The sequence below is a fragment of the Ipomoea nil genome, unplaced genomic scaffold (genome assembly GCF_001879475.1).
Source record: "Ipomoea nil cultivar Tokyo-kokei standard unplaced genomic scaffold, Asagao_1.1 scaffold2283, whole genome shotgun sequence".
NCBI classification, from domain to species: domain Eukaryota; kingdom Viridiplantae; phylum Streptophyta; class Magnoliopsida; order Solanales; family Convolvulaceae; genus Ipomoea; species Ipomoea nil.
Genome location: NW_017618711.1, coordinates 3,058,064 through 3,130,152, shown reverse-complemented (window position 1 = coordinate 3,130,152; position 72,089 = coordinate 3,058,064). Strand labels below are relative to the sequence as shown.

General features: G+C 37.2%; 5 protein-coding genes across 5 annotated transcripts; 1 reads left to right on the top strand and 4 right to left on the bottom strand.

Annotated features, from left to right (window-relative positions):
* Positions 1–12,601: 12,601 nt before the first annotated feature.
* Positions 12,602–20,625, bottom strand: LOC109151284 (auxilin-related protein 1). Its single transcript, XM_019299215.1, has 9 exons — positions 20,498–20,625; positions 19,826–20,437; positions 17,389–17,698; positions 17,173–17,314; positions 16,940–17,040; positions 16,558–16,623; positions 16,018–16,107; positions 13,248–13,424; positions 12,602–12,997 (listed from the first exon to the last, which is right to left on the bottom strand). Exons 2-9 carry the CDS (start codon positions 20,323–20,325, stop codon positions 12,959–12,961), a joined length of 1,425 nt encoding a protein of 474 aa, XP_019154760.1. The 5' UTR covers positions 20,326–20,437; positions 20,498–20,625; the 3' UTR covers positions 12,602–12,958.
* Positions 20,626–36,459: 15,834 nt separating this feature from the next.
* Positions 36,460–38,608, top strand: LOC109151283 (probable receptor-like protein kinase At1g11050). Its single transcript, XM_019299214.1, has one exon. The coding sequence runs from the start codon at positions 36,675–36,677 to the stop codon at positions 38,523–38,525; it is 1,851 nt and encodes a 616-aa protein (XP_019154759.1). The 5' UTR covers positions 36,460–36,674; the 3' UTR covers positions 38,526–38,608.
* A 401-nt stretch (positions 38,609–39,009) lies between these two features.
* LOC109151287 (protein KRTCAP2 homolog) lies at positions 39,010–42,318 on the bottom strand. Its single transcript, XM_019299217.1, has 5 exons — positions 42,212–42,318; positions 41,630–41,794; positions 40,665–40,716; positions 40,506–40,572; positions 39,010–39,427 (listed from the first exon to the last, which is right to left on the bottom strand). The coding sequence occupies exons 2-5, from the start codon at positions 41,783–41,785 to the stop codon at positions 39,337–39,339; spliced, it is 366 nt and encodes a 121-aa protein (XP_019154762.1). The 5' UTR covers positions 41,786–41,794; positions 42,212–42,318; the 3' UTR covers positions 39,010–39,336.
* Positions 42,319–45,149: 2,831 nt separating this feature from the next.
* Positions 45,150–47,364, bottom strand: LOC109151285 (signal recognition particle 43 kDa protein, chloroplastic). The gene is made up of 2 exons (XM_019299216.1): positions 46,174–47,364; positions 45,150–45,409 (listed from the first exon to the last, which is right to left on the bottom strand). The coding sequence occupies exons 1-2, from the start codon at positions 47,251–47,253 to the stop codon at positions 45,392–45,394; spliced, it is 1,098 nt and encodes a 365-aa protein (XP_019154761.1). The 5' UTR covers positions 47,254–47,364; the 3' UTR covers positions 45,150–45,391.
* Positions 47,365–54,209: 6,845 nt separating this feature from the next.
* LOC109151282 lies at positions 54,210–63,095 on the bottom strand. The gene is made up of 7 exons (XM_019299213.1): positions 62,985–63,095; positions 62,282–62,357; positions 59,112–62,169; positions 55,793–58,337; positions 55,222–55,676; positions 54,755–54,871; positions 54,210–54,647 (listed from the first exon to the last, which is right to left on the bottom strand). Exons 2-7 carry the CDS (start codon positions 62,344–62,346, stop codon positions 54,486–54,488), a joined length of 6,402 nt encoding a protein of 2,133 aa, XP_019154758.1. The 5' UTR covers positions 62,347–62,357; positions 62,985–63,095; the 3' UTR covers positions 54,210–54,485.
* Positions 63,096–72,089: the final 8,994 nt, after the last annotated feature.

The window sequence follows — 72,089 nt, the reverse complement described above, 5'->3', positions numbered from 1 at the left end:
TTTAAAAGGTAGTATACTATCCTAGTATGAGTGGAGTTTCAATTTTATTGTGTTTGAAATTAGGTATGTGAAGACTTCAAACTTGTCATACAAGGCAATGAGGCTTGCTTATCAATTGCCCAATTGGCATGGGAGAATATTGTCAATTAAATATGATTAACTAGTCAAAGTCTCAGACATTCCATTACACTAGTTGTGGAATAATCTAAAAGTAGTGTTATTAGCTGCTTGGAACTTGCCTTTCATAATCAAAAATAAAGAATAATAAAAACAAAAATAAAAATAATGAGTGCCGTTCATGGACAGATCATTAGTATCTTATTCTTCTCATCTTTAGTTCCCAATGCCGGGGAAAGAAAGTGATATTTAAATATTGTTTCTGACCTCCTTTTTGTGGTACATTTTTTTTTTTTTTAAATGAATTCCAATTTGTAAAGAGTGACGCTTTGCTGTCCGAATATTTGCGCAAGCTCAACTGTTTTTTTTTTTTTTTTTTTTTTTTTTTTTTTTTTTTGGTTGAAAAACTGTTTAGTCCAATTAAACAGCGCACTTTTGCACACACACATTCGTTTTTTCACTTTTTGATTTTCCTCCCTCCAATTTTATATATCTAAATTTTCTTTTTAGATATACAGTTTCATAATTATCATTAATTTTACTATGCAAACTCAAACACTTAGATATGCAATTTTTAACAACTAAATATGCAAACTTGATAAATTTTATAAAATCAATGAAAAAGTTAAATTTTAAATCTAAATCGTAAATGCTAGCAGCTAAGCAGTAAAAAGTGAACTACTAAACCTATTAAAACAAAAAACGCAGTCATAAACTCTAAAATCGAAACCCTAACAGGGCGTTTGGTTGGAGAGGGGGAATTATGTGGGAAAGGAATTGTAATTCCATGGGAGTTGAATTACTGGGAATAAAGTGGGAATTTAAATTCCAGTGTTTGGTTTACAGGAATACAATTATTGGGAATTTCAATTTCAATGTTTGGTATACATGGGAATTGAAAGGGAATAAGTAGTATAAAGTCAAAAATGTCCATTATTGTTGTTAGACATTAATTTTAAGTTAAAAAAGGAAGAGGTAATTTTGACTCATCACTATTTTTTTTCCCAGAAATTAAAATCCCAGGGGGGGACATGGGATTTTAATTCCATGAAAATCGGGAAATTGCAATTCCATGGAATTACAATTCCCTCCAACCAAACTATGGAATTTAATGGCCTTTGGAATTAGGTGGGAATTAAGTGGGAAGGGAATTTAAAATCCCTCCAACCAAACGCCCTGTAAGTGTAATGTACTTTCGCATTTTTTCAAGTGCAATATTTTAATAATAAATGTGCAAAATGTTACTACTAAATGTGCAAACTTGAAAAATTCTGACAATTGCAAATTTTAGTGTTCAAGTTTGCAGAGTAAAGTTAGTGATAATTACGAAAATGTCACCGTATTTTTCTAAATCATATCTGGTCCATTAAATTTTTCCAGATGTAAGATTAAAATTGATTCTTAGTTTTCTCCTAAGGACTTGCTCTCATATGATCCAATACATATACATACATACATGTGTGTGTGGAGAAGATCAAGTGTAAAGGAACTTCCAAGTAAAAAATAGGGTGAGATCTGAAGAGTTGATATATATGGAGCTAGTTTCAATGCTGTAAAGGTTTCCCTGATTCAAGAAACACAAATTCTAGAGAAAAAATTAAAGACACATTTTGTTATCACTAATTACCACCATACTAGCCAGCAGAAACGCTTTTCATCACTAATGAAGGACTAATATCCTTTTGATTCTAATCCTTTTGAAAATGGAAGCTATACTTCATCCATGATATAAGAAACACTTAACACTACAAATAATATATTACAGACTTAGAATGATCTATTTTACATCACAAAAGTACTATGCACCTTAAGGTTTAAAATTATGTACTTATAGTTTCAAAGTTATGCACCTCAATGCTCAAGGTAGGTTATGCACCTCAAGGTTTAAAGGTATGCACCATAAGGTCTGAAGTTATGCACCAAAGGTTTAAAGGTATGCACATGAAGGTTCAAAGTTATGCACTCGTAAGTTCAAAGTTATGCACCCGTAAGTAGTTCAAAGTTATGCACCTCAATGTTTAAAGTTATGCATCATAAGGCCGGTTTAAAGTTATGCACTCGTAGGTTCAAAGTTATGTACACGTAAGTTCAAAGTGATGCACTTCAAAGTTTAAAGTTTTGCACCATAAGTATTCTTTTGAGAAGCTAATAAAGTAAGCAAGATAATATTTGAAGGAAAAATATGCACTTAGCTTGAAGAAGGAAAAATATGCACTCGAAGAAGGAAAATATATAATGTACTCCAAGACAAAAATATCTAAACAATATTCATGTCTCTAAAGGAAAAAAATGCACTCGAAGAGAAACTATGTACTCGAAGAAAGAAAAATATGCACTCGAAGAGAAACTATGTACTCGAAGAAAGAAAAATATGCATTCGAAGAAGGAAAATAATGCACCCAAGGACAAAAAAATCTATGAACTTACACAAAATTACCATAATACTATCGCATTATATGTTTTTTCTTCATTCTGGGCAGTTGATCTAGACTAGATCAATGACTAAGATTTAACTATATTTTTTTACCTGAGAACTGCTTCACATAATACCATCGCATTATATGTTTTTTCTTCATTCTGGACAGTTGATATGGACTACATCAATGACTAAGATCATTACTTATAAAAGAATGAAATCCCTCCTTCTTTCCTTGTGATATTGTGTATAGGTTATCTGGTTATGAGTTAAAGTAGTCCTCGTGCATTTCACAATTTCTAATTATGAACTTTAGAATCTTGTAACCTATAGTGGTTTGGTCAAAGATGGAATCGCACTATCAACGATGGTTATATAATCCAATTGATGTATAGTAGAAAAAAATTAATTAATTAATAAAGTAAATAATAGCTGGATGTTCGGTGCTTCCACCACAAAATAAGAATTAATAATTATTCATACAGTTGAAAATTTGACACAAAATATTTTTTGGGGGTAATATAGTTTCTTTTTTACTCGCACCAACTTTTCTGAGTCATTATATCGTGGACTGCGATGCACGTGCACTGCCATCAAAACGTCGCCGTTTCTTTAAGTCATTTTAACTGTTTTTTAACAGTAAAGAAACGGCGCGTCATTAATTTTAACTGAGCGTGCATATTTTTGTATGTTAATTATAAAATAATACTGTAGTTGTGGTAAAATAAAACTGTAGTGTATATAAAATGAAACTAAATAACATTTCACATATTCTAGTGTATATTGTACAATGAAGCTGTAATTATATCAAAATGATCATGTAGTTGTGTTTTAATAAAACTATAGTGTATATAAAATAAAATTAAATAACATTTTCACATATTTGAGTCGATAAATATCGAATGAAACTGTAGTTATATTGAAATGAAATTGTAGTTGTGTTGAACTGAAATTGCAGTGTATACAAAATGAAACTGAATAACAGAGTTACTTTTTGCAGAAGGGTGCGGAACGGCAGAAAACGGATGCCGTTTCTTTTTATTAAACAAAACGACGTCATTTTGATGCGCGGTGCATAATCAATTACGAACCGCGGTGCAAGATATAATTTGCCCACTTTTCTAGCTAAACCGAACTAATATTATGCCCTAAAGATCCTTGCCGCTAAACCCTAAAGAATGGTAAATTGTGAAATATATCTTAACTTGATTTAAATTCCCAACAATAAGTTATATATTATTGTGCACTAAATGATCTTTCCCTGCAAACCCTTCACCTTGCGGTTAGGAACAAATCTTATTCTTAATTGATCAACCAGTGAATTATATATGTTCTGTGTAATGTAGTTATTTTAATTTCTCAAGTTTGAATGTAAATATTTTCATCTTCAATTATGAATATTTCACTACAAAATAAAATTAAATTGTAGAATATATATATCTCAATACTCAATAGGACTAATTTTAATTTATACCCTTTTCTTGATAAGAATCTAAACAGTACCAATTTTATATCCTTTCCATTGTAGGGATCGGACATTGAACCTCGTGCTAGAAAACCTATATAGAATGAAATAGGAATTGATAGAAATTTAATTCTATTTTTTGGTTTATCAAAAGAATAAATTTTAGGAATTATGTTCGATTGAATTAAAAAATAAAAAACATTAAACGTTAAAAAGATAAAATTACTTAATAAAATTATTATTATTATTATTATTATTATTATTATTATTATTATTATTATTATTATTATTATTATTATTATTATTATTATTATAGAATACATTTATAATACATAATAAAAATAATGATAAATTAGGTATAAAAAAAACCATTAAAATTAGTTGAAATGATCAATTAGTTGATTTGCGTCCAAGTACATGCAAAATGCATCATTGGATAGTTTAGTCACACACGTACGTGTGTTATAATAAGGCCACAACCAACTTGTTATATTAATATTTAATATACATGGAAAATATTTATCCCAATATTTATTATTGAAAATAACCATTTTTAGTGAAATAATATAACAAAATATGTAGAGACACAATTTTATCTATACATATATAGGATCCGACTCTCATGAAAATAATGTCCCAAGTGAGAATTGTAGTCTAATATGATCTGGACCATTAAAATTAAGAAATGCACGACTGTAATCTACGCATACCTTTGCTAAAATTAAAGATATTATTGCCATAATATAATAGGAATATATGGTTAAAGAGCAAATTAGTCCACCTATAAGCATCCAACCGTAACAAAATAGACAAACATTCCTTCCACACTTTTCAAACTTTTTTTTTTTTTTCTAAAAATATGGATGGAAACAAAAACTATTTTTAATCACTAATATTAATACACATGCCCAGAATTCAAAAAACAAAACTCCATGACAAACAAACCCTACCGACAGAATAATGCATCACAACTACAACAGTGATGCACTGGCATTGTACCACCGATGTACAAATACAACATCTACAAGTCGCAACCACCACCGCAACGCACAACCACTCACCCACCACCTCACAACAAAGTAATGCACCACCAGTTCCATAAAAATGCACAATATTACTACTAGTAATGCATAACTTTTACTTTGGGAGTGCATAAATTAAAAGGTGTACAACATTTTGCAAATGCACACCTTATACTCCTAAACACTATCCCCTAAACCCTAAATCTTAACCCCTAAACCCCACAAGATTGATCATGTGGTGGATCGGACTAAGCACACTAATGCACATTTCCACATTCAATGATGCACCACCCCCGACAAATATCCCCCAGTAACGCCCTCCAATCAATGCACAACCCACAGTTCTACATTGCACCGCATATAACGTCCCAATGCACAGCTCAATAGCCTACGATGTACCTTCTCTTAAAATCGCATATTCATTGACATACCTATCAAAAGCACACTCCAACGAATTATATATATATATATATATATATATATATATATATATATATATATATATATATGTGTGTGTGTGTGTGTGTGTGTGTGTGTGTGTGTGTGTGTGTGTGTGTGTGTATATATATATATATATATATATATATATATATATATATATATATATATATATATATATCTACTATACTAATAAGAGCCCAAGAGAGTTAGATCTATAATGGGTAGAAAAAATGGCGGTCACAGATTTTAATCAAATGAATGACTCAAATTGATTAAAAGATTGATCAGATTTAAATTTTACACTAAAATTTCCTAAAATACCCACACACCGTTACTAATTCCGTTAAAATTTTAAGAATTGCCGTTAGTTCACCGTTAACTTACTAATTGATTTCAATAAAAAAAGGTCTTAGGTTCGAACCTCATCCAAATCAAAGTTGGCATAATTAGTACTCTATTTTACTCTTATTAAATTATATAAATATAAATAATAATTTAGTAGTTACAACAAAAAATAATACATATGCATTTCTTTAATTTAGAATTATGTGTCCACAATGCCTTTATTCAAAAAAAAAAAATATTCATTATCAATAAATTAAATAAGAGAAATAATTTTATTAGTTATATTGTCTTTATTTTTCTTTAATATAAAAATTCTTTATATTCAAATTTATTAATTGATTATATTCGCTACATTATCCTTACAATGTCTTTATTCAGTGAATTTTTTTTATTAATTATCAATAAATTAATTAAAAGAAATATTTTCATTAGTTATATTGTCTTTATTTTTCTCAAATGTAAAAATTCTTTATATTCAAATTTATTAATTGATTATATTTGCTACATTATCATTACAATGTCTTTATTCAGTGAAAAAAAGTTATTAATTATCAATAAATTAATTAAAAGAAATATTTTCATTAGTTATATTGTCTTTATTTTTCTCAAATGTAAAAATTTTTACATTCAATTTCATCAATTGATTATATTTACTACATTATCTATTATCTTTTTTGTGCACTATTTTTCTAATTAAATATCAAAGTTATAATACAAAATAATGCTATATATTTATTTACCAAGTATTTTATTAATACCATGAAAAAATTAAAAAAAATATAATTAATAAAGCCAACCATATTAACTACTTGAGAGATTTTGTGACAAAGAGAGTATTCAAATCACACAACAAATTGAATTGAGAACTACCTCGCAATGTCCTTGTTTGACAATCAGCAGTTAGCGGTTAGCGTTAGCGGATTATACTAGCGGATTTGACCAGCGAATTTATTTAATTATTAACATTGGGTAGAAAAAATGACCGCCAAATTATTAAATCAAATGAATGGTTCATATTGTTCAGGTTTTAATTTTTTTTTTCTTTTAAAATTTTCTAATTTATCCTTAATTATATGATTATCCATTTAACTTTTGCGTTAATTCACCGTTAGTCTAATTCTAATATTAAAGTCTAATATAGAATTATAACTACACCATTAATCTAATTCTAATATTAAAGTCTTAGTAGAACTTAACCACAAATCCTAATGTCGGAATCTCCTCAAACAATATTAGTATATATTTAATATTTTATGCCCTAATTTTTATTTGTTCTCCCTTATGTCCCGTATTTGGTTTCAACCATACCTATACAATTATTTTATTGACAATTATAATCAATCTTGATTATATTATCTTGCATTTGTAAATTTAGAATTACCTATTTAACCCGCACGGGCTTAGCTCAATGGTTTAGTGGGTAGTATTTGGGAGAAAAGACCAAGGTTTGAACCTCGGCGGCGGCAGTGCGGGAATTATGTCCAAAGTGGGCAGATTCCTTATGCATATCAGCATTTGGCCCTGTCTGCTGAACCATTGAGTCACCGTGATTTACAACTTCCCACAATGCTCTGTCGGGTCGGAGTGTGGGTGTCCCTTGGGGTTGGGAACTCAATTAATTAATTATGTAAAAAAAAATGTTGTCAACAAAATAATTGACAACTTTTATTTGATAAAAGAGTGACAAGCAAGATTATTATTGTATATATTTTGAGATTATGTAAAAAATTTTAAAATATCGATTGATATTGATGCCAATTGTTACATAAAATATTATTAAAAATTATTATCAATAATACATAATATAATTATGTATAGTATATATAAAAATATCATGTATTTTGATTGACATTATAATTTTTTTAATGTAATTTCAGTCTCACTTATATCAATTTTTTAGCTCCACCCGTGTATATATAACGTTTAGCGTGCAACACGTGAGTAACCCAAGTTTAATGGTTTGATACATATATAACGTGCATGCCCACTCACAAATTTGATGTCCTAAAGTCCTAACACGCTGATTTCAGAAACAATATAATTAATTAGTGGGGAGAAATTGAGCATTATATTGTACGTACGTGTAGTGCGGCGGCGGCAGCCTCTTAAATTCATTTCTCTTTCTCTTTCTTTTTCTTTTTCTTCTTCCAGTATTGATATGCTTGCGGCCATTAGTGGGTAGGTGTCGTAAAGTATACTATAAATAACTAATAATTGAACTTTAATTTTCATATTTCATGTCGTTAATTATTAGACCTTGATGTGGTGTATGCGAACGAAGTCAGTAGGGGCCGGCCCTTAGCTTTGAATTGTGTGAATTTTGTGATTAATATTTTGTTTTTCCGAGCCTCGACAATATATATATATATATATATATATATATATATATATATATATATATATATATATAATAGAAGAGCGATGGAACTATGGGTGGTCAAAATGATGGTTATGCAGAGGTAGAGATACCAAGCGAACTGTTATTACCATCTAATGGAGACCCGATTACCAACATAGTTGCAAGTACGTTCCCTATGTTCATGTCTGGGAATTCATATTCCAGTCTTCTTGAAGGTTGAGCTATATTAGCCCCAACCCTTGACGTCGTTAACTCCATCAATGAATACATGAGTGATCTGCATAGTGGGGATAGTAGGACTTACTATAGCTGTGATAGTGTGTGCAAATCAGACTCAAATGGCAGCTTACTTGATGATGTGCACACTCTCGAGTTTCTAAATGGTATAAGGGCATCCGGCATTCCAAACCATTGTTTGAATTTAAAGGTCGGGTCACCTGTTATGTTGTTGAGGAATATAGATCATTCACTTGGACTATGCAATGGAACTAGGTTAGTTATTACGAAGTTAGTAGATCACGTGATTGAAGGAAAAATTATGTCTGGAAACAATGCAGGAACCAAAGTGTTGGTCCCCCAAATGACTATGACACCATCAGATCCGAGATTACCTTTTAAATTCCAAAGAAGACAGTTTCCTTTAATGTTGTCCTATGCAATGACAATTAACAAGAGTCAAGGACAAACATTATCACACGTTGGCTTACTTTTAAAGAAACCAGTTTTTGTTCATGGTCAATTGTACGTTGCTGCTTCTAGAGTGAGCAATCCAGACGGATTGAAAATTTTAATTTGTAGTGACTCGAACAATGTTAGTACGTCAACTACTAACGTTGTTTACCATGAAGTGTTTAATAATGTGTAATATTGTGTTATTTACATATTATTATATATAGAATGATGACAATTAGTTTTTGTTAAACATCATATTGTTATTCATATTTTTTTGTTAGACAAATACCTTTAACATAATTGACGTCCAATAAATAAATTCATTTTAGTTAATTGAAATACTACAAACAAATCGACAAAACTTAACCGTGCATCGCACGGGACAATACTAGTATATATAGAAGAGCGCTCATATGCGGCGGGGTCTTACCGTGCGGCGGTGCGGCGAAATTCCAGAATACACCAACAGTGTTAACAATATGCACCAACAGTGTAATAAAAACACACCACAATGAAATGCAATAAAACATCACAAAATACACAACAGACTCAAAAAAATACACCATATAACTCACCACCCCCATTGGTGTATTTCCGAACAGTGTATGGTATTTTTACTCACACCTAATGGTGTGTGTTTGGTGATGTAGGGCCCTGTTTACTCTGTTTTGTGTGGTGTATTTTCCTAACGTTGATGGTGCATATTTGTTGAACTATTGGTGTTGCCGCACCGTAAGAAATCGCCACACCGTAAGACACTGCCGCACCTGAACTCGCCTCTCTCTCTCTCTCTCTCTCTCTCTCTATATATATATATATATATATATATATATATATATATATATATATATATATATATATATATATATATATATATATATATATATATATATATATATACATACATATATATGCGAGTTCAGGTGCGGCGATTCCTTCCCGTGCAGTCGTGTGAGGGTTTTCAGAATACACCAATAGTTAAGCAAGATATAAACCATCAACGTCAGAAAATATACCACAAAAACACACACAAATTAGGTACGCATCACAACCCAGAATACAAAAACAATTGAAGTTTATAGTGTTAGGTGTGTAAGATCACTGTTTATAGTGTTAGGTGTTTAAGTTTATATTGCAGTTGAAAATTATATTAAAATAATTGATTGTGCAAGTTAATTGCAATTATACTGAAATAACTAAAATAGGACACTCAACCATAGAGCACTGATAAATGCATCACATCAACACTTAGAAAGCAGAAAAATGACTTTTGAAAAATGTTTTCTGGAAATGAGTCATTTTTCAAAAATATTTTCCTTTTTCGTGTTTGGTAGCACAACAGAAAACTGTCGTTTGTGTATTTGGTTCATTTTCTGAAAAATGAAGCAGAATATAATTAAACATTTATATAATTAATTATTTTGTTTAAAATCAAAAAATAATTATAATAGTATTTATTATTATTTTTAAATCAAATCATATTAATTATTAAAAAAATTAAAAAATTAAAACAAAAAAAGAAAGACGGTGGAAACTAGAAAGAACTTCTCTCTAATTTTTCTTGTCGGAAACTAGAGAGAAATTCTTTCTGGTTTCCACACCCGGAAACCAGACAAGTTTTCGACTGCGAAAACCAGAGTTCCTCTCGCTTTTTTATTATTTTTATTTTTTTTTTATTTTATTTTTTATTTTATTTTTAAGGTTGCTGGCGGAAACATTGTCGTAAACCACACAACTTTGATTTCTGGCGGAAAAGTTTCCGTCGAAAATCAGACCCCATTAGTTTTTGTCAAAAATAAAACCACTAGTTCCTGCCAGAAACATTGTCGTATGTTTGGCGAAAAATGACTTCCTCCAAATTTTGACGGAAGTTATTTTCTGCTAAATTGGTTTGATTTTTCCCAATCAATGAAAAATATTTTTCATTAACTGAATTTTTCAATCCCATCCAAACATGGAAAACTTGAAAAATAATTTTCAGAAATTATTCTCCGAGTTTTCAAACACAGTCTTCATGCATCACCGAAATATATATGGTAGATGCACAAAATTACAAAATCGTCATTAATTTTCAACTGTTAATCTGAAACTCATCTTAGAGCATCCACACTTGTGTATATTATGGGGAGATTTCAGTATTAATTCTTCCCAATGGAGATAATAACAAATGTGGGGTGGGGATAATTGTGGAGATATTCATACTGCAAATGAAGGGAGAATGGCAGAAAAAGAAGAAAGAGAAAGAAAAGAAAAAAGGGGCTGCTGTGCGCGTTTCGCGCACAGCAGCCCGCCCACACGGGCGCGTGCAAAGCACGCGCCCGAGGGCACGTCAGGCGCGCCGAACGGCGCGCCTGACAGGTTCTTTTTTTTTTTTTTTTCGTTTGTTTTTTAATTTTGGTTTTTTAATTTTTTTTTCTCCCTTCCCCACATTCTCTCTCGTAATCACTCTTACATTATCCCCATATTCTTCCCAACTAATGTGGATGCTCTTATGGTTCTGATTTATCTGCACGTCCGCATAGGAGCCATTGGCCGTATCAAAGCATGGCCCTATTGACCAAGCCTGTAAGCCTACTAGTCGAGCCTTAAAACTTTTGGTTTGACCTATTTATCTAAATGGACAATACTATAGACTCAATCATAACCTTTTTATTAAAAATGTCGAGTCAAGTCGAGTAAAAACTAGATCGAATTATAGACCCCTATTTTGAGACAAATTATAAAATATAAATACAGAATATCTCAACTGCAAATATATAACTTTTTAACTATTGTCTAACAATTGCCTATTTGGAATCCTAACCAATTCCCATCCCTATGTATAAGCGTGTAAACAAATCAAATAAAAAAATTCAATTCTTGATTCGAATTGGAATATGGTGATTCAAATTCGAATATTTCGAATACGAATACGAATTCGAATACTTTTTTCGATTCGAATATTTTTCGAATACGAATACGAATGAGAATGTATTCAATTTGAATAGTATTTTAATATATTTGAATATTTTATGCTATTTAAATATAAATTTTTATTACATTTTATCTTAATTTATTGGAGAATTTTGTAAAAATTAAGTTAAACATTTCAAATTCGATATTTGAGTCGAATTGAATATATTCAAATAAACTGGTCGAATCAATTACGAAGCAAATTTGATATTCGAATATTAAACGAATACAAATACGAATATTTGAATATATAGTCGAATTCGAATTGAATAGTGAGATATTTGACTCGATTCGATTCGTTTACACCCCTACCTATGTGAACAACCATTATTGCATGGACCATGGTGAACCATAAATAAATAAAAATTACATTTTTAATATACTAAGGAACATTATTTATATACATAATGTACATTTTCTGAAAGTACATTTTTAATATACTAAGGATACATTATTTTATATAATGTATCTTCAATACAAAATAATGTACCTTCAATACAAAAATAATATATTTTTATATATTAAAAATGACCATGGTCCACACAATAATTTGCCAACTACATGAATGTATAGCCCCGGCAAATAACCAAATCCAGCACCCTAACTGTCTAACTCCAATTTAAATAGTTCTTTTTATTATTTCTTTAAAAAAAAAAAAAAAAAAAAAAGAAGATTTTCAATAAAATCTCACTTTATATTCCATTCATTCTTCACATTCCAAGCGAAGAAAGGTCCTCAAATACTAACTAGAGATATGAGCCAAAAGAAAAACAACAACAAAAAAAAAAAAAAAAAAACAACAAAAAAACCTATAAAGGAAACAACATAGGCTGCTTTTCAGTTTTCACAGCATGAAATTAGCACCAAAAATGGTTGCCACAAACTACAATGACGCCGTTAATATAAGAGTGAACCCTCAATGATCTTTAGCATCTAATTGAACAAATTATGCACAATGCAAAAAGCTATGACAACACAACCCAACTGGGCATAGTATGTGAAGTATTCAACTTGTTTGCAAAAAACCATTTAGAACAAACAATAAATAAACAAATCCATGCAATAACTAACGAGTAACGATTGCAAAGGCCATACCCTCCTTTATGATGTGGATTAACAGAGTTTGTCCACTAACAATAAAAAGGCACCAAAGATGATATGATACTGACTCATCTTAGTTCTTCGGCGTTGAATTTGCCAAAAGCTTCCTGTTTCCAAACATTAAGGAAAACAAAATCATTAACATCAAGATAACAACTCATTAATTTTTTTTTAATCTTTTGTGAAGCTTTATTTAGTAAATCAAAATGTTCTCCAAGCAAAGGAACCTAAATTTTAAATCAACTAATGATACGAGAAAGACAATACAAATGGTTGGGTAATTTTCGAGTTTCACTTATTAAGATAATGCAAACACAATTTGGATAATCAGAAATTCAAAGATCAGTAGGGGTTTACCTTCAGAATATCAAAAACCTTCTCTGCAATATACTTTTCTCGGAGACTTGCCCTCTTTTGTTGAACCTTGTCTGGGTGAACACATAAAGTTGCCTTATGATAGACCTTCTTGACAGATGTTGAAGTGATCAAATCAGTCAATGAAACTGCCTGCCAACCACATTCAGGCCATAGCACCTATACAACAGAGCATCAATATCAGATTATAGCGTGGGTTGCCACAAATTCATTCACATCCATGCACTCAGAAAAGAGAAACAAAAGTTCTTAGAAAGAGCCCTAACACACTCGAGATAAATGAGAAGCACATGCAACAATGACCAATATGGTCAAAAACATCTTGAATATTGGCATCCTCTGCAGTAGATCAGAACAAAACTAACAGAACTAATGCACTTTCCTATTGGGCAAAGATAAATTACTACTCAAATATCTCTAGTCAGAACTGCAAATACAAATGAACTTTCAAACAGTTTATAGAAACCACAGGAATAATTACACTTCTAAAAAGTTCAAGTTTTGGGCATTTGCAGCATTTTTGTTTTTGATCAGAAGTTCAGAAGGTGCTTCATGTTTAAACTTTCATTAATATGTTTTAGCTGTCTTCTATGATATATATTTCTATACTATATCCATCTTACACAACTTTTTCCATTTAAAGTATCTGTAACTTTTAGAAGTTTTAAGCAAGATGCTTACATGGTCTATTTTGCCATTTGTTTCGTACACATCTCTCTTGTATAAAATGTCAAATTGCTGTTGGAGATTGTTTTAAGATAAAGTTGCAACCTATTTTATTGGCATGTAGATCATGTGGAAAAAAGTTAAAATCCTTGTTGAAGAATCTTTTAAGATAAGTTGCAAACTAAGGAATCTATACAACTGTATTGTTTGCAAGCAGGTACTATCAAGGAGTCTTGTTCCCACCAAAATCTCACTTTAAGCCACCAATAGCTAATATGTATGTTGTGAATGCACCAACAACACCGCATTACCACAACCCTTAAAATAAAATAAAATAAAATCTTGGTTTATAGAGACAGGTTCAACAGTCTAAAGTGAAATGAAAACTAACAAATTATGCATCAACTATTAGGCGCACAGTTTATTTCTTCCCTTAACAAATCTTGGTTCACTTTTTGTTGCAACTAGCCATACTTTTAGGACATTTTCATAGCACGCTTACATGTAAATTTCCATTGCAAATTAGTCATTTGTTTGAATTGTACTTAAATTCTCTTTGCAAGAAAATAAAGGGGATATAGAGAAAATTCTTTCCAACTTCCTTCCCAAACTATTTCCAGTTGGCTTTGTCAAACATAGGTTTATCAAAACAAGCCACTTTATAGAGTTCCAACTCCCAAGGCTATATGAAAGAACCATATTCAAATAAAGAATTCAAATGAAGGCCATGGCTACTACTACCACTACCTTTATTAGCATCACTACTTACTTTATTCATAACTATCGATCTAGCCTTACCTTATTCTACCTAAAATCCCACCACAGCCTACTTAACCATATCCTTGCATACTTACCTCTATCACCACCCACCTATATACCCCACCCCTAGCTACCTACACCCCACAACTAACTACCCACCCACCCACTTGGTCACGGCCACTACTAGCACTACCTTTATTACCATCATTGATTACTCTATTCATAACTACCTATCTACCATTACCACTTGGCCATGATCACTATTACCACCAACTTTATAACCATCATTTTTTTACTTTACTCATAACTATCTATCTACCCTTAACTTAATTGACCTAATCCCACGACAACCTACTTAACCCTATCCCTACCACTGTCACCACACAATATCACTGTCACTTATCATTTGCATTACAACTTTATGCTCTTTTTATGAAAAAGCAATTGAATTTCAATTACGTTTGTATTTAATAAGTTCGAATGTAGTTGACTTTGGACATATTTTTATAGTTTTTCAATAAAAAATGAAAACATGAAAAGTTTCAAAAATTTGGAAAAAGAAAGTATGTTGTATAACTAATAGGCCCTTACATATTAGGTGCTCCCATGGGACCATGTTTCCTATGTCGACAAGTTTAAATATGGAGTTTAGAAAGCATTCCACTATTAGTGTTAAGGACAAATGTGGTGCTAGGAAATACAGGATGTTCAATTTGAGGGCCCTTTTGCCTCATGGTAGGGTGAGTATAGAGAGAGTATAATGGATAGGAACTAAGCTAGATAGGCAAACAATCTTCTTAAGTGGAAAAGCAACTGAGAAAAGCAATGGACTATGAATACAAAATTATGATTTAAGGGGGACATTAATGCAATGTTAGTGGTTCACAAATGATAGGGAGACGGTAGTGTTTTTGGATTGGAGACTCAACGAAGTGTCCTACATTGGAAAATTGAGTAAAGCACAATCATAAGCACATGGGAGAAACAAGACCTATTGACCTAGCTTTTGGTCAAGTTAAGCTCTCCTGCAATTTTAAAAAACAGAACATTGCAAAATCAAGCCATGAAAGAACTTTTTAAAAAAAGGATATCTATTTCATAAAACACAAGCACACTCCGAATAATAACACGCCCAATAATGTAAAAGACATAACATTGGAAAACAAATTATGTGGAGGACACTAGAAAAATTGAAAATAGAATTTCAGGGTTTAATTTTTATTCTTCTCAAGAGAGGGATAGATGATGAGACTAAATTCTCAATAACAAAACAAGCTTGCTAAGAAAATGATAGGAGAAGAACCAACAAAGCTGATAAAGAACATACATATTGCAACGATGAGAGTAATGCACGAAGGTTGCCCTCCTTTCCTGCAGCCCAACGCTTTATTTCCTCATCCAAAGCTTCAGCAAGCCTCTGAAACAATTGCAACTTACTTTTAGATTATCAGATAATATATAAAAAGACAACTTGCTTTTAGAACAGACAATATCTGATAGGAAAAACTTCTAGTTGTTTTGGTTTTCTTGTTTCTTGATTGATATGAAAAAAATGAAATAAAATTATGAAGAAGACAGGAAAAGCCACCACCCTGAGAAGTAAGGCAAGCAAAGTCTTCCACTCCACTAGTTCAAATAAAAAAGCCCCCCAATTCCAATCCAAGGATAGGGATGTTCCTTAAAACTTAAAAGCCAATGCATAGATCCTTAATAATTGATGAAAGTGCACATGTTATATTAATATGAAAAACACCTCACATAATTCTTAAAAATACCATTTAACTACAAATAGCATATCAACCTCAACGAAAAGAATGAACGTTACTAAGCAATCTTTTGTAGCTAGAGGCAATGAGCAGAAACTTACACTCTTCTCGTCTTGCTCTTGCTGTGTCTGAAGATCACGCTGATTTTTTTCAGCCAGAGCTCTAGCCTGGAAACAGAGACAACCACATATTTAGTAAAATCAGTTTATTTGCTTGCACTGTTTAGGGTACACTCCGAGAAAAAAAATGCATCACAACCCTCATGGCACTGTTTATTGTATAGGGCAGCTTCTTAATTCCCATAACAACTAAATGTAATTATTGTTTTAGAAATTATCTTTTAATCCTTTTATGAGTATTTTCAGATTTAAGTATAAGCGCTGATACTATTTAAGTCTTCAGAGAATTCCTGATACTATGGAAATGTTTAACTATTATAAGTAAATAAATAAACTATGCAAGTTAGAAAAAGTAGTAAAGCACCATTCGCTCCCGGGTCCTTGTATGGTGATTCAATCTAGCTCTTCTTCTTTCTACACTTTCTCCTTCTACTTCATGGAATTCATCAAATGACGAGCCAAGGTCTACATGCACATAAATAACAAAATAAAAATTTATTATCACAAAATATTATTAAAAACTAGTATCAATAGAAATAACTTCAGAAGAACTTTTCACTATGCAAATCACGTTTTAGCAATTAAAAATGATGTTACCTCCAAAAAGAGAGGAGGAGAAGTCATCAACAAAATTTTTCAAAGGTGATTTGCTCTTTCCAGTAGATTGGGTCCCATGAGAGGTCCACTTATCTTTCGTGCCTCCTCCATTATTGTTGAACAATCCGTCAAACATGTGGTCCTAAAGCAAAATATGAGATATTAGTCCACTGAATTTGTATAAGACTTCAACAAATAACAGGCTGCCGTTTCTACCGTGCTGGTATTGCTTAATATGTCCCCTGCACTATGTGTCTTTTTCACGTTCGACTCTTTTCTAGAAACATAATGTTGTTGTCCTTGTGAGGTACTCGTACCCCTACCACTCACAAAATCCTCAAGTTCATCGATTGACGGATTAGTTTCTGCAAGTTTCTCCAATGGATCAGAGGATGGCCAGGAAGAAACATTTTGCACAGGTGGGGTAGATTCGAAGACCGAAAAAGGATCATCAGCAAAGGTGGAGCTTTGTTTGTATGAATGAACACTTGATTGCTGAGAGTGACTTGTCCTTGCTGATTTTTCACTATGCAAAAGGAAATGCAAATAACAAGGCTATTTCAGTGCAGAACAAGCCAACTACAATAACTATATTATGTTTATTCACAACAGAAATACACCGTCACTCAAAAATCACCAACACTTCCTATTATATATATCCCATAAGAACTATTCTTGAATAAATTCAAAAGTTCTCAGTGTAGATTCCCAAGAATACTATAGGGACTATTCTGTTTATGAAATCCAATAGGGAACTACAATCTAATGCATGTTTTTTTTCAGACATGGCACTTTTTTTGTGGGATGGTGGGAGTAATTAATGCCATCAGTATGAACCAACGATTGAATGGCTAATTATTTCAGCAGTCTAGCCCAAACATGGCTATAGCAATTTAAATGTATGTCAACAATTTTACTAAGAAATACATATTCTCACTCATAAACAAACATGAATATGTTATTCACTTACTGGAGTTCAACTAACAACTTGTAGCCTCAGATGATAAATGGTATGCTCACCATTCCCAACAGGCCACACTAAGTAGCAGTACTCAAAGCATTAATATGCATGAAGTCAATCGATCACTAAGAGAACCAATACAAACATTAAACAAGAACAATTTACAATTGATGGATATCAAGGACACAATCTCCAACCCTTTCTATTCAAGCCTAAGGGCTCAGATAAATAAATAAACAAATAAATGTAGGCCTAAACAAAATAGAAATTTGCATATCTGTAGCACACAAACCAAATATTGATGCATTTAAATAAAAAGAAAAAAGTGTCAAATAAGTCCCTAAGTCAAGCAAATAGTGCAATTGAGCCCCTAACTAAAATGAGCTTTTCATCAAGAACCTTTAAATAAGCAAAAAAGTGCAGTTGAGTCATAATCTTACATATTCAGCAGGCAACCACTAACTAGGCTTTCACATGTACTTTTACTCATGTAATTGGGCATTTGTATACAAAATTTTTTAAAAAAATTAGAAAACAAAAAGCCTCGAACAAAGACCACAGTGGCTATCTCCGTCCAACGACAGCCATGGCTGCTGTCAAACAACCATAGGTATTTGACAGTAGCCATGGCTATCTTCATGAGTCCAGATTCCAGATTTGGACATCGAGGTCCAGATCTGGACTCTGAACTAAGACAATGGGTTCCCTTCGTCTTAGAGTTCACAAAGGGAAGCTAATGGCCTCCCCTCGTCTTAGAGTAGAGGGGGGAAGGGACTTGGAATTACATCGGAACACAATAATTTATTGGCCATGGCCACCCTTGTCTCGGAGTGGTTACTGTCAAAACAGCTGCAGCTGTTGCAGGACAGAAACAGGCCGGCAATTTTTTTTGATTTCTTTTATTCTGTTATTATTTTTTAAAATCTTCACAAAATTCTCCAATTCATTACCAAGTCACTGCCACATCTAAATAAAGTACACATGGAAGTCTAGTCAATGCCAAATCAACATATTAAGACTCAATTGCACTATTTGACGTTTTAAGAGGTCATGAATCATGATGGAACTTTTATTTTTTTATTAATTAGAGACTTAATTGCACTATTTACTCAACTTAAGGGGCTTATTTGACCTTTTTTCCAAGAAAGAAAATAGCAAGTTAAAAGTAGAAGAAATTGCATTCCAAGTCCAAAACATAAACCAAAGGAGAATATAGCATTCTAGCAATAATTGAAATGTAAAAGTTATAAGGATAGAATATTCAATTGTCATACTACCAAAATTACTATACAAAAGTTTAGCCTATGATTTTAAGCTCTAAAAAGCCCTGAATTAAGATGTTATGTAGTCCCCCTAATGGAAATAAATCCTTTATGATCACAGTTCTATAACCACATACAGAATACTCAGAGCAAGCAAGAGAAAAGCTATATCATCCCCTCAGCACCGTTGCAAGAACCATGCAAATCAGAAAACCATACCATTTTCTAAAGAATTTTTAAGCTTTTGATTAACTTAGCAATTCCAAATTCTGAAACAAATTTTAACTCAGCTGACCAGATCTGAAGCTAAAGCATATTCTTTTGATGATTACATTCAAAAGAAAATCATAATTGAATATTTTTTTTGAAAGGAAACACACAAGAAATTCATTGAAAGGCGTCAAAAGCCAGGAATTAAGTACACCCATACCTGTTGCTATGAAAACCAAAACCAGGAATCAAATCATCAGAGTCATGCACATTTTGGACTGCAGTTTTCTTCAGGCCTCCCGATTTGAATCCCAAATTCCCAAACAAATCATCAACCGAATCACTCGGCTTGGGCGCAGACCCGAAAAAATCAAACTCGTCTCTCAAATTCGAATTGTTTCTGTTATTCCCGTTCTGATTCGTCGAACCCTTAAAAAACGTGTCCAAATCGACATGACTTTGCTGGGCGGTGGTCGAGTTCGAACTCGGGAACTGCCCGCCAAAGATATCACTATTGTCATAATTCTGTTGCCCAGAAGTTTTACCGGATCGGAAAACGCCATCCAGATCATAGGGATCCGAATTGTGGGAAGACTTTTGCCCCGAATCGTTAGGGAAACCACTGCTGGGCTTGCTTTTAGCTTTTAAATTGGCCAAAGGAATCGAATTTCCACGCGACTTGACGCCATACCGCTCAACCAGAACTCCAAACTCATCCATGTTCTTGTATTCCTTTATTATATAAGATATATGTATATATACACACAATTGTATATGTTTATAATGTATAAGTTTCTAGAAATATGTAAACAGAAACCAATCGTATTCAGAAGTGGAAAGGGTTTCAAAAAAGAAAAAAAAAAAAAAGGTGGAAAGGAGGAAGGATGAAGAAGAGGAATGAACCGAGGATGAAGGAGTGAGAGAGAAAACGGAGTGAAATGGAGCTTCTTTCTCTCTCCTCTTAACTCTTTCTCTCTCCCCTCTCCCTATTAAGGCGTTTGAAGCTGTCGTTGATGGAGTGTCGGCGTAGCGCGTACGTGTTTCAAATACCAACGATTCAAGTGGCAGTCACCGCGCCGTGCCAACTGCCAATTAGCTAGTGCTTTCCCAATCATTAGCAATGGATCCTTCATCCTTGCATTTTTATTTTTTTTCATATTATTAATTATTAATTTATATAAAAGTAAAATGAATTTTTCCATTCATAATTTATACTCCTTCAATCTCATTTATTCTATTTGATTCGGTTGATGAGTTTTGACTAAATTTATTTTTAATTTAATCTTTTTATGATGTTAAATTTTGTATTAGTATATAAAATTTGTATATTTAAAAATTACATTAAAATACTATTTTTTTTGGTTGAACATTAAAATACTATTAGACACACAAAAAAATTTAAATTTAAAAATACTTAAAAAATGCTAAAGAAAATTCTTACTATAACAAGTCATAACTTTTGAAAAGTAAAATTGTTAATTTTTTCCCGCCCAGTTAAAACGATGTCGTTTAAGGAATGTTTTTAATGTATTGAATTAATCCGGTTCATTGGGACTCTTTAGAAATACCTTCTTTAATCTTTTACAAATACAGTAGAACTCCAAAGCTCCATCATCTTGCCTCCTCTATACATTATCCGGTTCATTGGGACTCTTTTGGAAATACTTCCTTTAATCTTTTACAAATATAGTAGAACTCCAAAGCTCCATCATCATGGCTCCTCTATACATTATGGAGTGTGAAATATCTCCTTTAAAAACTAGGAGTGTTATAAGAGTTAGATGCGTCCGCACATATGAAATATCATAAAGGAGAGTTAGTGAGTCGCATATATTCCTATTTAATATTGTTGATTTAATTTGTGTATATTGTTAAATCAATGTTAATTTGTGAAAATATATACTTGTTTACAAAATTGTTTTTCAGAATTTCCTTTCGTTTCTATTTATCACGGGGAAGCTTTATTCATGCTCATATTCCGAAGGTGCATGTGTCTAAATTCCAGTATAGATTCAAGGAAGAGAAAGTTTACCATATTAAAAAAAAAAAAAAAAAAAAAAAAAAAAAAAGAAGAAGTTATCACTAACTTCTATACATATAATACTAGCAATAACATGTTTATGATCAAATTTAATTATGCAACTGTCGTTAAAGAATACAAGAACATAAACTTTTCAAGGCACATGTATCGGTTAAGGTCATTTTTCTGAGTTGAAATCACTAGGGGGTTTTGAAGAGAATGAATTAATTGGTAAGTCTTTAATGATACTTGGTTATGTCTTAACTATTTCATTTTTTTTTTTTAGTTCCATGCGTTTCGTAATTCTGATGTTTGTATTTATATGTTTGACAGAATAATGGGACAAACACCCGATCCGAAACCACCTCGATGCCAACAAGCACCGTGACCCGGAACCACCTCAGGGAGGCTAACGGTCAACATGAAAATTATGAAGGATAATGAAGAGTTGCTCCTCCATTATTATGGTGAATAAATGTAATTTGGCTCCTCATTACTAGGGGACCGTTACGTAAGTAGAAGAACGTTAGAGGCTTAGCATAAATAGGAGACTCTTCATTCAAAAGGGGACTCTGAAACTTTGTACTAGAACTCTTACCAATGCATAATTACGTTATATAGTTATTCCGGTAACATATTTACAACTAATGGTGCTCTCATTGAGAGAAGAGATGAAATCTCAAGCAAACACGCTATGCATTTGGAAGAATGGCTCGTTCAGGATCCAGCAGCTCTCACGGTTCTCGCAACCTGAACCGCAATGGCAACACCTCGGGTGATCATTGAGACCAACTCAATAACATCCATGGAGGGGACCTTTGCGAACAGCTCAACAATGGAGGAACCGGTGCACTCGTCCAAGCCGTGGACATCCAGGCGACTGCCCAGGCTATTCAGGAAGCAGCAGCGGCACTAGCCCAGATAGTGGCAAAGATGCAGGGTCAGGTGCACCCGCCACTGCCCCAAGAAGTTTAGGTGGAGTCCCCACGGAGAGAGAAAACCTAACAGTGAGATGCAACCCGTGTAACTAGGGACCCAAAATATCGCACTAGGACAAGGGAAATGAGAGGTCTAGAAGAGGGCGCTCAAGGAAGTAGACCGGTCAAACAACCAGCCGCTTCTAAGTATGTCTTGGAACGGTTGGGGGAAAGGTATCCGTGAGACAAAGGTTGGGATCACGACTCGAGGGATTCTCCACCAGATGCCCTCGCTGATACGGGAGTAGAGCAGATGAGCGATCACCAATAGAGAAGATTGGCGAGTCTGATGAGCCAGCCCCGCGTAGAGGACCCCCGAGGAAGCGGTGGTTGGAAAGTTGCAAAGAAAGATTGAGGAACTAGAAAAGAAAGTAGAGGCGAGGGAACTGCCGCCAGAACCCGAAGTGAGGATGACTGCTCCATTTACCCCAAGTATAATGGATGCGCCTCTACCGAGGGATTTCAGGCTACCCGCCATCAAAGTATACACTGGGACCTTCGACCTGTGTGTCCATATGACAAGATACAAGGCGGCTATAGTAATGATCGGGGTAGGCGATGCCATCATGTGCAGGGCACTCTTGTTTACTTTGGATGGGACGGTCCAAGATTGGTTCAATACGATCCCGGATGGTTCGATCCAAAAATTTTCAGAACTATCGAAGAGCTTCTTGACTAACTTCTCCGGCAACATAAAGCACAAGAAGCCCTTCTCTCACCTCTGCGTAATAAAGTAGGACAGAGGGGAGAGGCTAAGAGATTTCCTGAACAAATGGAAGAAAGAAGTTAACAACGTCTACGATTTTGACTCCAAGGCAGCGATCCCAATATTTATCCAGGCACTAAGATCAGAAGATTTTCATAGGCAGTTGAACACCCATCACCCTCGCTCTTACGAAGATCTGATGAGGACAGCCAGCCGTGGAAGTCGATAGGAGGAATAAATATGAGGAGGAAGGTAGAAGGGATGGGAAACCTGAAAGAGTTGGTCCGGTCAACCAGGCACCACGCCTAAACCAGTCATCCGTGAAGAAAGGCAGAGACCATGAGCGACCTCGTCTCGTCCCGTTGCGTTACTTGACCTCGCTTACCCATCCCGTTAGTGTCATTTTAAATCAAGCCGAGGAGATGTGGATAATACAATTCCCGTGGGAGTGCATGAAATTCTCCCCAAATGCGGACCAGACCAAGTACTACAGATTTCACAGGCAAGTCGGCTATGATATATATATATATGAATGCAACGTTTTAAAGAGGTAGATTGAGGAACTTATCCAGAGGGGGCTACTTCCAACTGTTTGTCAAACGATCCGGACAACAACAACTGTAACGCAACCCACTAAAAAATGTCTAGAGAAAAGGTGATGACTCCGAGCCATCCACTTCGAACACCAAAAAAAGAGGAACATGACCAGATAACTGAGCGGGATGAAAGTGAAAGAGAGGCGGAGGAAGAGCCCAGACAGCACAAGAAGCATACCATACACTTCATTTACGGTGGACCCGTGGGAAGCGATACACCCGCTGAGAGAAAGAAGTGGAGCCGACAGTTGTACATAGGAGATGTGGTGAGTCTCCCAAGGGGAAAGAAGCAGAAGAGGGAGGTCATCACCTTCTCTGATGATGACCTCCGCGAGGGTCCATTGCCCCATCGCGACGCACTAGTGATTAAGATGGACATTAACGACGTAATAGTTCATTGCATATTGATCGACACGGGGAGCTCAGCCAATGTAATGTACTACGACGCCTTCACAAAATTGGGGCTACCTAGGAGCCAACTCAAGGAGCTATGAACGCCACTTTCCGGGTTTACTGGCGATTAAGTGAAAACCAAGGGATTTGTGGTCCTGCCAGTAGAGATAGGCACGAGCCCAACGTTCCCAAGCTTGGCATGGAATTTATCGTGGTAAGGCGCATGTGCGCGCATAACATCATATTAGGGAGGCTAGTGTCAAAGGACCTCAAGGCGATAGTGTTAGTGAAACACTTGTGCATGAAATTTCTCACTCCGAATGGGATAGGGTTTGTTAGAGGGGACTAGAGAGCAGCTCGTAGCTGTTACTTAAAAGCATGCAAAAATATTGGCCAAAAAGATTTACGAGTCCACGCCATTGTAGAGAAAATATTTAAAAAAGAATAAGTGTGGCCCCGCGCCGAGCTTGTGTGGCTATGTCAGAGATGGAGGATATAGTCTTAGATCCTACAAGGTCGAACCGGGTGGTGAAAATTGGCACCGGTTTAGCCCCGGAGTTAAGGACTCAGATAGTTGAAATCATCCGTCGATTTAACGTAGTGCTCGCATGGGGGCCAGAAGACATGCCGGGCATTGAAAGAATCATTATAACCCACAAGTTGGTCGTGGATCCCACCAAGAAGCCAGTACATTAGCGAAAGAGATATATGTTGGCAGAGCATAGGAAATTTGTAAAGAAAGAAGTGGTTGCATTGCTGTAGGTGGGACACGTCAAAGAAATCTACTTGAGCAACGTAGTCTTAGCCCCTAAAGGACCGACTTGGAGGATGTGTGTAGATTACACAGATCTCAACAGGGCATGTCCCAAGAATCAATTTCCACTGCCAAATATCGATCAGTTGGTGGACGAGACGGCGGGTTGGGAGTTGATGAGTTTTATGTATGGCTTCCGGGGGTACCATCAGATATCCATGCACGAGGAAAGATGCTGAGAAGATGGTCTTCACCACCCCAGAAAGTCTATTCTACTAATTGGTCATACCGTTTGGCTTGAAGAACGCTGGAGGCACTTACACTCGCATGGTGGCAAAGTTGTTTAGAACGGTGCGGGGGCAGAACATGGAAGCGTATATGGACGACATGATCATCAAAAGCGGTGGGGCGACATGATCGGTCGTATATTTTCAACCACCCCTTCCTCGAGGGTCCTCTGCGCGGTGGGCTGACGCGAGTCCGGCTTATCAGACTCGCACATCTTCTTTGTTGGTGATCGCTCCTCCACTCTACTCCCATATTGGCGAGGGCCTCTGGTGGAGGACCCCTCGACCCATGATCCCAACCTTTCTTGCATGGATTCCCTCTCCACAAACCGTTCCAAGACAGAATTTGAAGTGGCTGGTTGTCTGACCGGTCCACTTCCTTGAGCGCCCTCTTCTAGACCCCTAATTTCCCTTGTCGTGGTGTGATGTTTTCAGTCCCTAGTTACAAGGTTTGCATCTCACTGTTGGGTTTTCTCTCTCCGTGGGAACTCCACCTCAACTTCTTGGAGCGGTGGTGGGGGCACTTGGCCCCTGCATCCCTGCCACTATCTGGGCTAGCGCCGCTACTGCTTGCTGAATAGCCTACTGATGGTAAATATGTTACCAGAATAATTATATAACGTAATTATGTATTGCTAAGAGTTCTAGTACAAAGTTCCAGAGTCCCCTTCTGAATGAAGAATCTCATATTTATGTTAAGCCTTTAACGTTCTTCTACTTACGTAACGGCCCCCTAGTAATGATGAGCCAAATTACATTTATTCACCATAATAATGGAGGAAAAACTCTTCATTATCCTTCATAATTGTCATGTTGATCGTTGGCCTGAGGTGGTTCCAGGTCACGATGCTTGTTAGCCTCCTTGAGGTGGTTCCGGGTTGGGTGCTTGTCCCATTATTTTGTCACCAGCCTCCCTACTCTCGAATCTGCGAAGGTATTTGAGCTAGCTTGGAGTAAAATATCTTGTATCAAATATTCTTAAATAACTTAGAAATGTAATCCTCATGGGAATATGGAATTCTTTTTACAAATATATCTTTTTATTTTTCAAATATTTTCTTTCCTTCTTTTTATTTCTTAATATTTTTTTTTTTATGTCACCTCCTTAATATAAACCTTACACCCACAGAGTAAGTAGAAGAACGTTACAGGCTTAACATAAATAGGGGACTCTTCATTCAAAAGGGGACTCTGAAACTTTGTACAAGAACTCTTAGCAATACATAATTACGTTATATAATTATTTCAGTAACGTATTTACCGTCAATGTTGTTATTCCATCATGTAAAATTAAAGCTTAGTTGTCAGTGGCTCACGTACAAATTAGGGCTCACATATTATCATATTTTTGCAAATTTACAAAATACATCAAAGTATCAAACAATGTAATACAATAAGTCAAAAACCATAGAGAAATAATATTCAAAAAGTTTTCGATTTACTTGTTTTCTCCAAATTTTTTTCGTACAACTGGGGCTTCAAGCAATCAACACAAATATGAGACTATGAGAGTCCAACTGTCCAAGGTTTGGCTGGCTTGCAAGCAAACAGGCTTAAGGCTTCCACTACGGCACCACCGTCCACCACCGTCCACCACCGTCTAGTAGAGACTTGGAGAGCGAATAGAGACACAAACTTGGATATTTGGACTTTGGAGAATTGGAGAAGAGTAGAATACTAAGTAGCATAGTAGAGAGTAGAGTACAAAGAACTGAAAGAAGCAGAGAAGTCAGAGAATTGGAGTCCTAGAGTTGTGAGAGAGACAAAGAGTGAGAAGGAGTCGCGACTGTGCAATGGAGAGAAATGGATAACCCTAGCTATCATTATATATATATATATATATATATATATATATATATATATATATATATATATATATATATATATATATATATATAGAGGTTCAGCTGCGGTGGACAGGCCCAGGTGCGGTTGTGCGGTTAAAACAGAGCCATTGATTCTACTTAAATCATCGTTTAGATTACCAAAATTAAATTAAAAAATGCGGTGACATTTTGGTAATTTTTATATCTAGGTAAATTTAAGGTATTTGTGTTTGGACTTAATGTGCGAGAGTTTTGTAGTTAATATGCGTGTGGTTTGTGCTTAAGGTGCGTGAGGGTTGTGCGTGAGGTTAGTGATTAATTTAGTAGTTGTTGAAACTTAAGGTGCGTGAGGTTTGTGCTTAAGGTGCGTGGGGTTTGTGCTTAAGGTGCATGAGGTTAGTGATTAATGTCAGTAGTTGTTGAAACTTAAGGTGTGTGAGTTAATACTTAAAGTGCGTCAGTTTAATGCTGAATGTGCGTGAGGTTTGTACTTAATGTGTGTGGGTTTTATGCTTAATGTGCGTGAGTTTGTGCTTAATGTGAGCCATTTTAAAATCTTAAGTGTGTGGGTTTTGTGCTTTGTTCGGTGCTTAAGGTGCATGGTTTGTGTACTTAATGTGAGTGATTTGTGTTCTTAAGGTGCTTTGTTTGTGTGCTTAAGGTGCCTGGTGATTTGTATACTTAAGGTGCGCCATGTTAATGTTTAAGGTGCGTCCAACCGAACAACCGCAGGTGAATATTTGCCAAACCATACTCGATTTTATATTATCCGACACATAAAGGATCGCGGTTCAATTTTGCCCTTCGGATTCGAATATTCACCCCGGATTGCATTGCAGGTTTCGGGTCGGGCGGGTATTACACAACCCTAACCACCCATTTGAAATGGTAACATAGGCGTCATTACACTAAATAGTAGTTAAAAGTGGATTTTTAACACTTATTATCATTGGTTGAGAACAATTTTATTCTAAAATGAAAAGATAAAATTAACTTTTACCTGTACAAAATAGTACTCCACTGTATTACAACTATACTCCACCTCACAAATTATCTATTAATTGTCTCTAATATTCTCTTTGTTAAAAATGCCGCATTTTTATTTCAAATAATTCAATCATTAAATCGTTACAATATTACTAAGTATGTACAAATTCTTGGTAAAAAAGTTATACAAATCATTATTATGAAAAAGAAAAATCAAAAATTAACATGAACAAATATAATACAGTATGTTTATTTTTCAATTAGTATGTTTTAAAAAATATTAATTATAAAATTCTTTTATTAGCAAATTTTTTTAAAAGAAAAAAAAAGAGTAATGATATCCACTCTTCCAAAATAATTTTTTTTTTTTTTTAACTTTCTTTTTAATTAATGGTAGAATGAGATAAAAATAGGGCATAATTCTGGTCATACACTTATAAGCCGTGGGTACTCCAAGAGTCCAAGGTTAGGATCATTTCAACAAAAAACAAATGCACGCACAAAATCAAGTACTACATTCATTCATATTAATTTTAAAATTACGAACTTCAAAAAACATGTGCAAAATGGATGTAGAAATTGTTGACAAAACTAGACACATAACGACATCAGTATTTGGACTACCTGCAGAGTCATTGTTGTTAATATCAAGTAAACAAGTTATGTAACAAGAACAAGATGTACTACTCATGAACTTTCTACAAATATAATAAATATTAATATTTTGTTCAATACTTTAACATGAGAATCTATGACACACATTAACACATGAAACATGTAGGGGGAAAAACTACCACTGCCAAATATCAACAGGCGCTTGCAAGATCAAAAGTTCATAGTATAACTAAGATCACAGTCATATACACAATAAGGCAAATCCACCGCTTCCTACACCATAATCTCATTGCATTACGCTACTACCAATAATCCAATTGCACATGGCATACTACCAATAAAAAAAAAGGACAAGTACTGAAGATGAAGACAATGACAATTGTTGGTTTTTGGGTTTTCGGGCCCAAGGAGGTCCAACACAACCTTTGGCTGGAGGATACACCTTTCATAATAAGGCTACTAAAATAGAAGAAATATGACTCGATGATTTTTACGTGGAAACCGAAAGGTGAAAACCACGGGCCATTTTGGGCGGTGCCAAGCCTAATTCCACTATGTATTTTGTAGGTGTCTTTGTACATGTTGTATGGCTATTTTGTATATAGAGATGGAGTATGCTTCTTTTGGTAGAATGGAGTCTTCTTGATAACCTTCTTGTTGTGTATGTGAAATTGCCTTCTCTTGGGAGAGTGGTGTAGTATTCTATGAGAGAAAGGATGGTGAGTGGGAGGATAATATTTGGGAGAGTCCTCCCATGTGTGTAGGTGAATGAGTGGATGATCCCCCTTTCTTCTTGTCTTCTCCTCCTTTTATAGCTAGCTCATCCCCAAAAGTGTCCGTTGGACCATTTAGTAGGGTAGTTAATAGGTATTAACTTGGTTATTAGTGGGGTAATAAGTGGGAGACTTAATAGGTAGCCTTTATTTGGGGGGTTATGGATGAGGTAGATAAATAGGACTTTTAAGGGTAGATAATTAGGAATAACGGCTAGTTAGTCCGACCCTCTACCCGTGCCGACCTCCGGGTCGAGCCGACTCCTGGGCCAACCGACTCCCCGGTTTGGCTCGTATCTCTTTTGTGCTTGCTCCATTTTCTTCTTGGGCTTCCCTTCTTTGTCTGGGCTTTATCTCTTTTCTTCTTGGGCCCCGAGCCCACGGGGTTCACACCCCATCAACTAGTCCCTCACTTTTCTATGTCTCGTGCTTAGCAGGGCATGGAAAAGTATATTGTCTTGCCTCAAAATTTCCTTTATTAGCCCCCTCGATTTTTTCCGACTCTTTATTCAACATTCTACACGACTCCATCCTCATGACTTCTCTTTGTTTGCCGTATGACCGACTGCTTCAGTGGATGTGACCTTCTGGCTCTGCTCCCCTTTCTCTTTAGCCGTCGAAGTGAATCTCGGCTGTAACTTTTTCTTTCTTTAATAAACTTCTAAGGGTTCGGACCCTCGATTCCTTCTTTATTCACCGATTCCCTCAGTCGAGGCGACTCTTCAGTGGTAGCTCCTTTTCCCTCTAGAAATGTCTAAGGGTCTGAACCCTTGTTTCTTTTCTCTTTTTCTCTAGAAACGTCTAAGGGTCGGAACCCTTGTTTCTTTTCTCTTTTTTCTCTAGAAACGTCTAAGGGTCGGAACCCTTGTTTCTTTTCTCTTTTCTCGTCGAGTCCCTCAGTCGAGGCGACCCCTGTAGGCTTTTTCTTTACTTAGAAACGATTTAGGGTCAGTGCCCCGTTGTTTCTTTAATTTCTCGCCGAGTCCCTCAGTCGAGGCGACCCCTGTAGGCTTTTTCTTTACTTAGAAACGATTTAGGGTCAGTGCCCCGTTGTTTCTTTAATTTCTAGCCGAGTCCCTCAGTCGAGGCGACTCCTTTTGGCTTTTTCTCGGAAACGACTAAGGGTCTGGGCCCTTGTTTCCTATCTTTTCTCGCCGAGTCCCTCAGTCGAGGCGACCCTTTTGGCTTTTTCTTTCTTAGAAACTGTTTAGGGTCAGTGCCCCATTGTTTCTTTATATACTCGCCGAGTCCCTCTGTCGAGGCGACTCCTGTAGGCTTTTTCTCGGAAACGACTAAGGGTCTGGGCCCTTGTTTCCTATCTTTTCTTACCGAGTCCCTCGGTCGAGGCGACCCATTAGGCTTTTTCTATCTCAGAAACAGTTTAGGGTCAGTGCCCCGTAGTTTCTCTCAATACTCGCCGAGTCCCTCAGTCGAGGCGACCCCTGTAGGCTTTTTCTCGGAAACGTCTAAGGGTCAGTGCCTTGTTTCCTATCTTTTCTTGCCGAGTCCCTCGGTCGAGGCGACCCATTAGGCTTTTTCTATCTCAGAAACAGTTTAGGGTCAGTGCCCCGTCGTTTCTCTCAATACTCGCCGAGTCCCTCAGTCGTGGCGACTCCTGTAGGCTTTTTCTCGGAAACGTCTAAGGGTCAGTGCCCTTGTTTCCTATCTTTTCTTACCGAGTCCCTCAGTCGAGGCGACCCTTTAGGCTTTTTCTATCTTAGAAACAGTTTAGGGTCAGTGCCCCGTCGTTTCTTTACTTTCTCGCCGAGTCCCTGCTCGAGGCGACTCCCGGATATGATTCTTCTTTTCCTAGTAAACTTCTTGGATTCTTGGTTATCTCTTTACTAACTCGAATCCTTTAATCGGGGTGACTCTTGATTGTAGCTTTACTTTTTCTTCCCTTCATATAGCCCCTTGTAGATGAGAAATTCCATGAGCAATATTTTGGAATGTATATGCATTTTCTGCCACTAGATTTCCATACCGAGTCGTGCTCCCATATTGTATGCCACATATGTACCCCTTCTAGTTTTATTATTTTCACTGGCTTTGGAGAGATCGTTGGTACTTTTTGCATGTTCGCAATTTTCCCCCTTCTTCATCTTCTATCCGTATAACTAGATGGGTCAACCGCCCAAGGTCCGGGCGCTCAGTAGTTGACCTCGAATCTAGGTTGGCGGACAATCCGACACAGAGTGGTCGGCCCAGCGCGAATGAGCGGACCTACTCGGTCAGACTCTAGGAGTCGGCCTCGAAGCTGATTGGGCGGACAATCCAATGTCCGACACGGAGTGATCGGCCCAGCGCGAATGGGCGGACCTACTCGGTTAGACTCTTGGAGTCGGCCTTGAAGCTGATTGGGCAGACAATCCAATGTCCGACACGAAGTGATCGGCCCAGCGCGAATGGGCGGACCTACTCGGTCAGACTCTTGGAGTCGGCCTTGAAGCTGATTGGGCGGACAATCCAATGTCCGACACGGAGTGATCGGCCCAGCGCGAATGGGCGGACCTACTCGGTCAGACTCTAGGAGTCGGCCTTGAAGCTGATTGGGCGGACAATCCAATGCCCGACACGGAGTGATCGGCCCAGCGCGAATGGACGGACCTACTCGGTCAGACTCTTGGAGTCGGCCTCGGAAGCATGCTTTCCCCCACCAGACATTACCATGTACACATTTGTGCTTCAACATTTTCGCCACCTTTCTGCCTCCAAATTTTCATACATAGCTTTTGAAAGAAACTAATTTGGGATGGTTGGATGTCACGCACTGCCAACAGGAGCCCATTATCAAACCTTTTTTGCGCTCAATTTATGCCTCAAATTCCAGTAGCCGAACTCAACCATTTTAATTTTGCAATCCTCCTCGAACCCAATTGTCAAATGTTATGCCCCATTCTGCCAGAATCAAAACCGTGAGGCGGGACCACCAAGCTATGTGGATCATCCCTCACTCAACCCATTCTATTAGCCATTTTTCTTTTCCTTGAACACGTGCCACATACTGCTCTTGGAGACCAATATTTCCATGTGTAGACTTACTTTGATATAGAAAAATTTGCTGCCCTAAAATATTCATACGCTTTCACCCAGAGCTTATGTTGAAGCTTTCCAAAAAATTGATCCTCAATTTCTAGATAAGAAGCTGCATTTTTACCCAATACCTGAAGCTGCATTTTTTCTCTCTGCTTTCCCCGTTTCTCTCTCTCTCCCCTTAGCCAGGCACGAAATCCATGCGACTTCCATAAAAATAAAATGATTTGGAACGGCAATTCGAAATTGAGGCCTTTGGATATCAAACTTCCCTTGGCAGTTCATAACGTAACGCTTCATCCATGTCTCCCCTTTTATCGTGGAGATGCCATATATATATGCTACGCATGTAATGTCTAGAGATGGTGATAAGAATTACCAGGTTTGAATATCATTAACAGAGAAGTGATAGGTTCGCCATTGCCTTCTTGCTCCTTTGGCTTTATCCACATCGTCCAACTATACACGAAGACAACCTCTCCAAAGTCTCACGATTCCCACCTTTTTTTCAGGGCGGTTCTTGTGTTGATAACATGCCACATCCTTCCTCCGCCATATTCTCTAGGGCACAAGTAACAGACCTGGAGTAGTCTGGGGACTTACCCAGCTTCTTGGACTGCTCAAACTCAGCCATTAGCTTCGCATCAGCATTGCACCGAGCCGCCGAGCTTGGTTCCGACGGGACACGGACTCGGCAAAGTCGCGTAGGCAGAGATCGCTGAGGTTGGCCGCAGACTCGGCATCCCATACGCGATCGAATCAACATGATCCGCCGAACCGATTCAGAAATTGGTGTGCAACCTTCAGACTCGGTATCCCATACGCGACGGATGACTCTGCCGAATCGATTCAGAAATTGGTGTGCAACCTTCGATCGACAAACATAAGTAGGCCGCCATGGAAATCCGACTCGCCGCTCTGAAATTTTGCCGCCACGCTCATCCTTTAGTGGTAAACCATTCCCCTAATTGCTTCCTTTTATTAGCACAATTCCCATATATAATTCGGGTTTCAAGCATGAAACAATTAGGAAGAGCCTTTCGTAAGCTTCAACCATAAAAAATCCGTATCGTCGACTGCCCCATGACCAATCAGTCGACCACGGGGACGACCGGTAGGCTATGGAGTGATGAATGTTAGTTGTTTTGCCTAGCCTGCTTCCGGGAAGGCGTCAACCCCTATAGTCTGATTTGCTTTTACTTCGACTCCGATGAGGAGAATAACGGTGAGCAGTAAGGGACCCTGATTCCGATGACTCGGATGATTCTGGCGTCAGAACGAGAAGGGTATGTCGACTCCAGGTCCCCTACCGACTACTCTCACGGCTTCTTCTTTGTTCCTTGTTGCACTCCATCATGATCATCACTCACCATTGTAGATGCTGACTTACACCTTGGATATGCAAATTGCTCCACCAATTCATCTTTCCTTCTAATTTTGGCACATTACGGTGCTGTTGTTTAATCGCCATTGACGCCGACTCCACGTCATGAGTCAGACGCCAACTGATCACTTTTCACAGACAACTATATCAGAATGTTCTCCCGTCTGACCTCGCAGATGTTTACGGTGCTGTCGTTTAATCACCATCTTTCCTCTTTTTTTTTTTTTTTTTTTTTTTTTTTCTTTTTTTACCCTCTGAATGGAGTCGGCAAGCTTGATTTTCTCGCTGGTTGCACCAACTGGGAGATTCTCCTTGCACGCTTTGGCTAATCTCCCAAGCTGAAAGTCGTATCGATGGGTTTGATGTACCGTTGCCATTCCCATCTAATGCGGAGGTGATGGTATTCCACTCCAAAAGCTGAAATATTTATCGAACAGGATTATGAAAAAACTTGCCTGTACCTTCATCAATTCCTAATTTCCCGTAGCTGTCTTTGTCTTGAACTTTTCATGCGCGTATATACATTTCCCTTTGTGTCTTTCTTGCTTCTCTTAAATCTGCCGTGTATGAGACATATGCAATTTCCCATGTGTTGACAATTCTCACCATTTTGTCTCTCTTGCCCCTTTTGTCAAGGTGAAACTGCTTATGAATAGCTTTGCTAATCTTTGTTCCATTCGTCCATGTGTGGTATTTCCTTAAGCCGAGTCCATTGATCAGTTGTCGACCGGCTTCTTGTTCTTATCACCCAAGCCCGAGACGATCGTCAGAATCCGCCACCGTTGAGCCTTCTTGTTGACTGGGACCTCCCAAAATCTTGTTGAAAGATTTTGGGAGTTGTCGCCACATATATCGCATGCCATACATTTAATTGCCATATAAATATGTGCTTTAAGATTAGTACGGGAAATTGCAGCACGTGAATATATGAAGATTAAGGCATTTTATATGCCCAAAAAAAAAATAAAAAATGCTTTGTTTTAAATACCCTGATCACCGTGCATCGTATTGACTATGGAAGCCATAGAATTGTGATCGTAGTGGACGGGGAACCACTTGTTCTACGCCACTTGCATACTCGCCTCATTGCCGACCGTATCTTTACGGCCGACTCTTTGACCCTTCTGGTCAAGTCCCTCAGTGTGACGGACTCTTGTAGACCTCGACACATCATCTTCTTTACTTGATTCTCCTCTAGTTCTCTTCTTGGTCCACGGCTCTCCGTGAACCTTTTCAATCTTCCGTCCGTAGTGACCGGACGCTCTCCGAAATTGCTCAGATAAAGAGGCAAACGTGACCTTTTGTCACGATCCCCACAGATGGTGCCAGTGTTGGTTTTTGAGTTTTCGAGTCCAAGGAGGTCCAACACAACCTTTGGCTGGAGGATACACCTTTCATAATAAGGCTACTAAAATAGAAGAAATATGACTCGATGATTTTTACGTGGAAACCGAAAGGTGAAAACCACGGGCCATTTTGGGCGGTGCCAAGCCTAATTCCACTATGTATTTTGTAGGTGTCTTTGTACATGTTGTATGGCTATTTTGTATATAGAGATGGAGTATGCTTCTTTTGGTAGAATGGAGTCTTCTTGATAACCTTCTTGTTGTGTATGTGAAATTGCCTTCTCTTGGGAGAGTGGTGTAGTATTCTATGAGAGAAAGGATGGTGAGTGGGAGGATAATATTTGGGAGAGTCCTCCCATGTGTGTAGGTGAATGAGTGGATGATCCCCCTTTCTTCTTGTCTTCTCCTCCTTTTATAGCTAGCCCATCCCCAAAAGTGTCCGTTGGACCATTTAGTAGGGTAGTTAATAGGTATTAACTTGGTTATTAGTGGGGTAATAAGTGGGAGACTTAATAGGTAGCCTTTATTTGGGGGGTTATGGATGAGGTAGATAAATAGGACTTTTAAGGGTAGATAATTAGGAATAACGGCTAGTTAGTTCGACCCTCTACCCGTGCCGACCTCCGGGTCGAGCCGACTCCTCGGTTTGGCTCGTATCTCTTTTGGGCTTGCTCCATTTTCTTCTTGGGCTTCCCTTCTTTGTCTGGGCTTTATCTCTTTTCTTCTTGGGCCCCGAGCCCACGGGGTTCACACCCCATCAACAATAGTACCCAAAAGAGAATTAAGAAGGCTTAGAGAAATTCAAACCAAAAGTAGTATTTATTTATACTATCGTTTTTAGACTAGCATTTTTACAAAGTTGTGAACATTATTCCATTCGTTCAATGCACGTGAAAAACTAGTACTTGATAAAAAAGAATTCACAAGTCATTATTTTAAACTCTATATTTATAATTATGACAATTTTAGAACCGTGTCTACTTTAGAAGGTGAACATGGTAACACAGCATAATTTGCCGCAGGTCATACACTTATTATTTTAATTCAATGTTTGCCTTCTCCAATATTGTAATCACCAGGAGGGAAGGGAGCATAAAAAATTTCCTCAATGCAAGTGTGCATTATAAAATTAGCTTTGACAACATAGGGCCGGACCATCATATTTGTTTTCTAAAAATACCAACGCATAAAACCATTTTTTTTTTTCCAACGCATAAACAAGAGACAAAAACGTGCACTTTGGAAACGAGTCAAAGCCACCCAATTCTGACTCAAATATTGTCAAAACTCACCATCTATCCAATCCTATAAAACCAAAAACCATTAAGGCCTGGCATTGTTTTGGCTTGGCTATCAATTAAAGCACAACACCATGCCCAGAAACCAGATCCTTACAGCGCTGATTATTTTCTTGTCATTTCCCTTCACTCGCGCTGCCAATTCTTCTTCATGCCCCATCAACTTCGACTACGCAAAAACCATCAAATGGGACACTTCCTTGTGCACCAGAAAGCCCAGTGAGAGCGGCAATTGCTGCCAGGCACTCCGCAGCCTCTTCGGCATCGGCCTCGCCCAGCACCTCAACCAAACCTCCACGTTCTACCTCCCAAACGCGAGCGTGGCCGCTTCTTGCATCTCCGATTTCCGGGCAGAGCTCGGCGACATGTCCGTCCCGGCTCCCCTGGTGTCCCAGTGCATGAACAACGCAAGCGATTTCACGGTTGGGGGGTGTGCCGGGATCGAAACGTTGAACGATTGGTACGAGAAAGTGGGGCGGAATAGCCCGCTGGACTCGTCCTGCGACGGGGACTTGAGCGGGCTAAGCAGGTGCAGTTTGTGCGTGGATTCCGGCATGAAGGTGAACACCAAGTTGGTGTCTTTAGATCCCAATAACTCAAGCAAATGCTTTTACTTCGCAGTTCTCTACGCCGCCGCCATTGTGAACGAATTCGGGCCGCGGGATCTCAGAACCGCCGGGTGCGTGCTCGCCCTGCCGGTGGCTAGCCCGGCCAGTGATCATATAAAGTCCCAGGGATCCAACTCGCTGAAAATAGTTTTCGGGATCTTGGGTGGGGTTATTGGGGGAGTTTTAGCTGCTGTTTTGATGGTCAAGATGTACAAGAATTGGAATAAGAAGAAGAATAATAATCTAAGCATTTCACACCTAACCAGTATAGTAGATAGTCAGATTTTCCCCAACAATGTAGGGGCGAGGTGGTTTGGGTTAGCGGAGTTAGAAGAGGCCACGAATGGGTTTTCCCAGAGGAATTTGATTGGGAAAGGTGGGAGCGGGGTAGTATACAAAGGGATCTTACCAGATGGCGCCATAGTTGCAGTGAAGGAGATTCAAGACTTTGATTCCAGAGGGGATGAAGAGTTCACCAATGAGGCATTGATCATAAGCAAGATTAGGCACCGGAACCTCCTCCCTCTCCGTGGCTTCTGCGTCACGAGCGATTCATTCGTGGGGAAGAGGCGATTTCTGGTTTACGATTTCATGCAAAACGGCAGCCTGCATGATCATCTCTTCCTCCACCACTCCAGGAACAGGCCGAAGCTGTCGTGGCCTCAGCGCAAGAACATCATTCTCGACGTGGCGAAGGCGTTGGCGTACTTGCACCACGAGATCAAGCCCGGGATATACCACCGGGACATAAAGCCGACCAACATCCTCCTGGACTCCGAGATGAAAGCCAGAGTGGCGGATTTCGGGTTGGCCAAGCAGACCGAGGAAGGGCAGTCTCATATCACCACGAGGGTGGCAGGGACGTACGGGTACCTAGCCCCCGAATACGCCCTCTACGGGCAGTTAACTGAGAAGAGCGATGTGTACAGCTTTGGGATACTGATCCTCGAGATCGTGAGCGGGAGGAGGGCGCTCGACATGTCGAGCACTAGTTCAGTTCTGGTTGCGGATTGGGCATGGGGACTGGTGAAGTCGAGTAAGGCAGAGGAAGTTTTCGACATTTCGATAAGGGAGGAAGGACCAAAGAGAGTGATGGAGAGATTTGCTCTTGTTGGGATTCTTTGTGCACATGTTATGGTGGCTCTTAGACCTACCATTTCTGATGCTCTGAAAATGCTTGAAGGTGACATTGATATCCCAACATTACCAGATCGCCCACTGCCTCTAAGCCATGAATCCTTCCGTTCTTCATCGCAATACAGCAGCATATCCATAATTGAACGGTTAGGATCTAGCTCAAGAATGAGCACCATTTAGCATTCTATTCAACAGATTCTGACTGCAAGGTTTTATACCCAGACTTCAAAGTTTTGTCACTCTAATACTTTTTTGTTGTCCTTTATTTTACATTGTTGTATGCATATAAAAAAATGTATATTACACATTAAAAAATATTCTTTGGAAAGTAAAAACCAACATAACCAAACATGTTTTAATTGTTATTGTTATAAAATTGTAATTTATGCCCCGCACAAATATGCCAATTATCAATGTCACCCCTGAATTATTAGTGGTATAAATGTGATTACTCGCCGTCTTGACATCTTCCCTGTTCAAGATCGCATTTTTTTTCCTCTATTTTTCTTTCTTCGTTTGTTTTCCTTAAATTAAGGGGCAACATTTACGCCACTAATAATTCAAGTGTGACATTGACCATTGGCATAATTGTGAGGGGCATAAATTACAATTTTCCCTATTTCTAAAGTAACACCAAACATTAATTGATAAGAAAAGCGAATAATTAGCAAATAAATGGGTTCAATTTTTGGAGTGAGAATAGCTGAAGCTATCTAAACAGTGTTTCCTAGAATCACCAGAATGTTTCAACAATTCCATGTTTGAGTCATAATAATAATACTAATCAAAACTAATCTGAGGAAAATCTTTTACATTGATGACAGTAAACCAAGTAGATGGAAAGTAACATAGTCCAGACTCTATCATAGATCACCAGGTTGGATTCCGCTAGTGCTAACAAAATCATGTTCTATGATCTCATCCTTGAGTTTTCAGCGCACATCAAAAGATTACTATGAAGATTCAAAACTACGAGACACTGTGTTCCCAATTAGTACCTTTTGGCTTTAGAATCACCTTTGGAAGCTATCATTACAGAGAGTTTGTTGATCTCATACAGTAGCCCAACAGAAAACAAAAGGCTGCATTAAAAGAAAGAAAAAATGAGAATTACTTTAGAAAACTAAACACATACATAGACATACACATATACATACACATAGATGGACTTCTTGCACGGGGCTATGGGTACAAGCCCTTATGAACTTGTACCCTTCAAAAAGCTACATGCATACTTGGAGGGTAGCGCTTCATTTCCTTTTATATATCACTCACGAATCAGTGCATTTTTTAGTATATAAATGAGCATTTCCTAATTTGGGGGGAGAAGTTCGAGTAAAGCAGCATTAAACATCCTATGAAGTTCCAAAGCAACTCACTTGAGCTGCTTGATTTCACTGAGATAGGAGAGCAGATTCAAAGCCCTATTGCCCACACTGATTTGTGGTGTTGTTTACAACATAGTTACTCATCAAATATTAGCTACCTAGGCATAAGTACAGTATTTTTTTTTGGTCAGGCCATGAGGTGTCCTGAGCAGGTCGTAACTGTAGGAGGCACCTTTAAGCCCGTACCATACTCAGACTAATCCCCATTCGCACTGGGCCGGCCCAATTAAGGGGCAAAGTGCTGGCCAGATTGGTTTTTCCATATGAGAGGGAGTTCAAACTCCTGACCTCTCTTAAGGTATGAGAGTGCACGGCCACTCATGCCAACCAAGCTGGTTAAGTACAATATTTAATTCAAAGATACATATATAGGGAGTAGCATATTTAAAATCTTTTATGAAAGTGCTTCTCCAAGTGTTTAAATATGCTACTCCATAAAAATATGGCTTCTTTCTCCCTATACTCCAAGAGTTAATTACAGCTTGGTTGGACAAGAAAATATGATCATTGTAACATAGTTGTGTGCACCATAATCCATAAAAATGATCACAATTATTACTGGAGAAAATGACATTGGATAGTCATAGATATGGACCCCAACATAGCTCCCTTTTTTTTATATCTCTTTTCTTCATGCATCTATAGTATTAGGATCTCAGGGCAGAAGACATTCTGTACTAGGATATATGGCGAACTACTCTATTCATGGTGATCAAAGATCATAATAATGAAATGGCTTCCAACAATAAAGAGTGAAAGATTTAATGTTTACCATGTTGTGATACACACTCGATGAACAGAGCTAGCAGCAACTAGAGCAACTGCCTCTGCAAGTATAACTACATAGACAAGAAAGAAAGAAAAAAATAATAATTTCAACAGTTAAGTATAGCAAATATGCTAAAAAAGAAGTTGAAGAGAATGCACTTACCCGAACCCCATCCACTCTTGATTCCATTTGTCTCTTGATAATTTCCTATGAACTGTGAACATAATACCCAATTTGAGCTAAGAAGTAGCCAATAATAATTGTACATGATTGGAAATGCTAGAAACTTGTATAAGCATCACATATACATCCAAACCAAACATACTAGATATATGCATATATGTACCGTCAAACATTAAATACAAATAGCAATTTGTATTTAAGATATGTAGATGCATTCCTTTATGCGTTTTAAGTCCGAAACCAACATTGAGAAACATAGTCCAAGTTGGTTAAATTGATTTACACTACTCATCAGGAGAACAGCAATGAATGATGATTCTATAAATTTGATGAAAAAAAAAAAAAAAAAAAAACACTGCAAGTAATATTTGAAATTTTAAATAATTCTGTAATCTGCATTAGTTGATGAAGAAACCAAAGCAAAATAGTACATACATCTTTCACATTATACACAAATTGAACATAGTTAAAAAGTGCATACATACACATAAAAATAGAAAAAATAAACTTATAGATACAAACAGACAAATACACATAATAGCCAGCAACTACAATCTAATCTCCAAGTTACAAGCTGAACTACATGCAATGATTTAAAATGCTCTCAATCGGACAAGCAAAAGTCAGGAATCGTAAAAAAGAACAAGAATCAGTAAAGACTACAATGGCCATTTATAGTCAAATAAGTACACAAGCATGTTCCATCTAATAATGGGATGTAAAAACAATTTACTGAATGCTAATAAGCACAATAAACAAATATGTTTCCAAATGCTGCTACTTAATACTGTTCCTCACTTTCTCAAAACAGGAGCAATGTCTCTGGAGTGAATGCAATTTTTAATTATGTCAAATGAAGGGAATTGTTTACTTTTCTTCATTTGATAGTGTTGTTAGTACAATGCAGCTTTGGAAACACAAAAGATAAGAGGGCGAATTTTTACCGTTAGCAAAGTAAGAAATATTAAAGAACTGGTGAAGCCTCCAAGGATGGTAAATAACTCAGAAGAGGCTAACTTTCCTCTATACATTTCTTGCAGGGAAAGAGTGGTGACAAAGAGAAGAAATGAGTATAACATAGAACTACCAGGCGCTGCCATTGATTTCAGCTGGCATGAACAAAATGAACTCATTAGATTAACATTCAAAACGAGATCAGATAGGAAAGAATGTGGCAATTCAGTTCCAATAGCGTTCAAGTTCACAAAGCCAAATAACAAATTCGTACGCACAATTCAATATGGGTAAACCGTAAACGAGTATAGTTAGTTCTAATAAGGAAACATCAAAACATTCGTTTAATACATGGGAAGATACATATGAATTCTCGAATCAAGACCAAAGAAAACATAATTTCCCAGTGTATAGTTCTGAAAAGCTGAAAATTGATTTCTTGTACGAGAACCCCAGATCGCAACGTTGGAAGATTCGTTTAGCATAGATCTCGTTTTCAGATGGAAATGTGTGTATGCGATCTTGAAGCGAGAATGGACAATCCTACGAATTGATAAGGAAGAGAAGCGTACCTCGTAACTTCGGTCGGAAAAGCTTGAGGTCGAGGGAGATGGAAGACTTGGCCCGAAGTCACAGAAAAACCCAGTATTTTGTGAAATTAAAGGGGAGAAATTACTCAAATACGGAGTAGGACAGTAATTTTTTTTTCCTTTTTCTTTTTGCCGTTTTATTTTTTTGGTTATAAAAATTTGTTATACACTTATATCGAAGATCCTATACATGTTAATTGTGGCTACTCCTACTAGTTACAAACACGTGCAATAAGCCAAAAAAAAAAAAAAACTTGATGAAGGGAAAAATAAGTTGGTCAGGTTATTTATTTAGTAGGACAACTTAGTTTGTTTATCTTTTTTTGAAAAGATTTTATTCAGTGTACCTTTCAAGCAGTGATTACTTTTATATGTGTTAATAAATGTATGTATTGCATTTTAAATGACGCACACTTTATTTTTATGGACAAAATTATCCTTACTGCATTTTTGTGAACCAAAACTATCATTATATCATTATTATAACTCTGTTACTATCTAATGAGTTCTAACATTGATAACTCCATTGTTATTACCATACACCTACATCTACTATAACTTTTCTCATTTTTTAATTATCATTTTATTAAAATCATAATATAACAACTAATTTTTTGAATGATACTGGCTCTATTACAATGTAGTATCTGTTCATATACTTTCTCAACCTACTGAAACACAAAAAATCTATAACAACTAATTTAATTATATTTTAAGTAAATATTTATGAATGTTAAATTATATGCAAGTGTATATCATACATAAATTATTTGTGCATATATACCAATATAAGTGGGTGTTAGTTTTGATGATTTTATGATACCTGAGTCCATGGTATGACCATACAAAATGGGGTATGAAAATAATTTATTGTTGGAACCATAAGTTTCTATTTAGAGTCGGGAGAGAAGTTTTGTTGAAAAGTGTGGTGTAAGTTATTCCCTCTTTTGTCATGAATGTCTTCCTTTTGCCCATATCCATGGTCAAGGAAATTGAAAGGATGATGAATGGGTTTTGGTGGGGAGGTGAGGGTGAGGGTAGGAGAGGGATAAGATGGAGGGTTTGGGATCAATTGTGTGCTCCTAAAAAATGGGGTGGGTTGGACTTTCGTAGATAGAGGGAGTTTAATCTTGCTATGCTTAGTAAACAAGCTTGGAGATTGCTGCACAACCATTCTTCTCTTGTTTCCAGGGTTCTCAAGGCCAAATACTATCTCAATTGTTCCTTTTTGGAGGCCAAGAGTGGTAGTAATCCCTCCTTTAATTTATTTGAAAAAGTATTATGGAATCTCAAGAGATTATTAGAAAACATAATAGGTGGAGAGTTAGGGATAGACGTTTATCAGAATTTGAAAAGATCTTTGGCTTCTTGATGGTACCAATGCCGATGTGACCCCCCCCCCCCCCCCCCCCCAAATGCTTGGGATGAGGATATTATCCGGGACATTTTTAATACCAAGGACTCTAAGCTTATCACTAGTATCCCACTGTCAACAGATAGAATAGAAGATAAACTCATATGGGCTAGGGAGGATACGGGCCATTTCTGTGTTAAAAGTTGTTATAGAGCCCTTACATATGATCTTTCTACTTCAATCCCTCCTGCTTTAGTAGTGGTCTGGAATTTAAACATCCCCCTAAGGTGAAAGTTTTTTTTTTTTTTTTGGCAAGCTTGTTCCTCATGCCTTCCTATTGCTTGTCTGCTACAAGTCTACAACAGAAAAGGGTGGACTGCCCTACCTTGTGTCAAGTTTGTCATGAAGAACCTGAAACAATTCTCCATGCCCTGGTGACCTGTAAAAAGGCGAAGGAATGTTGGGTTAGAATGGCCAGATATATAAATCCTGAAGGATATTACTCTTTTACTGATTGGGTGCAAGATAATATAAATGTTCTTACCAAGAATGATTATGTTGTGCTGGAACTTATGGCTTGGCAAGAATGAAAAGGTGTGGAAGAATGTCTCTACCGTAACCTTGCAGATTATTGCAAGAATTTCAACTTATTTGAGAGATTGGAGGGATCTAACTAAAAATGAGGAACTAGCATATCTACTCAAGTCAATGTAATTATCAAATGGAAGAAGCCCCAACCAGGATGGTTTAAACTCAATGTCGATGTTGCAATTGATGCAAATAGTGGTAAAATGGGTTTTGGGGTGCATTCTCATAGATGATAATGGACATTTCAAGGCAGCCAAATGTACTCCATGTAATGGCGGACAGTTGCCCTTCGGGAAACACTCTCTTAACTCAAAACCTCTCATTTAGATCATGTTATTTTGGAAACTGATGCTTTAACTGTTGTTCAAAGTTTAAATTCTAGTTTAGGAAATTCCTCTTTTGATATGATTGTGTTAGATATCAAAGATAAGCTTAATTGGGTTTCCCATCTCTTTTGTTAAGTGATCTCTGTAAATCGGAGTGGATTACCTACCCTCCTCTCTTTCTTTGTCCATACTCTAGCACGAGAGTTCGTTTCTAAGACAAGTTGCGAGGAGTGGATTACCTACCCTTCTCTCTTTCTTTGTAATGTTCTTTCAGATAAATTTACTAATGAAGATTAGTCGTTTTGTTTTTCAAAATAAATAAATAAATACAATAAAGTCCAAATAAAGGAGTTTAAGACTAAAGTTGGACCCAATAGGACTCAACCAAGATCTTTCTATTAGAAGTTACAACAATACATCACCAGCCAGGGGTGATGTAATAGATTAGTGATGACGTCCAAAAGAAAATATGAGGCCCCTTTTATGTACAAGAATACACCATCAAGTGTATGCATTGCGTCTGCCATGTTTTCGCGTGGTATGTGGTTGATTTCAGCTCCATCTAATGGTATAGATTTGTCTACATGTTGCACATCCTTCAAATAAAAAGTTTAAATTTGTCTATAGTTTTTATGTGGGGGTGTTTCATATGAACTTGAATCTTATGAGATAAATTTAGAAGGAGAGCATAGTATCTCTTACTGACTAAATATCTAGGCTACAAATATAAGAATTAATCAAAGATTGTGGAATACATCTTGTCAAGACAAAGCACTCATTTTCTGAATTAAGAAAAAAAAAGTTAAAAATTTATAGGCCCAAAGGGACAGAGAAGTGCAGCATAATATTACCCAGGGATGTAGTAAAACACTGGCTTCCCAATAACAGCTCCACTCACAACTTTTTACCATCCTGTATAATAAAGAAGCTCATTACAAGCAGGAAAATTGAAGAATGGAGCTCATTATAAGCAATCAAATGATGGAACTATCATTGATAATTATTTAATTTGTAAAAATAAATAAAACAGCATTACAAATAGCAATTTACACCCACCCCACAGATATTTAACAGGAAATTCTGTGACATCTGAACAAAATCCCAAATCAAATGTTTAACAATATGATAAGATAACTGCATTTTTTGGTATGCTATGTTTGGGCGCGTTAATCTGACAGTTTTTTTTTTTTTCAATTTTTTTTTTCTTATTCCCTTTTTCATTCGCTCTCCTCTTCTCTTTTCTAGTCACACCTACAAAAACTCATCAAACTCTATACTTATTGAGGTTGTCCTAACAATACAAGTGCCATAGTCAGACGTAAAACAAACATAACATCTGTTGGGTAAAGGCCGGTAAAGCGTCAAGTCCGTCAATGAGTGACTAGGGAATGATTGGACGGAGACGGGTGAAGAGCCAAACCCAACACTCTGTCCGGTAAAGGGCCAAGTCAATCAATTAGTGACTATGGGATGGTTGGACAGAGTCAGATGAAGGGTCGAGTCTAGCACATTGTCTCTCAAAAATGCGATGGTGGTAAAAAAATGAGCACTTTTACTGCTAGTAGTAAGCGTTTGATCATAACAAGTTGTATCAGAAACAGGTCATGGGTTCGAGTCTGAGACATGTTGTGAATAATGAATTCTAAATTGCAGTACTAGGAAAGGGGTGCACTCACATTTTCAAACTCGTGTATTAAGGTGGGATCAACATTTTCCTCAGGCTCCCATGTTGCCTCCTCAATGTCTGACCACTTCACCAAGTACTCCATTTTCCCACTCTCCCCTTCCCTTCTCTCCAACACACACTCCGCCACTGCGTACTCCAGCCCGGCCTCGAAATCGCGCACCAAATCCTCGGCTACCAGCCAACCCTTCACCCATTCGTTGTCCTCTCCATCTTTCCATTTCACCAAATACTCAACGTTCTCGCCCTTGCCTCTCTTCTCCAGGATCTCCTGCACTTCAGAGAACTCAAAAATGGCGTCTTCTAGAACCCTAATTACATTCTCCAACCCTACTCTTCGTGCGAATTGCATCGGGTTTCCCTTCGGAGTTTGCTTCAGAATCATCCTTGCCAAGTCCAGAGGCGTCTGCCCTCTGTCGTCCTCCGCCTCGGGATCCGCTCCGAGCTCGATCAGCAGCTTCGCCACGCCGGGTCGGACATAGCCGGCGGCCATGTGGAGCGGCGTCAAGCCGCCGCGCTTGTCCCGGTAATTGATCTCCGCGCCCGCTTCCGCTAATAGCTTGACGCACTCCTCCGAGCCCAGCCCGGAAACGAAGAGCAGAGCCGTCCGGCCGTCCTCGTCGACGGCGTCCACGTCCCTCCCGTCGCCGGCCTCGACGAGCTTCCGGAGAGCGGATTCGTCGGCCTTCCTGGCGGCCGTCCACCACGGGGTCTCGTACTCGGCGACGACGTCCTTGGCAATGTAGTCGGACGGGACCCAGGTCGGGGAATGGTCGTCTTTCCACTCTATCAGGTACTCCATTCCCTTTCCGTCCTCGGTGGCCCTGCTGCCGATGATCTTGTTAACCTCGCCGTAAGTTTCATCTTCGTCGTAGTCCTCGAATCGCGGCGGAGCTAATCCCTCCTCCGCTTCTTGTTGGGGGGTCTGAAGGGCGGCGGAAAGAAGGAGGTTTTGGCGGGATTGGCGGAGGCGGAAGGGCAAAGAAGTTGGTGGAGGAGGGTGAGAGAGAGTGGGAAGTTGGGGTTTGAGTTTAAGGTGGGAGAGATGAGAAGCCGCGAGCAGAGCGTCCATTGCAATGGAGAGTGGGAATGGGAGTAGAGCTTCGTTTGGTTATTTTGGGTGGCCATCAACTACTCTCACTTTCTGCAACTCAATCCGTTCAGTTAGTAGGATTTCCAATGGATAAGCTTTCTTGTATTTGATCCCTCAATTTTTAATTTTTATATTTTAATTATTTTTAAACAAAAAAAAATGACATTTTATGCAAAATTTAATATAAAACTACTGGCTCAGAGTCAACAACGCTTCCACTGAGGCTGAGGCTCGATCTCATGACCTCCCACATGGGAGAGACCACTACATGTCATCTGAGTATAAGGTGCTTGACCTGTTAAAATTAATTAAATAGAGTTAATTTCTTTTTTTTTGGTCCTAGACTTATGGTGGTAAAGACAATTTTAGTCCTCCATACCAGATTTAGACAATTTATGGACACACTTATTGTGACGATGACAATTTTGGTCCTCCGTCAGCATTCCCGTTAGATGTCCGTTTGAGAGGGGGTATTTGCATCATTTCATGATATCTTTTTCTTGCAGCCTTCTAGAGTGTCGTTCTTAGCAGATTCCTGCACTCCAGTGTAAAAACTCGTGTTTCAATTCGCCGAAGCCCTAACAGGGAGGATAGAGATGGAAACGGGAAGGTTTAGAGGGATGAGCGAGGAACGGTTAACCAGGTGTTGAGAGAGTATGGCGTTGAGTTGCAGTCCCGCAATCTTAGCTAGCCACCAAGGACTTCCCTTCAGTCAAGTGATCCAATTTGCCGAAATCCAGGCCATTATCGAGCGTGTGAAGAACACAAGGAAGATCTACTTGGTTGATATCAATACACAGAGTAGAATTCAGTGGACGATTTTGATCCAAGCTCTGGCAGAGTAGCACGGCAGTTCCCCGATCGAGCGTATTAGGTTAACCGCAATCGGAGTGGCGGAGAGGGAGAAGATGGAAGAGTGTGGCAAGAGATTGCAGAGCTTCGTAGACTCCTTGAATCTGTTGTTTTGTTTCGATACAGTCTTCCTGTCAGATCTGAAAGATTTCAGGGGAGATTTGGTCCAAGTAGAAGATGAGGAAGTTGTGGCGGTGTTGGCAAACATCATGCTGAGAACAATGATCGCACGACCGGCCTATTGCCTCGACGGTCTAATGAGAGGAATTTGAGAGCTTAGGCCGGTGGTGATGGTGGTGGCGGAAGTGGAAGCGAACAATAACTCGTCGTCGTTCATTAACCGATTCGTGGATGCACTTTTCTTCTACGACGCATACTTCAATTGCTTGGAAGATTGCCTGGATCACGACGACCCGTGCAAAAGGACCATTGGGGGGCTCCATTTTGGGGAAGGGATCCGAAACATGGTGCAAGAAGGACACTCTAGAAGGGTGCAAGAAGGACACTCTAGAAGGCTGCAAGAAAGAGATATCATGAAATGACGCAAATACCCTCCTTTCAAACGGTCATCTAACGGAAATGCTGACGGAAGACTAAAATCGTCATCGTCACAATAAGTGTGTCCATAAATTGTCCAATTTTTTTATGGAGGTCTAAAATTGTCTTTGCCACCATAAGTCTAGGACCAAAAAAGGAATTAACTCTAATTAATACATCCCTTTAGTTTGTTTGTTTGTTTTTTTTTTTTTTTTTTTTTTTTTTTTTTTTAACATCAGGAGGAGGAGATACCCGAGTAATATATTTTCTTCTACCGATACTCCTCGGCACCCCTCCTACGGGGTATGGCATCTAAATTATCATGTACGCTTGTTAAATCATCATCAGTTTATGAGCACGGGGGGGCGGGGGGGGGGGGGTCGATAAGTACCTTTTTAATTCCTCGAAGGATTCTTGGCACTCGTCCGTCCAAGTGAATCATTCTCTTTATTTCATGGCCTCGAAGAAGGGTATTGTCTTATCAGCCGACTTGCTGAGGAAGCGGCTGAGGGTTGCCAGTCGTCCCGTTAACCTCTGAAGATCCTTGATTGAGCTGGGAGGCTGCATATCCATGATTGCTTTGACTTTCTCAGGGTTTAGTTCAATGCCTCTCTTGGATACCATATACTAGGGATGAACATCGGTCGGTTTCGATCGGTTATCGGTTAATAACCGAAATAACTGAAAATTCTACACCCTTCGCATAACCGACCGAAATAACCGACACACATCTCATAACCGAACCGACCAAAAACCGAAAATTTCGGTTGATTATGATCGGTTATTTTTAACCGAGCTTAAATACCTAACGGGCTGAAATTTCTTTAAAAACTTAGTCTAAACTCAAAAATTTAACCACTAAAAATAAATTACTAGTTAAAACAATCCATCACATGAAAATTTCAAAATCAAATGTCTAAAGTTGCAATGTCCTGTTGTCCACAGTCCAAACACAATATTAAAACTTAAAAGTACAAATTAGAAGATAATACTTAATAAGCAATTAAAATTACAACCCCAAGTTTCCAAATGATCTCAATGCCAAAATAAAAGTAGATTAAGTAATGCTCCAATTCCTCCAAATAGCTCACTGTCACTCTAAAGTAGAGTAATGCTCTAATTCCTTCAATGTGCCAAGTTTCAGACTTCCATAGACCATAGTGCTCACTGCTCATTGCTAAAGTGTATAATTTCAAACATTAATAACTAATAAAATGTAGCAAAATCTAAACAAAGCAAAATTCTAATATTCTATAGTGCTTAGTAGCTCATTATCATAGTAGTGCTCACTGCTCACTATCAAAGTGTCAATACGTAAACAAAGCAAAATTTAAAACACTAATAAAATTATATTTTACCTATTTCTTCAATTGATTTGGACTTCTTAATTCTTATGAGTCGATCACAACATCCAAACTAAGCTTTGTCAAATCTAAAAACACATCACAAATTACAATAAAGTTAAATCATAAAACATAACATATTATGATTTATGAAATATGAACTATAAAATAAATTGTTTGGTTTTCGAACAAAAAAAAAAATAGAAAATTTTCTCTTTTTTTGAGAAAAAAAAAAAAGTAAAAACAAGTTATTGTGACTCACGTGACAATGTGCACTTCGCGCTTCTTTTTTTTTTTTTTTAAAGAAACACGAAGTATTTTTTTTTCTATCTCAATAAAACGAATTTATTAGTCGTTTCTCATTATTCAGTACATATAATTGATTTTATTATAGCAAATATGTTAAAAATGAAATGCGATCAACACCATAATAAAACTTAAATTTTATTATGTATCACACACACACACACACACACACACACACACACACACACACACACACACACACACACACACACACACACACACACACACACACACACACACACACACACACACACACACACACACACACACACACACACACACATATATATATATATATATATATATATATATATATATATATATATATATATATATATATATATATATATAGAAAGGTTCCCATGCGATTGATTAAAGTGCGTGAGGTTTGTACTCAATGTGCGTGAGTATTGTGCTTAATGTGCCTGAGATTTGTACTAAATGTGCGTGGGTGTGTAATGTTAATGTGCGTGAGTTTGTACTTAAGGTGTGTGAGTCTTGTGTCTAAGATGCGTAAGTTGTGTACTTAATGTGCGTGAGTGTGTTCTTCATCCACTGTTGTGAAAATTATGCGCATCCACTGCTGCATTTTCTTCTTGTTTTTTGTTTCGAGGTGGTGGAGGAATAGATTTTGTCTTGTTTTTAACATAAAATCAGAACAACCATATGTGCGTTTACATATATCCATCCATTCACACACAATCAGAAAAGCTTCACCCACCTTCTCTTTCTGGTCTGCTTCCTTCTGAGCTCGTAATTCTGGACTCAAGTCACGCACATTAGGTACAAACTTCACGCACATTAAGCACAATACTCAGGCACATTAAGTACAAAACTCACGCACATTAACATTACACAATCACGCAATCTCAGGCACATTAAGCACGCGACTCACGCACATTAAGTATATAACTCACGCACATTAATCTACCGCACAACCGCACGGGAAGCCACAAATGCACCTGATCCCTTCCATATATATATATATATATATATATATATATATATATATATATATATATATATATATATATATATATATATATATATATATATAGTGTGTGTGTGTGTGTGTTTGCGTGTGCGTGTGTGTGTGTATGAATACTACTAACTCTATTACAAATTTATAACATATATTTTGATCATACGAGCAACAACTACAATTGGAACGATCGCTTCTGTTGCTGTGGGCAGAAATCACATAAGATTATGCAGATGTTTGTCTTTCAGGAACCCTTTTAGCAGCAACAATCTTCACGGACAGAAACACAAAGTTTGTAGGATCAGTCTTTCTGCTTCTCCAAGCCAAGAAGACCCACTGGCTCTTGTAACCATGAAGTGAAATTATAATTTTTTTTTTTAAATAACTTGTTGAGCCTTTGATGGCGATTCTTGACACATCCGTAACTCCGTAAGGAGTCAAAGAACCACAAGGAAAATGATAGTGTGGGAGAGGTGTGAAATACACCCAAACCCAACCAAAAGGCTCAAATAATATAAACCTTTCAATTAAAACTCGCAACATATTTTTACAAATGATGAAAATATGTTGCGAGAATTAATTGCAAGTTGTTTGCTAATCGTGAGTATTAATTACAAGTCAATCAAAAGCTCTAACTCCACATAGTTTGTATTTGTAAATCAAACAAATCAAAACAACAAAGTTATTACTTTCAACACAAATAAATTCAGTGTAAAAATTATATTTATGCAAATTTTTTTTTTTTAACATTTGTGGAGTACTATATACATATATAAATTTACAACATATACATATATACGGAGTATCTACTATTCTTACCTTTTTTTTTTTTTTTCGCATAGTTAGATTATATGCCACATCTTCCACATATTATATTTGTGCTTTGCTAAGATTATACAAGTTTGTGTTTTATGATCATAGTAAGCAATTTTGATGGAGGAGTCCACATCATTTATAGCCATGAAGTACACTTTGGCAGTCCGCGTGCTCACCCCACATCGGCTGTTAGCACGCGGATTGCCCACATAGGGCTAATCGGGACATCTTATCTCGGCCGACAGCTCCGCGTGCTCACCCCAGGTTGTGAGCACGTGGAGCTGTCCACATTGGGTAGCGCACCGAGACAAGACGTCTCGGCTCACTGCCCCATGTGGGCTGTTAGCCGAGACATCTTGTCTCGGCTGACAGCTCCGCGTGCTCACCCCACTTGGCGTGTGGCCACGCGGAGCTGTCGACATTGGTCAGTCAACCGAGACAAGACGTCTCGGCTGACTGACCCATGTGGGCTGTCAGCCGAGACAGATGTCTCGGCTGACTGCTCCGCGTGCTCACCCCACATGGGCTGTGAGCACGCGGATTGCCCACATTGGGCGGTCAACCAAGACAAGATGTCTCAGCTGACTGTCCCAAAGTTCCATGTTTAGTTTCTTAGGTTGTCTCGGTCTTCACACCAAATTGACATGCAATATATGGACTATCATAAAAGTTGATACTGGTGTCTGGCTTGTACAATTAATAATTAATTTTTTTTTAGATATATTATACAACTTTGGGTATAAATATGTCCATTTACCTACGTGAGTGTAAACAGAGCATATTATATCCCTTCAGGGAGGTGCAAATAATCTTCCGGGAAGGACAATATAAATAAGGACAAACTGGCAGCCCAAATATATGGAAATCAGGGGTGTACTCCTGTCAATCTTGAGTTTTTGCTCCATATCTTTTATTTTCTTGAAGCTATGCTCAAACATGGCATCAAGAGGTGCACCCCTGAGAATCTTGAGTTTTTGCTCCAAAGATTTCCGATTTCTATTATGGTAAAAAAAAAAAAAAATCGTTTATTTACCATATAGAGCTTTTCCTAAAAATATGATGTATTGTATCGTACTTTTGTAATTTTCAGAAATGAAAAGTGTAATCATATACATTTATATAATTATAAAGTTTTTACTTCTAATTTTTTGTACTACACAAATTATTTATTCACAAATATATGTTTAAATACTTGTATATCATAAAGAAATGTGCATATCGAAATTCCATGCACATTGAGAAATATAACCACATATTTGTAATTCGTAAGTAAATATTGTCTTATCTTTACCATTATATAGTTAGATATACAACAAACACCTTTCAGATTCTTATTTTCTTATGAATTTTGTTCTCGAATCGAAATTCGTAATGTCTTGTTAAATACACATACATTCATTCTAATCAAACTCTACTCTACTTACGTACATAAACAATTCAATATGTAAATGTAGACTTCCTAATAACGACACGCGTGTTGGACTTGCGAATTATACGCCATCCCACTTTAAAAAATATTGCGGTGGCCGGAAACCGGGTAAAAAAAATCATTCCTATTATTGTCAATAAACGTATTGCCATTCCTAGTTCAGTCAAAACCCCTGCTCTTAGGCACATATAGACGAACACTCCATTTTCTAACAAATATCATTGATCACATTTTTTTATAAGGAATGGGATACCATACATATACACATTATTTGCCTCAAGTGAGGTTTGAACTTATCACCTCTCACTTAGGACTTAGGAGAGCAACCCGATACCAATGGACCACAAGCCACTTGGTATCGTTGATCACATTTAATTAGACACATTATTTTAGTGAATGAATATTTAATGCATTGACTAATTGATACTCATAATTAAAACACTATAAATTCAAGAGTACAAGACATCTAATTCTTATGGTATTTCATATAATGAAGTACTCCGTAACAAATATCATTGTATATATCCATAAAAAGAGATAATTTTTTTCTTTCTGAACATTGAAATTAAATATAATAAGGAATTGTTGGCGACGAATATGCAACACAAATGATGAATATAATCTTTGGAAAATTGTCATTTATACAACTACTACATACATACCTGTTAAAGTAATACATAGAAGTTATATATACCTATACTATGGCATGTTGACAATCTTCAATTCCTTCAGTAACTCCACTCCTTTACAAATTTCATATTATCCCGATCGATCCTCGTAGTTTCTTTTACAATTTTACGTATATATCTATATTGTTTTCAATGATTAAAAATAATATAAATCTTTAGGATCAGGGCTGTTTACTAAACAGGAAACTGAGGTAGAATAATGTTATGCAAATTAAAGTGTAGGTAACTTTTTCTAGGCGGCATGGCATGCATTATCTTTACTCACCTTCATTAGATGTCTTATTGGACCAGGCAACCTCAACCTCGAGTGTTCGAGGGGATCCATCTTTGCTTGTATCAGTGGTGACGGTGAAGACTTCACTATAGGTCCCTTCACCCACAATTTTATCAATTTGGATGGACACTTTTCCAAGAGTAGTCTGAAAATTAAAGCAAGTGTAGTCTATAAGGTTTATTTTTTTAAAGTAAGAGAATATTATGGGGATAAACAAATTAAAGCCTATGTGCAAAAGCTAAAGCCAATTACCTTTCCAAAAGTATTTTTGCTTCTGCACAAGATGTACAACTTTTGGTCCGTAGGTGGTGCGTCAAAGTCCCATGTGAACACTTCGTTCCATTCTGGGGAGGTTGAATGGTACACAACCTGAAAAATAAATCAATCACCATTAATACAAAGAGTTAAAATATATTCCTTAATCTATTGTAAAGTTGAGAATAAATGTGTTATGAAAAAAAAAAAAAAAAAGAGTAGAAGTCATTATTATTATTATTTGTTTGGTTGAGAGATATTCAAAGGGGTACATTTGGTAACCCCGCTAAATAGCATTAAGAAGACCTGTGTGACATGTTTGACTGAGAGAGTGTTGACAAGAATCAAACTCCTAATTTTGTACAAGAATAATTGCTCCACGTACTTAACCACTGCACCCCTCCAAGGGCAAAGTGGAAACTAGAAGTAAATTATTAACATAGAAGATTGGATGTATGTGTTACCTTAGTCTGTCGCGCAGGACCATTTCCGATTTTCAGGCGACAAAATGCGTTTGTACCGCCCATGACTTGCTTCAGACTGCTGGCGCGCTTGATGGTAACAGTCAAACTACCCGGCAAGGAATGCAGCAGACTCTCCAGTTTGTCGTGGATGGCAGGCGGGCAGTTTTTCAGCATCGTTTGAAGAACCGGGGTGGCTTCGGATACTGCAGTCGCCTGTGCTCTCGACATGTCCACTGGCATGGAAGGCCAAGACTGTTTCAGTAACAGCAAGGGTGCCAACATCAGCTCTTGAGTAGCTGAGCTGCCAGAATTGAGCCCCGCCACAATGTGGGGGATAGCCTGCGTCGCTGCTTCAGAAGCGTGGAGCTTAGGGAAAGTGGAGAAAACGACGAGGAATGACCTCAGTATTTCTTCGATGACGGGTGTAGGTAAGGAGTCCTGTTTTTCTAGCACAGCTGCATGCGTATTAACAAAACATGCATATTAGAACAACATATTGGAGTGAGTGGAAGATAACCGTTTCATTCTCTTTTTTTGTTTGTTCAAGAAAGAAAGATTCTGATAAATTTACCTGTCAAAGATTTGATCAGCTCAGTTGACGCACAATCTTGAAGAGTATGATTTGAGAAAAGGACCCTTAGCAGAATTGTAGACTGTAAAACGAGCTCTGTGTTGGGAGATAGAAGAAGTTCCTGAATGGCTAATATCCCACCAGAATCTGCCACAGCTCTTCGGTTGTTCCTACTGCGCATGATAAAATTTTGCAGTGCAGAAACCGCCACAATGCATATCTCTTCGGTTTGGTGATTCGATAGCACTCTTGCCAATGCTCGACAAGCAAAAGCAGAATCGCTTGCTCGGGCAAGTCCTTCATGGCGAGAGAGATCACCAAGAGCAAGAGTGGCAAGAAACGTGCCAGGCTGTGATCTAGTTTGTGGGTCCAGCAGATACTGCGCCAGAGGAGCTATGGCATATTTAGCCACTTTCATTTCACGTACCCGGTCCTTGTTAAATAAGGCTTCAAGGAGCTTCCCTGAGGGTTCTTCACATTGATGAGATCTTAAAAGATCTATAAGAGCGTCTATTACACCAGCTTCTGCCATTAATTCAGCACTGGAAGGATCTGTGCTTTCATAAAGAGTGAGCGCGTTTAGAGCAACCATGACAGTGCTCTCGTCTTTTGAGTAGAGTATCTTTACGAGAACCACCAAGGGAACTTTCAAGTAGTATTCTGAATCGGATCGTAGAACATTACAGAGGATTTGTGCTGCTAATTCCAATAACGCATCTGGTGGTTGAGGATCGTCTTGAATAATAAACTTGGAAAGCTCAAAAATACCACCGGCATCAGCAACCTCGTTTGGCCAGTCTAAGGAGATATTTTCCAAAGCCTTGATTGCTGTTTGCTGTAAGTTCAATATACCAATGCCTGCAAGCTGCACAAGGGGCACTACCGCATTTTTTGTCATTATGTCCTGCTTAAAATGCTCTTGCTCGAGGAGATGGGAGAGCAACTCTGTACCAAGCTGTAGGATAGCATGAGACGGGGATTCAAGAAAGTTGATGAGGGGCTGAATGGCTTGGCTTGGAGTAAGTTTGAGAGCATCAAGACTTTGAGGCTTCTCCAAAATGTTCACCAGTGCTTGTAGAACACTATGCTGTCCCCATAAACCGAAATCTGACCGCCGCAAAAGCGTGAAGAGGGGTTCCACAATTTTTGCAGCGGCTGGACTTCTTGAGATTACACTACTATTTGTCAAGACGCGGAATAGTTCTGAAATTGTGGAGCATACAGAAATTGGTGCAACAGGTAAGAGCGCTAGACAGTTATCTATGATTCCTGCTTTCACCATATCCAACTTACGAGGAGTGCGGTCTTTCCCCAACTTTATCATCGCACAAATGCTTGCTTCAATAACCCGATAGTTTGTTCCAGAAACCAGACCAACCAGAAGATCAACAAGATCAAAAGTTGAAGCAAGCTCCACCTGTTGTTCTTCATCAAGCAATCTCTCAAAAGCGCAAACACCAGATTCCACTGCTGTCTCAGAACCAGATTGCATTAGCGATATAAGCGGCTCCATGCATTGTGAAGCAATCGGCACTGTCCTCGACTTTGGATCAGCAAAAATGATAAAGCATAATTTTGCAGCATCACTCTTCAATTCTAAAGAAGAAGAAGATGTCAAAATCTTGTACAAAATCTCGAGGGGATGCGGTTCTGAATTAGTCATCAGCATTGCTTTTGAATTACTATCTGAAGTCAACTTAATCAAGGTACTAATAGTAGCATGCTGTTCACTCTCTGATGCAGACTCGAGCACCTCAACCAAAGGCTGAACTGCATGCATGGACGCTTCGCAAGCCCTGATATTTTCAGCACCAAACAGTTCATTTAAAGCACTGATAGCACTTAGTCTCGCACTTCTTGACCCCGAACGAACAACACCTACAAGTTGAATCATACAACTAGTCGCCGCTTCATATTTAAGAAGATCATGGTTGCCAAACAATACTCTTAGTAGTTCAGATATAGTTGCCTCTGTCAAATCTTGAGGATTTAAACAAAGGTACTTATTCAGACCATTCAGTACTCCAGCTTCTGCCATAATTAACTTGTTTGTATCATTGCCATCAGCAATTTGAGTCAGTAGACGGACAGCAAATGGAGGGGCACCGCACTTATTTGGCATTGGTTTCAAGAGATCCACCAGAAGTGGGATGGTGTTGCGCGCAATGGGACCAGCTCTCACATCTTCAATTTCAAATAGGCATTGCAGCACAACCTGATCAGGGATAGTCACTAATGAAAATTCTATAAAAAGTGCAAAGAGATTTGGAATATCTGTTTCTGTGTGACCAATCAATGTCATTAACCCTCCAATTGCATCTGAATTTGAAACTGCAAGATTTATTCCTTCATTTCGATGAGAAACAAGACTGGACAAGGCTTGAGCTGCAAAGAATTGGTTAAACTCTTCCTCAGATTTCAGAAGCAATGCAATTATGGGTACAAATCTGATAGTTGTTGGTGATGAAACAACATTTGGGTCCTGAAATAATAAAGCCAATAGCAAAGTACTGATCCATAATCCCTCAGAATCCTCGAACCCTTCCTGCAACCATTAAAAAAAAACATTGTGTTCAAAAACTAGTTATCAATAACAACAATAAGTAAGCCACTTCAACTCAAAGGAGTGAATAAACGAGGACCTGTAGTGAAGCTGAAGTCTTCTCTTGTTATTTACTAACAGAGAAGCTCAGAAAGCTAAAATTAACTAAAAATTTATAGTGATAACTATCGTTGTGTACACAATATGCATAAAAATGTGAAAGCTTGAGGGGAAAAATTACTTCACTATATATTTATTATTATTAATTTTCTTTTTTGTTCACTCTTCTTGTTTATAGAATGAGAGCCTAATGTTTACTGGTTTCAAGTTGAAAATAGAATGTGCTGACTTTTACAGTTTTACTATGCTCTACCTACTCAAACAATGAAGAAAGAGATTATTCAATTATTGTACATGAATTTTATATTCTAGATTTGCATTTCAAATTTTTTGTACTCTCTTTATCTCATTTTACCAATCATATTTTCATTTTTAGTCCGTACCAAAATCTTGTCCACGCTCTTAATCCTTACACAAAAGTACAAAAGGAACTACCTGCATACTCATAAAATTTCAACATTTTTAAAAGCAAAAAAAAAAAAAAAATCACAATCAAATTTAACTTTTGACTTCACACGCCTTCAAACAAATATTAACTACTCTGCCTTTAAACTCCTTGCAAAAAGAAATGTGACATACATTTTTGAGATGGAAGGAGTATTGGCAAAATTAACATACATGCAATAGAGACTATTGGATTTTATAACTAGTATATACCTGTTGATTTGTAGTATGCTTTGCTAGCCTGTCAACGAGGATATCAAGCCCTCCAGCTTCCACTATGGTGACTTTGCTCTTTGCATGAAATGAAGAAATTATTGACAGCAACCACATTGCAAGAGTACTTCCCGAAACAGTTACTGAATCAGAAACGTTAAGTTCATCACCTTCCTGGAAGGCTGCATTTCCTGCATACCCTCTAGGTGTTTTAACTTCAATTTCTAAGGAACTGTACTTTGATTTGGGCTTCATCATGCCAACTAATGCAAATACAAGAGGTTTCAAGTATCCAGATGCGTCAAGTGAATCCATCGATTGATGCCTGTAATCCCTGGCAGCACAAATGAGCAGTGCTGTTCCTCCAATTATTACTTCTAGACTGGAGTTTATTATTCTTTCTGCCAATGCAGCTACAGATCTTGATTTTGAGATTAAGAGGCCACTTAGTACAGCTGGTTGTTCCATACAAAGCCTAGACAAGATTTCTATAGCCTTGTCTTGGACAATGGGAGAGCCTTCACCTAGGCATTGTACAAGAGGCTCTGTACTAGAGGGAACTTTAGCAAGGGCAGAAAATGTCGGATTGTTGGAGTTTGCACCTTCTTTAATTTTAGCCAATAATATAATAATATCTAGAGCATTGGCAGCATCATTCCCATCCATAGCCATTGCTTTTAAAGATTCAGCAACACCAAGAACAACAAATCGACGCTGAGCAGGTCCTTTGAGTATATCTGGTATCGGAAAATACTTTAATAGTTGATGCAGGGAACGAGTTGCATTCCTTTTTCCTTCAATTGTCCCTTCCCCCAGAACTCTAGTCAAAGCTGAAGCAACATCTTCATATAGCGCTTCTGTAGCTAGCTCTGGATCAGATAACAAATTAGCCATTGCAGCCATTGCAGTCTCTGCGGAAACAATAGGTGCTGTTTTGGCCATCCTAATTAAATGTTTAATATCCCCATCGGCATAAGTCATCTTATTTGTAGATATTCTCTTGTTAAGACGGGATAAAGCTCCCAATGCTCTAGCTGAGTGTGTTGCAGCACCAGGAGTATCATTCGCCAAAAGCTTCATGCATTTATTAACTAATTCTTCTGTTGCAAGGCTATCACATATATCTTCACGAGCACTAAATAGATCAGAGAGAATGAAAGCAGCACATTCTTTAGTACTCTCATCAGAAGAATTTAGAACCTGCACGAGTGATGTGAACCCTTTATTAGCAGCAGGACCTTCTTCCACAAGGTCATTGTTTGATGCCATAGCAAGCACATGACCCAACACTGGTATAATATGGGTCTTTGAGCTTGGCAAGTCCCCTAGAAGCATTGCTGACAACTGATTGATGGTAGGCGCATCAGCTACACGGATTAGCTTTTTTAGGGCACTAGCAGAGGTCTCTTGTCCTTTAGGCCCACCATTTTTCAGAAGCCACAAGAAAGATGGAATCGCTTCGGCATTTTCAACACATGCACGGATGTCTTCACTGTGGCTGCAAAGAATTTCCAGAGCATGAGCTGCATATTCCCTAGCCTTTAGAGTCCCGTTATCCAATAGATGAACCAGCGGTGGAATCCCACCAGCAGCAGTTATAGCCCACTTGCTGTCCTCAACTTGGTCAGTTAGAATTGCAAGCATTTCAACTGCATACTCTTGCTGTTGTTCACTGGATAGACCAAGAAGTGAAATTAGCAACTGTACTCCTTCTCTCATGCGAATCGATTCCCAGATGCTCATCCCTTGGTTGCATAAACGCATCATAGACAGTATTAAATATTCTTTTACATCAGAAACAGTCATTAATATGAGTCCAGTAAGAACTCTTTTAGTTTTTGATTGGTTAATCAGTTTTGATAAATAAGCATTTCCATACAGATTGATCATGGCTTGAAGTAATCTCTCTTGGACCAACTTGTTATCCCTTGGTTTCAAAAGCATTATCAAAAAATTCTCAATCTTTTTTGCATCAAACTGTTCTGCTTCAGGACTCCGCTCAAAAACCTTAAGAGCATAAGCAAGTGCTCCAATAATATCAGGAACTGGAGCGGCTAATCTTGAGGATTGGGAAAGCTCTCCCAGATAGACAAGCAAAGCTGGCATTCCACCGGATAGAGTGGCTAAAGCTCGCGTAGCATGAAGTTGGAGAGCGTCTGCTTCCTCTCCTTCTATACCTTGTTTGTAAGGAGAAACTACAGCTGCAATAAGCAATGCTACTCCCTGTGCATCAGTAATAAGTTTTCTGGCTTCGGGTGACTTGGAAGAAATAACATTTAATGCCTCAGCTGCACTGGCACGGAGAGAGACGTCATTTTCCTCACCTAAGAAGCTAAGTAGAGTGTCGATTACTCCGGAACCAATTATTTTTGGAATGCATTCGCTAGACGCCAACACCATCCGAGCCAAGAGAGAAGCCGCATTCGACTGAGCTGCAGCATTGTCAGCAGAAAGGTACTTAACAACAACATCAACTCCACCTGCATCAAGAGTTGTTTTCCAGTACCCATCTTTTTCGGTGCAGAGGTTTCTCAGAGCACCAGTTACAAATACCTCCACCACTTTATCTTGATTTCTATCTGAAATCAGTAGTTGCCACAGTGCAGGAACCACACCTTCCGTTGAGAAAATTCTGATGCCCACTGGATCATCCGAGAGCCCACTGGACGTCACCTTGAAAACTGCTTCTGCTGCTGCCTTCCTTGCTTCACCCGTGTCTGACTTGAGAATAGTAAGCAGAGGTGGAATGGATCCCCCTAGAATCACCTTCAACCGCAAATCATCATCTTTACACAGCACACTCAATGTGCCAGCCACGTTAGCTTTGGCAATAGGAGTCCCATTCCTAAGAAGAGATACAAACAGCGGCATTGCTTGGCTGTGTGAACCAATAAGACTCCGGGCTTCCTTTCTTGATTTCACAATGCCTAGCAAGCGCGCTGTGATAAGTTCTTTCTCTGGGGGCGATGATTTGGTGGCATGCAGTTGCTCTATGAGTTGAGTAACCCTCGACATCGTTTTCTTCGAATCATCCATTTCCACACCGCCATTAGGTTCCCTGCAAGAATGCATCCACGCATCTTAAATTTGTCACTAGTTATCATATTTTTGCTTTTCGTGTTGGTCTTTAATTCTTAACAATTGAAACCAATTAACCAACACTAACTAACCTGTTTCGAATAAACGGTGAAACTTTCTGATCCCACAGTTCAGATGCAGAGGACAGCCTCGACATTTGCCTCCTGCCTGCACAATTGCATCAATTACAATTCATCAAACAACATCTATCTCACATTGGGATTACAAATGCAAAACATCCTACAAAAAAATCACAAATCACCAAGCAAAAATAATTAAATAATAACTGAAATATCAAAAATGAAAATAAAAAAATTGTTTATTTTACCTTAGACCTAGAGTTTCAGGAAAATGCTGCCCAAATGAATACACTTGCTAGATTATAATTTCACAATAACGAAGCAGCAAATTCCCAATTTCTCTTCCAACATATCCGAGATTACATCTAAACATGCATGCTTACATATGCAATTTTCGATTTTATTATGTCTATATGTGCGCGATCATTCGCCTCAAGATACATGCACGTAAACACAAAGATGTATATATATGTGTATATATATGTATAATAGCCTAATAGGCGTGCATGTATACACGCGTTCTTAGATAATAATCAAGAAATAGGAAATGAAAAATATAACATTGCCTGCAGATCAGAGCTGAAGAGCATGTGAAGATTTTAAGATAGTTTCGTAACTATGAAATTTAAGAAAGGATCGAATATGCAGGCATCATATCAATATATTTTGTTGAAAATATTTTTGAAAAAAGATAGATGAAAATGCTAAAGCATACCTTAAAGGAATAAAATCGTTTCAAGCTAAGAAGAGCAATGTTAATGGAGGGAGTCTCGGAGGTGTAGAAAGGGAAGGGAGAGAGAGACAGAGAGAAGAGAGAGATTTTCAAGGTACATTCCTTCTCTCTCTCTTACCTTCTTATTTCCAGGAATATTTTCTTTTATTACCATTTTTATTTTGCATTCTGGAACCACATTTTCACTTAATATATGAGGCCCTGTATTGCTCTCTATAATTCTGTTGTTAGTTTTATTCATGTTCATCCAATATAAACTGAAGAATAAAAAATCGATTATAATAAGGAGAGTGGTATTAAATATTTTAAATTTAATTTATATTAAAGCAAGGTTGCAAAACACGTAGGCGCCGATTATTTTTATTTTTATTTTTATTTTTTTAATTTTCTTTAAATGTAAAAAAAAAAAAAATTTACTAATAAAATATAAGGTTCTCATCGTTTTTTCTTACAAATTATTTATTTAAGTGGCTATAAAATTGTTTAAAATATTGTTGAAACTATCTAAATACATAAAAACTAAATTTAAGAGCAAAAGAAGCATTTTTTTGAGTAATTGGTGGGGCAAACCGCCTTTGACTGTTTGCGGTGGGTAGATCTCGAAAAAATACGCGATTTGAAAAAAAATTGTCCAAAACAGACAACCGAGTCAAAAGTTATGCCTTCGTAAAGTTTTTAACCTAAACCCTAAAAAGAAAAAAAAAAAAAAAAAACCGTCGGTTCGGCCGGCTAGGCGGTTTAGACAGCCGCCTAGCCGCCTGGGCACGGAGGAGGCCGATTCTGGCCTTCCTCGCCGCGGTTAGGCGGCGCCTAGCGCCTAGGCACCGATTAATCGGTGCCTATGCGCGATTTTTGCAACATTGTATTAAAGCATGAGAGCTAAGAATAGAGAACACAGCAACATTGGTTAGAATGTATGTATTTAGAAAGTCGGTCTTGTGTGAGATCATTTTGTGTGGAATTATAATATTTTTTTAGTAAAAAATTAATATTTGTTAACTCTTAAAAGAGAAAAGTATAACATATTTAAGATTAGTCATGAATAAGATGGTGTAATATTTTTTTAGTAAAGAATTAATATTTGTTAACTTGTAAAAAAAAAGTATAACATATTTAAGGTTAGTCATGAATAAGACGGTGTTCCACAATTTTTTATGTATTTTATTTCATTTGGACACATTTATGGTTGTAATTGATATCAGGAAAATAAGCATCAGCCTTACAATTACTGCTCCCTATGATCTCACCTTAAGTTTGAATCTATATATGTATCTATTTCTTTTTTTTTTTTAAAAGTGACTCTAATGTGAGACTACCTCACTGATCCGACAAATTATGCTGTGCATTTGTGTGCATCATGTATGGTGCATACGGATGCAAAAACGATGTCGTTTTATTAAAAACGCGCGTTCCACTTAAAAAAAAAAAAATCAGTTTCGATTCCCAGCAACAACATTATGTTGTGCATCATTTGAACTATATATCCAAAATCAATGAACTAAAAATCCAGAATCAATGAACTAAAAATCTATTTAAGCAATGAACTAAAAATACAGAATGAATGAACTAAAAATAGTGGATGAATGAACTAAAAATCCATAATGAATGAACTAAAAATTCATAATGAATGAACTAAATATCCATAATGAATGAACTAAATATCCAGCATGAATGAAAAAAAAAAAATCAATTTCGATTGACGTCTAAATATCCAGAATCAATGAACGAACTAAAATCCAGAATCATTGAACTAAAAATCCAGAATCGATGAATTAAAAATCCAGAATCTATGAACTAAAAATTCAGAATGAATGAACAACATAATACTGTTGAGGGGAATCAAAACTGATTTTTTTTTTTAAAGTGGGACGCGCGTTTTTAGTCAAAACGACGTCGGTTTTGCATCTGTATGCACCATGCATGGTGCACACATATGCACAGCATAACGATCCACTGATCCTTATCTATGAAACAGATCGAGTCATAATGAAAATACAATACTTATGTTGAAAAATGTAATACTAATCAGGAATAAATAGTTTGTTACTTATAAAAAAAAAGTGTAATACTGTTGAGAAAAATGTAATATTTAAGGTTGAATAGTTACTTATGAGATAAAATGTAATACTAATAATGGATGAATTGTTTAATTGTTACTTGTGAGAGAATGCGTAATACTTATGACGAAAAATGTAATATTTTTTATAAAAATGTAATACTTTTAAATCAAAATGTAATATTAAGAGTTGAAGAGTTACTTATGATAAAAAATTGTGATACTTATGTGAGAAAATATAATACTTAAAAAAAAATAAAAATAAAATCTCACATATGAAGATCCGTGAGACAGTCTTATAGGAGAATTTGTCTAAAAAAAAAAAGAGTTAATATCACAAATCGTTCTCTGATTATTAGGCTAGTACTCCTTTTAGTCTTGAATTTTTAATTTGACCAAAATATATACCTTGACATTATTTTTGACCAAAAATAGTTATTTGTTACTAATTATGTCAAATGGGCACTAAAAACAAGGGTATTTTTGTCAAATTCAAGTATATGGTGGCGAAATTGACCAGAAAGTTCATCTATTAATACATTTTCAACACAATGGCACCAAAAATGTTTCCCAATACTCATAGTTGGTAGTGGGAAAAAAAAATCTTCAAGTTCATGTATAATGTCTCAGCTTCTTCTAGTTCATTAATGCACCGATTTTATTGTGGTGATCTCATCCCAATTCGTTATTATCAATGTAGTAATGAGTTGAGTTTCAAACATCATGAGCTAATGACAATCCGTTTTAGGAATATGTTGGGAGTAATGTAAATTTTTTATTTTTTATTTTATAAATCGTCATTTACATTTATATTTAGAGTTAATACCTAAAATCGTCATCGACTATAGTGGTTTTTCTCAATTTTGTCCTAAACGACTTTGGTGACCTAATATCGTCCCAGACTTTTATGTTTCGCTCAATTTAGTCCCAGACTTTTGTGTTTTTGCTCAATTTAGTTCCTCATTTGTTATTCTGTCCATTTGGTGTTAAATAAATAGACAATTCCGTAATTTTAATATTGGCATCTCTTTACTCATAGACATGTGAACTGCGAAATCCTTTTTTTTTTTTTTTTTTTTTTTTTTTTTTTTACGAATTACTCCCAGAATTACTCCTAAAACTGCGAATATAAAAATTGATTTGCAGGTCCGGGAGTAATTCTGGGTGTAATTCGTACAAGAAAGATGAATTTCGCACTTCAGAAGTTGAAAGTAAAGAGAGATCAATATTGCCATTATTGAATTGTCCATTTATTTAAAACTAATTTGACGGAATAACAAATGGAGGACTAAATTGAGCGAAACACAAAAGTCTGGGATGATATTAGGTCACCAAAGTCGTTTAGGACGAAATTGAGAAAAACCACTATAGTCAAGGACGATTTTGGGTATTAACTCTTTATATTTATATATATTTTTTATAAATATTGTTGGTGATATAGACATTGTGAAATTATGAGTTTTTCAGTGATTTGATCTGCCAATGTGTACAATGTCTAAAAAATTAATTCTCGGGTTATTGAAAAGAATCAATCACAATGATGAAGAAACTGAGAAGCTTAAAGCAATGCTAAGAGATGCTAGACAAATGAGAAAGTCTCCAAATTATCATCACAAATGGGTAATTATTTGTGGTGAATTTGTGTTGATGATTAACATTATTTTGTATTGTTTTGAAAGTGAAAAATGTTTCAACGCACGGGTGATGGTTTATACAAAATTCCATCTAGTTAGACAAGTGATAGCGTAAATGAAACCGGAGGTTACAAATACGTACGATGTGAACAAGTAAAGAAGGATGCTCGACGGGTCAGTCGGTCGGTCGGTCTACTGGGTGACGACTGAGCGGTTCGATGCTATATTGTATTACAAGTAACAGATGATTACAAGTGGATAGTCACAAGTAGCGAGTATATTGCTATGTGGAGTGAATCTTAAGTATAGAGATGTTACAGAGTAGTGAAGATTACAAGTGGTGACTGGTAGTTGCAATGAGACGATCATGACAAGTGATAGGAGACCCTCCTATTTATACTTACTAAGTCGGTCCCACGCATTTAATGCTCTATTGCAAGTTGGCTTGACGTGGCGTCTTCTCATTGGTTTAGTCAGACGGTCGCCCTGCAGCTACGTGTAGGTTGACTGTCGAGGTGACAGAGCCGTTATTTCTGCAGGTTATCAATCGCCGCTCTGATCTGCAGGCGCAAGTTGGCTTCCATTACTTGTCGTGTAAGCTAAGTTTTCTCGCTCGCGGAGTGCATTGCACCGTAGGTCGACCGGTCAACCTGCGGTAGACCGGCCGGGTGGCTTTCTATCGGGGTGATTCCAAAGGTTATCCTAGAACATCTTTTTTTTTTTTTTTTTTTCCTGTCATGAGACCTATCGATACGAGCGGTACGATTGATCACAAGTGATTTAGTTCCGCCAGATAGAAAGCTATGACGGACCGGTCGAGTAACTCTTGACGGATCGACTATACGGATTAGTCATTTATGCGTATTTACCCATCAACAAATATGTCTTTGTAATGCACTTTTATTTTATGATGTAATGTATTGAATTTATTGACTTTTATGAATGATATAATTGATGACAACATATGATAAGAAAACCAAACATTCTTCATTTGCATTCAAAATCCTAATGTCAACCTTAATATTACATTGAGTTAATATTCAAAATGGTTCTCGACTATAATGGTTTTTCTCAATTTCGTCCTAAACGACTTTGGTAACTTAATGTACTTTTAGACTTTTGTGTTTTTGCTTAATTTAGTCCTCCATTTATTATTCCGTCCATTTGGTGTTAAATAGATGGACAATTCAGTAATTTCAATATTGACATCTCCTTACTCCTAGATCTGCGAAGTGCGAAATCGCTTTTTCTTTTACGAAATACTCTCAGAATTACTCCCAAATCTGCGAATATAAAATTTGATTCGTAGGTCTGGGAGTAATTCGTAAAAGAAAGAGTGATTTTGCACTTCGCGGGCTGACAGTAAAGAGAGGTCAATATTGAGATTACTGAATTGTCTCTTTATTTAACACCAATTTGACGAAATAACAAACGGAGGACTAAACTGATCAAAAACACAAAATTCTAAGACTACATTAATTCACCAAAGTCGTTTAAGACGAAATTGAGAAAAACCACTATAGTAGATGACCATTTTGGGTAGGGCTGTGCATTCGGACGGATCAGACGGATCGGATGGCGGTTAGGGTCCTCTGATCGGATTTTGGATATGTATTTTGACTACCCTATCCGTTTAAATTTGTTGACTTATCCGGTCGGTTATAACGTTGTTCGGATTGGATCAGATCGGTCGTATATCCGACAGTATTTCGATTTTTAGGAAATGTACAATCAAATAAAAAAATTCAAAAATTAAAATCAAAAGCACAATAATATATAACTGAAAGTCTGAAATATTGAATAAAGAAGTAAATAATTGACAGAATGATAGTGTAATAGACTAATACCTGTAATACTAAGTTACTAACTTAGTAATTAGTATTACTAAGTAGTCTATTAACTAACATTAAGAGTTAACTCTTAAGTGTCTAAGACTCCAACAAAAGTAAATAACTAAGAACTGTTACAGACCAAAACTCTACAAAACTACACACACAACTGTAAAGGAACTAAGTAAGTAACAAATTTACAAAATACACTACTGATTAGTGATTACTGAACAGTCTAAACTCTAAACTGAAGCACAAAAAATACAAAATCAGCAAAATCAGACAAAATCAGCAACTCAGCAACTGCAAGTGTCAACTACTCAACTCCTAGACTTTTAGAATTCAGACAATTAGATCGACCTACTCTTCTTCCTGTGAATTGTGACAAGTTAGTGTAAATAATTAGTACACAAGCAAGTAAGCAACTGAGCAAGCATTAGAAAATAAAAAACAGAGAATGAATTATATAAATTTTGGCTCAGAGAATGAATCCATATCATTTGGATTAAGGGCATATTGCTTCAATATAACTTAAGTATAGAGCAACTGACCAACTTAATCCTTTCCTTTTCAGATTAAAGGTGGAAGCTTCATCATTGCCAAATGCCAACTTAAAGGGAACAAACATAATGGACTGCCCTGGGCGCATGTGCGGATAGGGAAAATGCTAAATGGACTGAAGTTTGGAAGTTGAAGTTGCCACCAAAAATAAAATGTTTTTTTGTTGGGCTTTGTGTAATCTGAAGCTCCTTACTAAAGATGCGTTGATTGTTAAACAGGTTCGCTGTGATCCCATATGTCCTCTTTATGGCATAGAACCTGAAACTGCAGTTCATATTTTCGCAAATTGTGAGTTTGCCCACCAATGTTGGAGGATCTTGAATAAGGATTGGGGGATGGTTTTAATGAGCTCAGTCTAAGAATGGCTTGATGATATGTGGACAGCCTTGCCGCGAGAGCTATGTGGAAAAGTGGTAGCAATGGCAGTAAAGAAAGGGGGTAATCTTACTCCGTACTTGATAGATGAAATTCGTGACTTCTTGCAACAGATGGAGCGGGTATCGTTTGTCTTTGTCCAGCGTGACGCTAATATGCCAGCTCATGTGATGGTCAAGCAAGCTCTTTATCGTACGACTAATGAACTTTGTGAGTTTTTTTTTTTTTATTTTATCCCTCGATGTTTGTCGGGATTGGTTTGTACGAATGATATTATATATTAATGAAGTTTTATGATCGTTCAAAAAAAAAAAAAGGAAACAAACATAATAAAATAGTTCATACATTACCAACCAAATGCCCAAGGTACTTGAGACAGCAACTTAGTAAAAGTTACCAGGCCTTCATACTTACAGAGTTACAGATGTCCAGTGTAATTGAGTCAAACACAGTGGGCTCAAAAAATACCAAGTGAGATTAGATTGCAATTGAGTCAAACAGTCAAATACTGTAAAAGATTACAATAAAATCAAGTAATGTAAATAATAACATTACAGGAATTGTAGCAAGTGTAAAATCAAGATTGCAATAAAATCAAGTAATCAAGTAATGTAAATAATAACATTATAGAAATTGTAGCAAGTGTAAAACCCCTATACATTGTAGTATTTATTTATATACTTTTTATACTTTCTCAACATTTTGAAACACATTCTCAACATACTGAAACACAAAGAACCAATAACGCATCCACTGCCGCTCGAACTTGTAACCTTCCAAATGGAAGTCCAATCCAGGTACCATTAAACCACATAGTCTTGGTAAAAGTATTAAAAATTTAAGTAATTTAAAATATAAGTATAAAGGAGTATAAAGTTAAAAGTTATACCTTTTTCAAACCTCTCCAACTCTTCCAGATTCTCCTCAATACATAAAGGAGTATTTTGCATTCTAAGCCAATCTTGTGTACACACCAATGCTTCCACAATTTTTGGAGTTAAGGAACTCCTAAAAGGATCCAATACTCTCCCAGAAGTACTGAAGGCAGATTCTGAGGCAACAGTGGAGATTGGAATGGCTAGGACATCCCTAGCAAGCTTAGACAGAACTTGAAACCTAGCAGAGTTGATCTTCCACCATCCAAGTATATCAAAAGATTCTTCATCTTCAACTATTGCCTCACTTAAGTACATATCCAACTCAGTTTGTTTCTTACCCCCAGACTCCAATCTTTGCTTTTTAATTTGGGACTTTAGAAAATGTTGTGGCTTCCCAACAGAAACAGAAGAGGCAGATGTAGCTTGAACAGAAACAGGCACAAAAAGGACAGAACTCACAGTAGAAGATGCAGATGTAGAATAATCATCAAATAACTCAGCAAGAGCAGCAACTACTTTGTCATAGAATGGTTTACCCTTTTCCTCACCATACATATGATTAAACTGAGTAGGCATATACTCTAACTTGTCTCTAGGGTCTAGAATGTTTGCAAAAAATATCATTAGATTCATTTTTTCAACATCACCCCAATACTTCTCAAATTTTGCCTTCATATTTTTCCCCATATCACCAACTGCCCCACCAACTTCCACCATGCCTTTCAATAAGCAGTACAGATCAGAAATCTCAGTAAAGAATGTGTTTGAGATGACATATAAAAAACCAGAAATTCTAATGGTCATGTCATAAAAACACTTCAGTAACTGAACCAAACTGCCAACAGATTCTCAGTCCATAAAATCAGGAATTGAATTACCCAAATCAGACTCCAAAGATTCAAACACTTTCTGGTAAGTTAATGCAGACTGCAACATCAAATAGGTAGAGTTCCATCTGGTTGGAACATCTAAACACAAAGAAGACATTTGTTCAATACTCAACCAATCAGCCAAATCCCTGAACTTCTTAAGTCTAGCAAGAGAGTTTCTAACATATCTAACCACCTCCCTAACCTTCTTAACAGAACTATCACAATCTTTCAGATTTCAGAGACTCAGACTCAAACATTTCACAAACTGACAGTATCAAAGTAGGGTTTGCAAAATACACTCACTAAGTCAGTGCTTCCACCAGATATATGACATAACATATCATAAATTCTCACAAAATGCGAAAACATTTCACAAACTAACAATATCAAAGTAGGGTTTGCAAAAAAAACACTCAATAAGTTAGTGCTTCCACCAGATATATGACATAACATATCATAAATTCTCACAAAATGCGAAAACAATTCACAAACTGACAATATCAAAGTAGGATTTGCAAAAAACACTCAATAAGTCAATGCTTCCACCAAATATTCACATAAGTGGCATAACATATCACAAAATCGCATAACAACTCATCTGTCTCATCATGCATCAAATTTAAAAAACTAGGGTTAGAAGATTTACTTCGTTTCTCACAGATACCCCGGAGAACAAGGGATTCGTTTTACCAATATCACCAGTAGAGGTCACAGCACCAGCAACAACGCCAACAAGGGCTTCCACCAACACCTGAGAGACCAGACCACCGGACTATACAACGGGTGGTTGTGGAACTGAGACTTTGAGAGTCTGAGAGATTAAGAGACTAGGAGTAACGGAGTATCAGAGAGTGGGAGAGAAATCTCAAATGAGACTATGAG

Excerpts from the sequence above, each read along its gene's own strand:
- LOC109151282 (XM_019299213.1), bottom strand. The coding sequence starts at position 62,346 with ATGTCGAGGCTGTCCTCTGCATCTGAACTGTGGGATCAGAAAGTTTCA. Across the intron at positions 58,338-59,111 it reads AGCATACTACAAATCAACAG|GAAGGGTTCGAGGATTCTGA; the intron begins GTATATACTAGT and ends TAATGGTTGCAG. Across the intron at positions 55,677-55,792 it reads GCTGATCAAATCTTTGACAG|CTGTGCTAGAAAAACAGGAC; the intron begins GTAAATTTATCA and ends ATACGCATGCAG.
- LOC109151287 (XM_019299217.1), bottom strand. The coding sequence starts at position 41,785 with ATGGCAGCGCCTGGTAGTTCTATGTTATACTCATTTCTTCTCTTTGTC. Across the intron at positions 40,717-41,629 it reads TATTTCTTACTTTGCTAACG|TTCATAGGAAATTATCAAGA; the intron begins GTAAAAATTCGC and ends TTATGTTCACAG. Across the intron at positions 39,428-40,505 it reads CGAGTGTGTATCACAACATG|CCTTTTGTTTTCTGTTGGGC; the intron begins GTAAACATTAAA and ends CTTTTAATGCAG.
- LOC109151284 (XM_019299215.1), bottom strand. The coding sequence starts at position 20,325 with ATGGATGAGTTTGGAGTTCTGGTTGAGCGGTATGGCGTCAAGTCGCGT. Across the intron at positions 17,699-19,825 it reads TTTGGTTTTCATAGCAACAG|TGAAAAATCAGCAAGGACAA; the intron begins GTATGGGTGTAC and ends CCTTTTGCATAG. Across the intron at positions 16,624-16,939 it reads CAAGGACCCGGGAGCGAATG|GCTAGAGCTCTGGCTGAAAA; the intron begins GTGCTTTACTAC and ends CTCTGTTTCCAG.
- LOC109151285 (XM_019299216.1), bottom strand. The coding sequence starts at position 47,253 with ATGGACGCTCTGCTCGCGGCTTCTCATCTCTCCCACCTTAAACTCAAA.
- LOC109151283 (XM_019299214.1), top strand. The coding sequence starts at position 36,675 with ATGCCCAGAAACCAGATCCTTACAGCGCTGATTATTTTCTTGTCATTT.